At 38.6% G+C, this 72,089-nt stretch overlaps 2 protein-coding genes, 1 long non-coding RNA gene and 1 pseudogene across 3 annotated transcripts; 1 reads left to right on the top strand and 3 right to left on the bottom strand.

The window, feature by feature from the left end:
- Window positions 1-2,238: 2,238 nt before the first annotated feature.
- Window positions 2,239-2,658, bottom strand: LOC124370232. Its single transcript, XM_046828521.1, has one exon. It carries the CDS (start codon window positions 2,656-2,658, stop codon window positions 2,239-2,241), a length of 420 nt encoding a protein of 139 aa, XP_046684477.1.
- Window positions 2,659-32,376: 29,718 nt separating this feature from the next.
- Window positions 32,377-49,383, bottom strand: LOC124370231. The gene is made up of 5 exons (XM_046828520.1): window positions 49,293-49,383; window positions 48,962-49,153; window positions 47,238-47,286; window positions 46,645-46,752; window positions 32,377-32,919 (listed from the first exon to the last, which is right to left on the bottom strand). Exons 1-5 carry the CDS (start codon window positions 49,381-49,383, stop codon window positions 32,472-32,474), a joined length of 888 nt encoding a protein of 295 aa, XP_046684476.1. The 3' UTR covers window positions 32,377-32,471.
- Window positions 49,384-50,395: 1,012 nt separating this feature from the next.
- LOC124370230 lies at window positions 50,396-52,205 on the top strand (annotated as a pseudogene).
- Window positions 52,206-56,730: 4,525 nt separating this feature from the next.
- Window positions 56,731-59,249, bottom strand: LOC124370238. Its single transcript, XR_006923172.1, has 2 exons — window positions 59,152-59,249; window positions 56,731-57,122 (listed from the first exon to the last, which is right to left on the bottom strand). It is a non-coding gene; the product is annotated as an uncharacterized LOC124370238 (long non-coding RNA).
- Window positions 59,250-72,089: the final 12,840 nt, after the last annotated feature.

Raw genomic sequence — 72,089 nt, 5'->3', positions numbered from 1 at the left:
CGCTTTGTAGCACATGGGATGCATGATTGTATTTGAAATTACTGTCACAAATAAGAAGTGTTCAAATAAGAACTTGAACTTGGGAACTTGAACTCTAATTATTATAGCCGTATAGCCGTGTTATAGAGTATCTGTATATTTGTCTCACGACTGTTGCAATATATTGTTACCTAAGTTTACCTAGATTTTTATGTTGTATTGTCTAAATGCGTGGAGGTTTTCTTTCGTTCCAGATTTTTGGCTACAGGAGAGTCTTTTAGATCATTTACTTTCCAAGTTCAGATATCACCAAGTGCTATATCATGTTTCATACCCCAGGTGTTAGTTTCAATGAAAAATAAACTGGAAAAAGATCATCTTCCTCAGTCGACAACTAATGATTGGGGAAAGAAATCAGAGGAAGTTTTGGAGCGATGGGATTTTCCAAACTGTGTTGGCGCTATCGATGGGAAGCATGTGAGAATAGTATCACCTAATTCTTCCGGTAGCCTTTTTTAGAGCTTTAAAAATTTCTTTTCAACGGTTCTTTGTGCATTAGTCGATGCAAACTGTAAGTTCCTGGATGGATGTTGGTGCCTATGGAAAAGAAGGAGATGCAGGAATATTCAAAAAATCAAAAATGGGCAAACATCAATGAAGGTGCCGTATGCCCACATCCAAAAACACTGCCTTCTGCGGATATGAAGCTTCCACATGTCATAGTAGGGGATGAAGCGTTCAGGTTAGACAGACATGTTATGAAACCTTACCCTCACAAACAGTCCCTAGAAGATAGGTATAAAAGACAATATAACACGTTTTAAGCAGATGTAGAAGAGTTAAGGAGAATGCTTTTGGCATTATGTGTTCAATTTTTAGAATATTCTCACGCCTATCAACTTGAAACCAGAAACCGTAGATTTAGTAATATTTGTATGTTGTTGCCTTCACAACATGTTAAGTGATGACTTTTTGGCTATGAGCTTATATGAAATAAAATATGAGCTTACGAACCTAAAATAATGTGTCTCAATACAATGTACATAAAATTTAATGGTAGGGCACACAAAATATGAACAGAAATTTTTCTTACTCAGTGCTGAGCTCCTGGAAGAGCTTGCTGTCCTCGTTGCCTGCCACGCGGGTAGTGTTGGAGAAGGGGGAGGCACTTTTTGTGCACGCCAATGTTACACCCGGGGCACCAGAACACAGATCGTTTTTTACGCACACCACACCTCCTCGAGCTGCCAGTGTCACTCAAGCTTTCGATACACCTCAAGCTTTGTTCATACAGTGGAGGAACCCCGGAAAGGGCATGTCCCTTGTGAGCCTCAGGTTCAGTCCCTGTAGTGTGGAGTATGTCTGACAAAGGGTGGGGAAACCTCCGAAGTCAAAATTTTGCGCTCTCCTGTGTAAAAGGAACTCCTGATGTAAACGGTGTTGAATCATACAGAGGTGTGTCAGATGGTGCGTCCTCTGTCTGAGCTATTTCAATCTTCGGCGGCACGGGAGGCGGTCGCTGTCCAGCCTTCTCCTGTTGCTTTTTTTTCCGAAACTCCATTCTATATTTGTTCCTTTCTTTCCTCTTGTCGCTGGGTCCACCTGGTTCGTACATTGGTGTGTTACTCCAATCTTTGTCCCCACTTTCTTCATACCGGCGTTCCTGGTATGCGAAGGTGCGTCTTCCGTCGCGATCAAAATTCCGCGGATTACCAGCGGGTTGATACTCGGTGCCTCTTTCGCCTCTTGGCCCTCAAATGCTTCTCCAAAAGGGATGTGGGGGATTACCGCAGGAACATCAAGTACAGGGGGATTATTTGCCAGCCCGAGTATAATTTCATTTATAAACGTGAGCTTGCTTTCCGGTTCTGAATTGCACGGCTTATACAAGTGGTAAGTATCGAACAGCGCTATGTCAATGAAATTATACACGATCTGTTTCCAGTACTTGGTGCTTTGTCTGGAACAAGTCAAGTGGTATATGTTCTTGTCCTCAGCATCAACACCGCCCATGTATTGATTATATTGACAGATCATATCCGGCTTGATCTCGCGTTCACCACTCCTAATGACAACTACTGTATTCTTTGCTACATATGCAGTGCTTATCAGGTGCACAGGCTTCTTGCTTTTACGTTCTTTATATTTCCCAAGAAGAACATGTCCTCTTCTAAAATACAAAGGCTCGCCTACACGAACATCTGCAGCCAGAATGCCATGACTCAATAAACGGCTGGTTTTATTGATCGTGCCAGTCAACTAAGTTTTATTGTCCAATAGATACTGAGCAAGAGGAATTTTGGTATAGTAGTTGTCAGTAAAGAGGTGGTGTCTTTTGTTGAGCAAACCACGACACGTAAAAGGGTCCTGCCCTCCAGCAAGGAAGTCGGTGCCTGAGTATAATGCACTGTGCAAAACGTAACCTGAGGCACTGTCACACAACTCGAACTTCTTAATACCAAACCTGGAGTGGCGCTTATTGGGCATATATTGGATGAAAACGCATCGGTTTTTCATACCGACCATGCTTTTATCTATACAAACCTCCTGGCTTGGTACAAAGTTGCGTTTGAAGGCATCATTCATATTATCAATGAAGTCTCGTACCTTTACCCAAGGATCAAAATCAGGATGGTCCCTGGGCAAAGCGTCTCGAGAAGACACCTGAAATTGTGACATGATGGCTTGAAATCGATCTAAGCCCATTGTAGTTTTATAAAAATGATTTGATGGGAGATAGACAGTTTTCTCGCTCCCATGCTATTTAAATGGGGAAACGTACACATGGTTAGGTACACTTATCTCCCTAACCACTAATCCTACAAACCTGAAACTTAAGCACTGGTATAAGTGAGGTATATGGAGTATCTTATACCTATTTATAATACGTTTTACTCATAAAAATGTTTTTTTTTCTAGTAATTAATATTTTCAACTTTAAAAAAATAAAGTTTTAGTTAAACATTTTTTGTAAATAATTTGCTTAGATGCAAGCAAACAATTTTGTATACTATAGAAACAATATATTAGTTGATATGCATAAACAATTTCAGGCTTCTATTTACTTTAGTTCTTGAGAAAAGTAAGTATAAATAAACAAGGTTTCGGAAAATCGTATTTATAGATAAAAGTATGGTTTTATTGCTCACATTTCTAAAAGGCACCAGCAGAATAGTCCTTTTCCCCATCTTCTTGCTCCTCCTTATCCTTCCTCCTCCTTATCCTTCCTCCGTAGCCTTCTTTTGATTCTTGTCTTTTTATTCTGGTCCCTTGTCTCCATGTCGGCTTTAAGAATTCTGCACCGATCAATCGTTTGAAGACCTGTGACAGTTTAACGACCCGGTTTCATTCCTAGTCTTTGAAGCACATTCACTTTTGCCACTGAACCTTCATTGGAACACAGCACTGCATCTGTTGCACCTAGTTGGAGGGTTAGTAGGCTGACAAATTCAGTCTTTGGCAATCTTTTCCATATGTAGCTGTTCACACTTTCGTTGGGGTTTTGTGTCTTTCCGTGTAGGCAGCGCTTGAGGAGTTTAGGTTTTGACAGATCTTCATAAATTGGTTTTATAAGAAACATTACAGCTTCAGGCAAGGAGTTTTTATGAGTAAATGGGGTGTTAGTGAACTTGGCTTTTTGAAACTTACACCATGTGTCTTCATCGGAAGGACATCGGGTTCGTGTCAGTAGATAGCCCATGGTAGAAGGTTGCCCACACAGCGTCTTGCATTTTTTGAACATCAGTTGTATTTCTTCGGATTGCCAGCCCATAGAAGGTTTGCAAGTTGTCGATTTCAACATCGGTTAGCCTACCCTTGCCGCCCAAAACTTTGCCATCACTGAGTTGTTTTCCTTTCATTGTAGACTTTAACTTTCGAAGTCTTGTGCCAAGGCGCTTTTGGATATGGCCTACACACTCCAGTTTGACAATATCCACATATTCCCCATAAGGCTTAGCTTCTAAAACAGACTGAAAGCCTTTAGAGTCCCCATTCCCTAAATATTTAGTATACCACACTCGAAGCTTCTCTTCTGACCGACTGCAAACGATGTTGGCCCATACCACTTCCATGCCTCCACTGGACCCGGAGTGATTTGCATTGCAAATTTTCTTGTGCTCTTCCAGCTCATTTTCATCATTTTTGTATAAATCTCTGGCACAGTTTATACAAAATTTAGACATACATTCAAAGTCTAATACCTTACCGGTATCAAACGACGTAACCGTAATAATTCCATTCAAGGATTTGTAGCCGCGCTTTTGCCAAGTGCCATCAAAAGCCGCAGCTATGTCAGAACTTCCATTATTCTCTTCTACAGCCTCTGTAGCAACATTTCTGAGAGAAATATCACATACTTCTGTAACCCTAGGCAATATGGTCTTGTATAGTGCCTGCATCCTGGAGTTTGGCGGAGCTAGATTCATGACCGAAGAAAACATTTTACCAGCCTCAAGCCCTTTGCCGATTGATCTAAGGCATAAGCATACCTAATATTTAGTTCATGCTTATTGTGGATTGTCTTTGTGTTCATGAATGCACTACTAAACTTACAAATATTACATACAGTCCATCACTAATTTATGGGCTATGCCATTAGTGTAACCAGAATCAATCTGAACGCTAAGACATTTTGATGCACTACAACTAATACACTTAGTAAAACTGTTTATAGCCTGAGATAACAGTTGAAGGTTATGTTATGTCATCATCTTCATACTCATAATCCGTGGGTAGTTTTGAGCCAGACAGTTTTCTAGAACTAGAGGAAGTTACCTTAGGCTCAGTTTCTGGAGTCTGGCCTAGGCTAGGTTTTGTAAACTGATTACCCTGGTACCTCTTACGGTTAAATTTTTTTATCCTAGGCATGATATATAGAATATCAAGGTAAATCACTTATAATAATAGAATTATGCTGTAAAAACTTAGTTCTAAACAACTTAGTTTGTCACTTGTTTGTAAACACACCACTGAACAATATGTAACAATCACAAACTGTCATTTGTCAACATCAGCTGTCACAAAAAAGTTACTGACAAATATTACAGAAAACAGAATTGAACTAATAGACAGTGTGACCAATAAACAAAACTAAAAGACAACATTAGTATATGGCTTTAAATTACTATATAAAGTACCGTAGTTGAAACCAGCGCGCAGAACTTGGCACTAGACGCTACACTAAAGGGTGACACACCTATGTATTTTATTTCCCCTGAACTATATCAAACAGAATTAAATGGACAATCGAATAAAAATGTTTAAAAAAATCTCGGATCTTTTCCGTTATGTGTCAGCAATTTCTAAAAATTATTTCTATGTCTTTGTAATAAAACAAATACCACATACCTTTATTCTGGAGGCCAGTAGGCGACAATATCACTAATAATTTGTTCAAATAAGTCTTTATCACGATTTCGGCGACGCCACAAAAATTCACACAAATATGAGTCAATCATAGAGCGCCGCGTACCGCACTGAACTTTATTCCGATGTTTTGCAAGCCGCCAGTTACTTTCAACCGTTTGTGTGTGAGCACCTGTCTCCGGATCAACAAAATTGTATTTATGAGTAACAGTAAAATGTTCATAACCGTGTTTGTACAGTTGTTTATATGATTTCCATTCGTCTGAAATGATTGTCGTTCCACTTCGAATGTAGTTTTTAATTATTGGAATTAATTGTGTGGCTGATCTATTTTCGACGGCAACCAAGAAACATTCTTTAGTTTCTCTACAGATTCCACCGAAAACCCACTGTTCTGGAATAACACGACCGACGTTATTTTTCCGGCGAGCAAATAAACTTTCGTCAATTTCAACCGTCAGGCCAGGTCCGCCAATTACAATAGGGTTTTGTACCAAGTGACTCGCGGTCACTTCACGCATGTAATTGTTCCAGTCCACCGCAGTTCCATGATTTATACCAAGTTCTTTTTCGCAGAATTTTGTCGACGTCAATTCTTGTGACCAACAATATATGAAAAACAGAACTGTTCGAAAAGGTAACTTTGAGCCGGTGAAATATGTGTCTTGACGCAATTGTTTGTACTCGCGGCACGTTGTTTTATTACAAACCCAACGGAATCGATTTTGTAAATATAATTTCATTTCATGTCCGTTCGCACATTTACGTGGATTGTGTAACAATCCTTTTTTCTGGAAAAAACGACACAGCGTCTTCTTCATTTTTACAACTTTCAACCAACTGGATAAAATTCATTACACAGCATTAAACACACTAAGACGACTAAACAGGACAACAATACACGCACAGGCAAGAGCAGGAACTGACTGCACCGCTACCGTGGCTCCGTTATCGCGCCGCCTCGTTATCTTGTCCAGACGGGCAAAGTCCAACCGGTTATAACTACTGTCGGCAGTTTGTATTATCTAAAAATACCTATTCTTCCATTACAAAGTGAATTCCACTCAGTTTTGCCTCATAGACAATAAATAGAAATTGCTGACACATAACGGAAAAGATCCAAAATCTCCCCTTGAGTGATTTGGAAGAGACCAGTATAGTTTCAGTACCTTATCCCTCATGAAACCCATATTCAGCAGTATCGCCAAGAATTTTTTCATCTCCACAACAGTCACATCAACCCATGTTCGCAATCCGGATCTTAGGCCAAGATTCCCTGTTCTTTCCATGGTTTGAAGATTCTGTTGTGCATACCTGTTAGTCGCATTCACCATCATTTCCCAGATGGTGTTGTTCATAAACAGAAAAAAATCAAGGGGAGTCCTGCTATTACCGATCTCACGGGGACCAACATTCCTTACTTTGAACCTAGCCTTGATGTTCTTGGTTGGTTTATCTGGGTATGCTCGTACCCATAATGAGGCAGCAGGGAGGACGAGAGGCACAGGTCCAGCAGCAGGGGCAGGGGGAGCGAGAGGCACAGGCCCAGCAGCAGGGGCAGGGGGAGCGAGAGGCACAGGTCCAGCAGCAGGGGCAGGGGGAGCGAGAGGCACAGGTCCAGCAGCAGGGGCAGGGGGAGCGAGAGGCCCAGGTCCAGCAGCAGGGGCAGGGGGAGCGAGAGGCCCAGGTCCAGCAGCAGGGGCAGGGGGAGCGAGAGGCACAGGTTCAGCAGCAGGGGCAGGAGGGCGAGAGGCGCAGGTCTCAGGCACATAGTCATCACTTGACCCAGAACTGAAGTCCGGAGCAGACGACCAGTAGTCACGATAGCTGGGAAGTGTTTTCATTCCCATATTATAGGATGCTTCCTATATTGTTTAATGATTTATAGGAATATCTATATTTATATTAGGAAAATTGTAAATTTATAATATAAGTAAATTGTAAGAATTGTGATCCTTTCAGCAGTGCTGAATATCCTGTTGATTCGGGTTCGAGGAATGCCTAGAAGCTTCCTTTTGTCTCTAGGTATTGGCCATAAGATACAGGTCTGGGTTGGATAGGTACCCTCCAGTTCAGACGTTGTGTTTGGTCAATTTTGATTCCCCAACGTTAGGTTGATTGGATGGTGGGAGGTACTTCGAGATCCTTCCGGTTGATTCAAGTGGATTTTCAGGGGAGTCTTTGCTGTGTGCTCAGAGAGAGGTTCGTGGTAGAAGTGATTAGCCTACTCTTGCCGTGTAGATATTTTCGGTAGGAAGGTTGAGTTTTAAATTAAATTTTTTTCAAAATTTAAAGTTTGAATTTTTAATTAATTGATCAATAACATTTATTTTGGTTTGTGAAGTCTTCTGGAAATGTGTGAGGGAGGTACTGTGAAAAGTTAGAATTTAACATTTTAATAGAAAATTGCTTGATGGTATTTTCCTGTTCAAGTTGGTTAATTCAGGAATAGCCTACTGATAAAGAAAATTTATTTTATTTTCTGAGATTCTATATATTGCTGCGTGTCGCTTTTTTAGTGTTGTTGACGCCCCATGTAGTTTGTGCGCCATTTTGTTACGAGTCCCACGTTGTTGTACCATTTTGCTCCGGATGGCGTTGGTCGCCATCTTGCTCAAAATCTGCCCAAAGCTAGCTGCGTCCCCTTGGTACTGCTTGAAACTCTGCCACCTTCCAGATAAACAGTTTGCTGTCCCAATCCTCTCCCAATCACTATTCAAAATGTGCTCCCTCTCGTTGGTTATGTAAATTACTTCGTGTTGGCTAACTCATACTATTCCAAGTTAATACCAAATTACTATCAAATTTGAATGTCTGTGGTGTTGTCACCAACAACAAGTCTATATCTATCTCAGGTTTTTAAATAGGTTGAGTAGTGGTTAAAAAATTCAATATCACTCCATTAAAGTTCCTATCACACTTAAATGGGATACTCAAATAAAAGTCAAACCAAATGACCTTGACGTTAATTTATTCCATATTACACTGTCCATACATATATAATTCCACTCACCTTGCTTTGATAACTTGAGAATCTAACATAATATCCCATCCTTCATTAAAATTTCAATACACCATAATACAGTTTCCTATTAATTTCATCACTACTGTCCCAGGAGGATCCACATGAACACAACCTCCTTGCTTCAAGTCTAGAAAGAGAAGAAGGAATCTCCGTATAAAACTACACATACCGATTCAAATCAATACTCATCCCCTCTCCCGTTCAAATCAGCGTCTTCACGATTAAATATAATTTGATTCTTTTCTTATAATTGTCGACATTTATCACGTTCATTATAATTAATCAATTAAGTCTTTCTATTTTCTTTTATTATTTTTCCAAAGCTTTTTATTTAAATTTTTAGCAAAATGTGCTTTTTGACGTCATCAATATACAAGTCATTTATCCCACAATTGGCTTTTCTGCGTAATTCTATTTAGTACTTTTGTAAAACACGAATTTTGGTTATGTTTACTTCATTTTAATCAATTAAATCTTTTCCCGTATAAAGTTTAATATATTTCTACGTTATTAATTAAATAAATCTCAATTCCGACAACATGTGATTCACTGACGTCACAGTCTGCCGATTCACTGACGTCACAGTCTGCCGATTCACTGACGTCACGGTCTGCCAATCCCCGCGAACATTCAAATGTCGTAATTTGACCTGTTACACAATATATATTACAAGCTCCTAAATTTATTATTCAAAGGCAAGCAGATTATTCTGGGTAATTCGATAATCTTGTAAATTGGAAATTTACAGGAAATAAGTATTTAATAATTGATAAAACTTTGAGTTTAACTGGTTGGACATTGTCTTTGTTACTATATTAATTATTAATATTACCTTAATTTGTTTGATTTTTATTTTGAGAAGAAGTTTTATTTTATTAGTTGTTTCATTTTATATTTGAAGAAGATTATTTTATTTTGAAATTTAATGAAGATTTTTATTTTGAGTTTGTGTGGTAAATATTAGCACTGAGAACTTGAAGGACACAATTATTGAATGATTTGATTGATTGTTAATTTTAAGGCTGGACATGTCAACATTTGAAGGCTTTTATAAATAAGAAATAGTGACAATAAATTAAAGGTAAAAAAAGATAGCTTGGCGTTGGTCTATTATTGGTGTTGTTTTTTTTTAATTTCTATTAATTTATACTGAGTTTAATTATTGGATTCCATTGGAACTTGTGCATTGTTAAAATAAAGGGTTGTTGGTTTACAAGTCACTTGATCGCTCATATACTGAAACAAAAATGTTTTAATTGGTTTATGGAAATTAACCTTCCTATAGACACGTTACACATATATTATGTTTATTCCAATGAATAAGCGTATTTCCTCTGCTGTTACAGCCTGGAATGTTTTGTTTGCATCCTGTTGAGTAGCATACAAGTTTTTATGGAACACAATATGATTTATTAGATCTTTGTGAAAATACAGATCAAATAAAGCTGCCGGTGACTTATTAGGTAGGTTCTTAACATTGTCTGAAAGTCTTGAAAAAGATTCAAAATCAGGAATGATAGTCCTCTGTCTTTCATTCAAGTGCAGGTTTCTTCAGGCTAATTTGTCTCCCACAACGCAAATCATGTGGTTGTTTACGTTTTACCCCTCTTTTCTTAGTTATACGATTAGTATCATGGCTCTCCTGGGTAGTGAAAAGTGGAGCTGTTTTTGAAGTTTGCTGTCCTCTTATAAGTTGAGCAGTAGTGGATGATGGACCTGGCATGGCTGAAGTAGAAAAGAGCATGTTTTGTCTGGGGTACGTGATGTCCCTGGTAATTCTAAACAAGATGTCTTTTGTAATTCATCTGATGCTACAGATGCGATAAGAGCAGGTGGTGTTGGTATTTCATCATCTAAATACCTAAGTAGACTGTCAGTCGGTGAAATTGGACTGTCAAGTAACAATTCATCCAAAACTCTTGGTGAATTTGTTTCATTAGATTTACCCATCTTACTCTGGCGAGAGTAAGTTTTTTTAGGAATAGCACACCTAGAATTAGGGCTATTATTAATAGCATGTTTGTCAATGTTCGATTTAGTATGTAGGCCTACTAAATTTTTAACTGGAAGCTCCTCTTTTTCAGATTCATCAGAAGATGAACGTAAAACTAGTGTAATCATGTCTCGTTTGGATGTTTCTTTGGGAGAATAATTAAATCTGCATCTGTATCATCTGATTGATCACAATCTGAATCACTAGGAATCTCTTCTAAGTACTCAGAAATCGATCTATGATCCATAACTCAAGAGTTCAGAAAAATCAATAAAAGTTCAAATATTTAGAGTTAGGTTAGGCCTACCGTAGATGCGTGGTGGTCAGCAGCACTAACCACTAGTTACACCACAAACTAATATAGTAAATTGGCCGTTTGTTAATTAAACACTACATGTACTCAATTCCTTGTATCATTAACTAATAAGTTGTAGCACTTTCAAACACATTAGACGTCAAACTAAACATTCACAATAATTAATGTTAATGGCGGCACAGTCTTGCTCATAACACATGTTTACTATTTAGCAGGTTTACATACATCATAGCTCTGACAAAAGTAGCTATACCCCTGCTATCTGCCAGGACTTGGAGGAACTAAAATTGTGTCAGTTCATGGAATCTAAACTAGGGTACAAACTAAAATGCTTTAACAAGGTGATTTGCACTACTAACCACCGTGCTTGAAAGGGCAAAATTTAAGAGCGATGCCCCTGGACTTACAGGGTTTAGCCATGCCATAGAGGCTAATATTCAGAGTGACCCCGCTCTAGAGCTTTTTTCAAAGCGCAAACACCTCCGAGGTTATGATTAGGTAATATACAATGATTATCGGAAACTATCGTTTCCCTGCTTTCTACAATATTTCCATCAACTACGTTATTATGAAAATTAGATAAAAATTCTACTTTTTCTAAACCTCTAGTATATACGGTGAGGAAGGGTTTACACAGAGCTCGTAAAATCCCCTCGTCGTATTGGATACCACCGTCCTCCCACTTGATATTGTAAAAGTGGCACTCCAGCCACCGGGCGGTCCTGGTCATTTTTGAATTTAAACTCCCCTTTATTGTAAGGAGACTTGATTACCTTGTGTGCATGAAAGAGATTACTGGTTATTACAAACTCTTTTACAATAAATCGATTGTTGTTATCCGTGTACGCTTGAAACTCAACTATCGCCTCCATCTGGCCACCGCTTGTAAAGCGACAATTCAAGTAACGGCCTGTGTGCAACAGAACTTAAAAGACCCGTGCTATCCAATTCTTCCTCCCCACCACCACCACTCAAATATGAGGTGTCTTCTATTAAGAATAGATCCCTCAGAACGGTGTATACCGGAGGAAGGTTATGGTGAACTGAACCAATTTGGCCTTGTTAAGTGTTAAAGAATGTTCCTCGTCATACAGAAAAACATGCGTATGGCCAAAGACATTTTGAACCTTGACATCCTCTCCACTGTCCACCTTGATATACAATTTCTGTGAGGTCTCCAAGGCTTGAGTGATACAGTTGAAATTTGGAGCAAACTGATTAAACACATCGTGTGACCAATAAGCACAGCCCTTTTTACCCCTAAACAGTATCCCGAGAGAGTTGCCCCTGTTTTTAACAAAACCCACAATCACACACTTCGAAAGATCACAATCAATAAAGTAAACCGATTTTAGAAAAATATCCGTTAGTGAATTTATGGGCTCCTTGCGCTTAGGATTCCTCACGGGTTCCACATCCATACCTGTGGGCTCCATGAACTTATCTGATGACAATTTTCAAATTCAACCTTATATACCCCTGAATTTTATTCGATAAGAGGACAGTTTATTTCGACCAATGACACAGCGGTTTAAAACTCATGAAATCTACCGTCTTTCCCCCTCAATGACTTCCAGGGGCCCCGGGGGAGCCGGCTCCAAAGTCCGTAGGTACGGTCCGCTCTGGGGGGAAATACCTAAGGATCCGGAGACTGTGAACAATTAAGAAACCTTAGCACCTAGAAATCACTGTTATAGCGTATAAACACCAGGATCTGGTCTTTGATTCTCCACCGCCAACATCGTAGCATCGGAATCAGACCTGAAAGTAACGAACACTTTTTTTTAATAGCTCAAACAGTCACTCACACGCACACAAGCACACCTCTATATATTTTTACCTCCTCATCATCAGCATCCTCACCATCATCCTCAGGCTCTGTTTCGTCCACGGGAATAGGTGACATTGGAGAGATAAACGTAGATAAACGTTACCAGCAGTAGAAATTTTCGAAACCTAGAAGTTAATATTTAAATATATTATTATTACCAACAATCGAGAAACTTTCCGTGGAGGCGGCTCGTCGTTGTCACCAGCAACGAGGATTGCAGTGATGGCGAGGAGACCCACCAGGAGCAGCACCAAGGGAGTGTTACCAACTTTTGGGGCCCCGTCTTTCCCGTACACCTCAGGAAATACATTCCCTGGGATAGCTCCTCGATATCGGCTTCAGAGAGCTCGGAGGAAAACAGATCCGGGAGGAATGTTGAAACCTTTGCCCCGTCAGAACAGTGGAGCTCGGCTACTATCGAAGCCCCATATTTAGTTTCCACTTTTCGCATCCCTAGCACTGAGTATCCCTCAGGAGCTGTCAACTCCACCATCGGAACCCTGGGGGAGAGAGTAGCAAGCTGTGTCAATCTTTATGTAAGATCCATCTATAACAGAATACACATAAAATAAGTTTCATATACAATAATGAAATAATATTAACAACACCAAAATGGAATCATACTTACTTCTAGTGAGTGAGAGATGTGCGTGCGTGCGTGCGTGCGTGCGTGTGTGTGTGTGTGTGTGTGTGTGTGTGTGTGGAGAGAGAGAGAGTGACTGAGAACACCAGATCGGCTGTACACTCAGGACTGGGGGTTGTCTTTATATACGTTTTAGAGCGTACGGGGTTTTCCTGTCAACCCCGGTTTTCCCTTCTGACACGCCACCCTTGAGATAGGAAATCCTGGTTTTCCCTTCTGACAAGCCACCTTTGAGAAAATCCAAGGGTTTTCCCTACTGACCCATGTTTCCACACCACCCTTGAGGATGAGTCCCGGCGCGTTTGGATATTTTTTACGTGGCTCATTCCCCAGTAGGCCTATCCACGTGTGTAAGAAGACCCAGCCATTACTTCATGCGGTGGTGGCCACTCCATAACAAATTTGTTACCTCCCAAAATATTTTTGTTCTCTGCAAGTGTCTCTTACTAGGTGAGGCCTCTAACTCGGAAACACTCGCAAGGAAAATTTTACATATTTAATTTTTTTATAATTATATATATTTTTATGATGAAATTCTTCAATTAATGGTTGATAAAACAAATCAAACTTTTGTAAAACATTCAGGTAAGTCTCTGTTAACATTACAAGACTTTAAGAAATGGCTTGGGATGTCTTTTGTTATGGCTGCAGTGCAATATCCACAACTAAGAATGTACTGGATGAAAAAAATGGAAAGTTCCTCTTGTGGCTAATGCTATGCCAAGGGAGAAATATTTGATAATTAGAAGGTCTTTAAAAGTTGTATACGATGATGACATTTCAGAGGAAACTAGAAAAGCAGACCGTTTGTGAATAATACGGCCTTTGGTAGATCAAATTCAGAAAGGATGTTTAAAACAGGAACGTGCGGAACACATCTGCATTGATGAAATGATGATCCCATTCAGTGGCGTTACCCCAAATTTAAAACAGTATGTTCCTAATAAACCAAATCCCGTAGGTTTAAAAGCGTTTTGTGCTTGCTAACCCAAATGGTGTGGTTTGCGACTTTGAAAATTTTCAGACTTCAAACTCTTTTCAAGAGGAAAAGGCTGCGGGGTTTTCTAGCAAGGAGGGTGCTGTCCTAAGTTTGACACGCTCATTAGTTCCTGGACATAAAATTTACTTTGACAGGCTTTTCAGCACAGTCAAGTTGGCTGATGAACTTGTGGCTCGTGGTTTCAGACCCACAGGAACTCTAGACAAAAGATACTTGCCTAACAATCCCTTAAAGTCTGATAAAGAAATGAAAAAAGAGGGCAGAGGTACAATGGATGTTAGAGTGAGAGAAGATAACAAGTTATGTGTAGTAAAGTGACAGGATAATAAGTCAGTTATGATGCTATCTAGCAATGAAGAAAAAGAACCAGTCAATATGGTTCGTAGGTGGTCAAAGACATTACAGTGCCTCAGCCTCAAGTGATAAAGGCGTACAATACACATATGGGAGGTGTTGATATGGCAGACCGTATGCTATCATATTGTTCTTCCAGAAAACGGACAAGGAAGTGGACCACTAGAACAATAATGCACCTGTTTGATTTAGCCATATCCAATTCCTGGTTTTGCTGCCGAGAAGACAATATCAAGTCAAACATACCATTAAAAAAAGTGGCACAAGTAAGAAAGTACAAGATGGATTACGGAGAGTATTTAATTGAATCAAACTCTATTCTTAGTGACAGTGAAGATTCAGAGTACCTCACAGATGAAGAGGTTACACCTGGAAGAAATCCCAAGGAGCTTCCAAGTGTGAGATTTAGGACACATGGGAACCACTTACCTGAAATTACGCCAGGAGTACAGCAGAGATGCAAAAACTCCCAAGTGTTCAAAGAAAACATCGATAATGTGTACCAAATGTAAGGTCCATTTATGCTTAGTAGCACAAAGGAACTGTTTTTTTTAACTTTCATCAATGTTAAGCCCTTTTTAACTTCTAAACAACTAGTGTAACTATATGTTTAAAGAAAACATCAGAGTACAAATGTAAGGTCCATTATTTTTAATAGCACAAAGAAACGGGAACCATATTTTAATTTAATAAATATTAAGCCTTTTTTTTAACTAAATTGAATTTTTAACTGTTTGATTAAATTAAAATGAAATAAAGGTAAGTTTAAAAAAAACAATGTCTCTTGATTTCACTACCCTGTATTTTACCCAATGAAAACCCGGTGTACTTTTAAAAGGACTATACAAAATTGTATAAATATATCAAATATACTGTTAAATTTTGTTTTTATAGTGTCTAAGTAGGTTATTGAATAATAAATTATTTAAAAAAACTTATTCCAAAGTGAAAAATTTCCCTGGGTTTTACTTGAGTACAAAGTGTTGTCCTTCTTGCAGGACATTGGGTCTTAGTGACTTAAAGGTGTACATTGAACTTGGGTTTTACTTAAGTACAAATTAATGTCCTTTTAAAAGTACGCCAGGCCTTAGGAGGTTACTCGTGAAACGTGTTCAGCTATTTGGGAGACACTGAAAGAAGAGTATATAAACCAGCCTACTAAAGAAGAGTGGAAGAGCATAAGTGAACAATTTGAAAAAGATCAAACTTTCTACATTGTATTGGTGCCGTTGATGGAAAACACATTCGGGTTGTGAAGCCATGGGGTACATGTAGTGAATTTTACAATTACAAAAAGTTTTTTTTTTTCAATTGTATTAATGGCTGTTGTTGATACTAATTACTGTTTTAGATACATTAATGTCGGGTCATTTGGTAATGAGGGCGATTCTAATATATTTAAAGCTACTAATTTAGGAAAGAAAGTATACAACAAAACTCTGGAATTACCTTAGCTAACATGTATACACAACGATCCATCCAAAATACCTATGCCATATGTGTTTGTGGCTGATGAAGCTTTTGCAATGAGCGAAAATATAATGAGACCATACCCTGCTAAGAATGACTTGAAGAGAACGAATATTCAACTATAGGTTGTCAAGAGCTAGGCGTTATGTCGAATGTGGGTTCGGTATATTATCCAATAAATGGCGTATATTTAATCGGCCTCTTGGTGTTAGTATTGATATGGCAGACATTAGTGTACAATCATGTTGCGTGCTTCATAACTTCGTCAGGCAACATGATGGTTACAACTTTGAAGACACTCTTACATGTCCACTAGAGAGTGTCCCGTCTATTGGAACGAGAGGAAACAATGTTGGAATACAAGCTAGAGATCATTACAGGTATTACTTTTCTTCAAAAGAAGTTTCTGTGCCTTAGCAAAATCGTTACTGCTAAAATTCAGGTAAATACATGGACACAATAATTGTATATTGCTAGGATTTAACCAATTCTTCACTATTTTTAATGTAAAATAAAGTAAGATAACTCAACAATATTTTGTTCGCTTTCTGTATCCATATCTTCCCACTCCTCTCCGACTACGTTCTTTGTTATAGACATCCAGCCACTCCTCCTTAGTTCCCGATTTTTAAAATTTTCATTTTTTGGGTCATATACACAGGGGTTTTGTTCCACTTCCAAAATAATTCGTTCACTATCTAGGTGCTCCATATTGAGATAACACTCAACTAAAACAGCAACACAAAAAGATATCTCGTGGGTACAACAAAAATATTCAACAGTGAACAGTGTGTCTAGCAAGAGCTTGAACCACTGTGAACGCTGCGTTATTTCCCGCTCGTGTGGCCAGGGGATGTGTGTGAAAACAAGCAAAAGAAATAGACCAGCACCTATTCACTGGCGGGTGACCTTGAAGATGCGCCCGCTACAAACCCTAGCAGCGGGAAAACACGCTGCGTGTGGCCTACCCCGTAACATTTAATGCTGCTCATTATTTTCGCGTTTTCGCGCTAAAAACCTGCGTGAAAAAACGCACGTGTGGCCGTAGACTAACAATAAACTTATGACGCACAATGATACTGAACAGTGATAAAGTACCTATTAGGCAATTCTCTATATCAATGATGTTCTCTATACAAATGTTTGCATAGCCTATCGCAACGACAAAATATAAATTTTACTTTTAAAACTCTCCTGCTCCATATGATGTTCCTTCTCTTTCAAGTCTCCTTTCTTCTTCTCTCATCACTGCTGGCCTTCTCTTCCTTTTGTAGTCTTGGTACTTTTCACATATCCTTTTTTCTGCGATGCGCAGTCTGACAGCGTCAAAACGTTTGGCGATTTTAGCGCTGTTTGCACCTGGGCTGGTTCCAAGTCCACTAGTCTTTAGGGTGTAATTTACGATTTTCAAATACCCAGTATTGTAGGTGCAAATTCCTTCGCTGATTATAAGGAGCAGAGTACTTTTAAAAACAAACGTAGTTTTTGGGCATTTTGACTATATCACGCCATGAAGGGCCTCATTTGCGTTTTGTGTTTTGCCATCAACGCATCGAGACAGCAAAGTTGTCGAGCCAAGTCTCTGGTATATCGGCATAATTGTGGCTACTACATCTTCTCTAAGAGGAGTTTTGATTTTTTGAGCGCGTGGTGGTGGGGTTTCTTTTCTTGCAATTGCCTTTTGGTAAAAACACCAAGACGTATCGCCTTTTGGACATTGACTGTGCCGTGGTTTCTTGTCGGTTGACATGCAGTGACCTAGAGTTGCAAAAACTGCTTCTTTCATGTTTTCCACACTTCGAATGTTGTTCTGGATAGCGTTACGATTATAAGCAGTAAGCTTTGTTATCGTTGTGTCTTTTAGGCTTCCATGCGACTTCCTGCCCAATTTTCTGCCAGAGGTTTTGTAGGACTGAACAACTTTTTGCAGTGCTGTGCCTAATCTTTTGGCCACATGATTTACGCAGTCAATTTTGTCGATTTCCACATCATTACCGTACGGTTTTCACTGAGTTCAAGTGGACAATTGTTTTTTCGTCTCCGTCCGATATGAGGGTTTTGTACGTGAAGCCGTAATCAAGTGACCGAGATCATATTCTTTCGGCTGCGACAACCTCCATTGCAGGGGAAGAACCATCATAGTTTTTTTTTTTTACATTGCGGCTTGTGCTTTTTCATCCACTCTTCTAGAGCAATAGGCCTGTCCTTTAGTTTGTTACTCATTACATCACAGCTTCGACAATATTTGACAGTACTTCAAAGTCAATAATGAGACCGGTGTTCATGTCGATGCAACATCCTACTCCATATTTGCTGGTAAACCCCCTTTTGTGCCAGCTGCCATCAAAGCTGACAGTGAGTTCGATTGGTTTATCTGGGTCAGCGACATCATCCGTTAGCAAAGTATTTGCCTTGCGCACTTCACACCGAGCGAGTTCTAGATTTCGCTGCACATTACGGGTCACTGCGGATAACAAAGCTTTCTTGTGAGAGCTACAGGCCTTACTTTGCATGGGTTTCATGTTCATATGCATTGAAAATGTCTCCAAAGCCCTCAAGCCTTTACCCATGGAAGAAAAAGCATGAACTATCCTTCGGTTTTTGTCGAACGATCCGGTCCTTTGGTTTCTCAGTTTCAGCCGTCTGTTGTATTCGGGTTGAAGTGTCAAATAGATCACTAAATTCGCACTCGGAACAAGTCACTGAGTATGAAATGGCATACCCATTGATACATTTAGTTTCAATTGCCACTTGGCCAACAGATTTGCATCGAGGGCAGACTAACCTATCAAGAAACTGCTTTAGTTGTTTGGGGTCAACTAAGATGTATGTTGTCGCATTATTATGTACTTCTACTACACTTTTGTAACTACTAAATAAAGCAAAGGCAGGTTTTTTATTAAGGGGAGATGTCACCGAAACGTCACTCCATAAGAAACACATGTAAACTTAAGGAACACTTTTCTCAGCTTCAGATTGTCCTAGAAGCTTGAAATTTTTACCACACAACAATCATATTGTTTTGCATGCTCCGTAGCAAAATTATTACTCTATTATAAAAATAATCAGTTTAAAATTTTTTTTTTAAATGTTGTATTTTTTTAGACGTTTTTTTCTAAATATAAATTTATAAATGCAAAATTTATGAGGGAAAATTGTTATTTTGCTACCCAGCCTAGGCACTAAGTCAACATATAAGCACAAAAAATTTCAGAGATCTATCTATTATAGGTTCTGAGAAAAGTGTTCCTAAAGTTAAAAAATACAACTTTCGAGAAATCAAGAAAAACTAAAAATTTTTTAATCTTACTTTTAAAATGCACCAGGTTCATAAGATTGAGTGTCTGCTGATTCCTTATCTTCACATTTTCTCTTCTGGGATCTTCTTTTTTGCCTAGCTTCTTTTGTCAGTTGAAGAACAGCAATTTCAGCTTTTTTTTAGTCGATCAGTGTCCGCTTTTGCGAATCCGTCAATCGCGTTGACACCTGGAGTAATTCCAATTTCTTTAAGAACTTTTGCACGAGCCATTGCTCCATCATAAAATGTAATTACTGCATCTACGACTCCTATTCTTAATGTGTTTAGACCAACAAATGTTGACTTTGGAATCCTAGACCATATGATGTTGTTTAAACTTTCGTTTGGATTTTGCGTTTTCCCATGCTTACATTTAGATAGTAAATCTTTACGGGACAAATCTCTAAATATAGGTTTTATAGTTTTTAAAACTTCTGGTGCAAGAGCGTTTTTGTGGTCATAACTTTCATTTGCATTTGTTGCTGCCAATCTATTGTATTTGCACCAACTTTCTTTTCCCGTTGGGCAAAGGCCATGTTCTGGATTGTCGTTTGTTGAGTTCTTGTGAAAATATATCGCCCACACTTCTCTTTGCATTTTTTCAACATCTCCAGCATTTCTCCTAATTGCCAGTCCATAATAGTTTTGTAATCTATCAATTTCTGCGTCAGTTAATCTCCCCTTACCCTTCCCACCTAATACTTTACCATCTGCTAATTTTACACCTTGCATTTTAGTTTTAAGTCGCCTCAACCTTGAGCCTAGCCGCTTCTGCACGTGTCCGATACATTCTAATTTGTCAACAGTAACTAAGTTTCCATAAGGTTTTTTTTCACAAACTAAATTATAACTGTTCGAGTCACCGTCTCCCAAGTATTTTAAATATCGATCACCTCGAGTTTGTTCTGACCGTGAAAAAATTGTAAGCACACCTTTACCTTCCATGCCGCCACTTGAGCCACTATAATTTTTTATGCAGTCCTCTTCTTTACACACAGTTTTATTTAAAGTACACTTTTGGCAATATTTGGTCAAACACTCAACATCTATTACTTTTCCACTATCAAATGATGTTGTAGTCACTACACCATTTAGCGAAGTATGCCCCCTACGCTGCCAGGTGCCGTCAAAGCATGCTGCAATATCCGTTAGCCCTTCATTTTCTTTTACTGCATCTAATGCAGCTTCACGCATTGAATTCTCACTAACAAAAGTAATAGCATTGGCTATGTGCTTATTGTGGATTTTGAAGCGATTGTTTGGAGGTGGCAGATTCATAATAGCGCAAAGAGTCCTACCAGCTGCTTCACCTTTTCCGATAGCCCGTAATCCATAAACATACCTGGTATTAATTTCATAAAGTCTATGTTTGGTAAGTTTAGAAGACATAGCTGTCTTGTTTTCCATGCACTGTATGCATTTCAGAACAAGGTTAGTGGCTAAACATTTTCTAAGTATTTTATTTTCTTCCAGAACAACAGAATTCTCCGCACCACAATATTTACATTTTACAAATCCCCTTATAAGCTCAGAAACAATGTCTAGGTTTATAATTATATTTTGGCCTACCTGAAGGTTCTCAGTTTGAGATTTGTCAATAAATTCTGGGATATAAGCCAATTTCTTTTTAGAACTTGAAATAGGTTTTGTAGTAGTTGGCTAATCAGTAGTCAGCCTAGGTGAAGCTTCATTAGAATCAGTATTTTGTTCACAGGTTATATCACTACACTGTCTGCCACTAAAATTAGTATCTGTAACATATTGATTGCCTCTAAATTTCCTTTTCCAAGATGATTTAGCTCGTGGCATTGTAATGTATCACTTAGAAACACTCAACAATCAAAACTAAACACTTGAATTGAAATTAATCATCAAAACACAAGCAGAATGTAAACAAAACAGCAGGGAAAGTACAATCCAGTCAATTAGAAGAATACAGTACAGTCACGACAACTACAGCTGACTGCTTTATTAGTAAATCAGTACTATATAACATACATAAGAGGCATGCAAGCAGTTCTCTGTCATGGAGCGCGCAAACTTGGTGTGCATACAATCTTTATAATTTATTTTTCAATAATAAATAATATTTTACTATGCATGTATTATATATATTTTTACTCAGGAAAACTCAGAGAAAAATAAAAAAAAAATAAAAAAATTACATTTTCAGTACATCTCCCCTTAACTGGTCCATCTTCATCACTAGTACCTTCATTTGTTTCTGTATTGGGAACAGGTTTACTCACACTACACCCTAGGTCTAGGTCTAAGGTATCACCAGAAATGTTCTTTGCATTTCTTTGACTGAGAGAAAGCCTTTTCTTACCTTTTCTACCCATTTCACTAAGTAAAAGAAAATAAAAACTATTATTTTTACTTATAGAAGCACCGTTGAACAACAAAATGAAATAATTACGAAGCAGACAGCAGACTAATGTTTATATTTTTGACAGATGAAGAAAACAAAGAACATTGTTGCTATTGGTCTGTCATAAACCTTTAAAACTAAAGACAGAATGTTTTTAGAATTAATGTAGCACTATATACTACAACTCTTTGTTTCTCTCACCTCTCGGTAGACCTTCGGGGGTAGGCCGTACGCTCCGTTGTAGATGATGTCGCTATAACACTTTGAACCCAGTACGTGTCTGTATATCTTAACAGGCTTTCTAATGGGTATAGTTCGCTCCGTAAGAATAATACATCGTGACGTGTGTGCAATTTTCAACCATACTCTAGCATCCTTATGCATGTTTACGCAAAATGTATACCGCCGTGCTCATTTCTCAACGGTACAAGTTTACCAAATTGGTCAGGAAACGGCCTGGATCTGGACTAGAGATTTTGTGAGTTCCTCAACGTACATTTTAACATGTCTTCGTGGTACACCACGAGTTCAAATGGTATACCTTTGCTCCTGGCTCTTTTGTAAAAACCTATCCATGTGTCGCGGTTGTAGAATCGCTCGCTTGCTGAAATCATTAACAGGACTACAGGTGGAATGGCTGCACTGTACTGCCCTTATCGCTTGTGTCTCCAACACCTCCTATTGAAGAGAAATCCATGTGGTGGTCGTCTGCTACAGTAATTTCAACAAAACCTTTTCCTATCGGAGTAGTACCAGGTACAGATGTTGAATAACAGGCAGAATTCCAAAGAAACATCTAGAAGAAGAGGTTAACCATCTGGAAAACAGATGACTCGACCAGCTGTAGAGAAACTGCTGCCGGCCCGTCCATCAGCCAATAAAAATAAAGTGTCAGCTTAATGTCAGCTTACATGCTAGTCCATTTCGACTACCGATATTATCTATGAGTATTAAATCAGAACCACATTGTTTACAAGCTGAAAATTGAGATATTACAGAAGACAATACGTCTTATGACAATATTATATTGCTGAAAAAAGAACTGGAATGATCACTCTCTTCTAAAGTAGTCGAAAATTTCTTTTTAGAAGCACTAGGGATAGTCACTTTTTCACTGGATAGGCCTAACCTAGAATTTGCCTCTGTTGAATTAGGCTGAGATAAACTATTTGGTGTCTACACTGAGTTTTCTAGTATGTATGTTACCAGTAAACTTACGTTTAGAACACCAACTTTTTTGTCTCGGCATAGTTTATTACAACATGAATCAACAAATCACAACCAACACAAATCAGAAAAACTGAACTTTGCACAATATAACGTTTGTCAACAAAACATAACATGACAAATTGTGTAATGTTTGTCATTTTCAACGTTGCCAACACAAACAACAGAAATACCTAATATTGTATTTATTCACTTCTAGACTATAAAAAATGTAAAAATAAAAGGTTATTGTCACTTACTGCAGTTCTTGAATCCGTTGTTATGTGATCAAAACGTAAAAATGTCCGTGCAAGCATGTCTTTGATATCAAAATGGTCAGCATAATCTATATTTTAATAATAAAAAATATTTTTAAACAATATTTTCACGTTGGACTTCCCTTAATAGTTAGTAAAGTGCGTTTGTTTCTCTGATTATTAAGTTTTTAGTCTGATTCTCTCGCTGAATTTACCCCAAAATGAATTTGAATTTAGCAAGGGAGCGAAGGCCTCCATTCTTTTGAATTTTGGCCGGGTCCAGTTTAATGCCTTCGTGCTCAGTGATTTTGAATATAGGTGGTCTTGTCGGCGTCAGTCAGACACCAGGAGGGGTATACCGATGCCTCTTGCTTAATTTTTAGACATTTGTTGATTAAGTTGGTAAACAGTCCACCGGTCTCGTACCGTGCCACCTCGTACTCCCATAGCTAAAACATATCCAGGATTACATAGCCCTTACTCACAGCCTTCCGGATTTCGTTCATAATCCACGTCCCGGTCAGTGCTCTTTCCTCACTAGAGTGATCGCAGTCACTCGAGCACATGTCCTCAACACAAGTTCTACACAAAACAAACGTTATTGTTCATATGTGTGGGGAGAACAGGATGGAACAAATTTAGTGGGGGTAGGACCTAGCACTTGAGGAGACCCTCTACTTGGAGACCTCTCTGTCTACATTCTCGGTCGCCCACGTAGATAGTAGGGTGGCCCTAAGGGTACATTCCTCTCTTACAAACGAACGGGTAGAGTGAGCACACGTCAACATACTGGATTTTTCCCCCATTCACATTTGTGGTAGGACTTTGTATTGCCTGTCCTCCCCCCGAAGAAGGCGTCTCTGGGATTAAGTGGGAGTGTGTTGAGAATGGGTAAGGAATTTAGATAAGTTATTTTTGTTCTTTCTTTAATTTTGAAAATTCACACTCCCACATCTCAATTACTTCATAGCCTGCAGTTTCAAGTCGAGATATTTTTTATTTAGTTCTCTCGTACCGCAGGTGTAAATTGAGCCGTTGAGAGGAAAAGTGGTGCAAGTTAGTGTTAATTAGTTTTGTGATAATTAGAGGTTTGTTAGAACTTTAAGGTTACTTAAACGCCCATAAGACCCCATGTTAACTTTTGTCCCATTTACTATGAACTTATTATAGCTAAATTTCCCAAATTTTTACTCTACATTTTTAAGTTCAACTCTGTGAACCAATAAAAATATTAAAAACCCCCAACTAAAAATCTTTTCATTAAAAAAATATTGATTTTTTTGTTTTTAAAGTTATGTTATTTAGGTTAATTCTATTAATTATAGCCGGTTCGACATCTCCACTGATATGTAGTTACCCTGTCGTAAAAATTTGATTGCGATATCTGTATTAGTTCCTGAGATAATGGGAAGAATATATATGTATGTATACAGGGTGTTCTGAAAAAAGGTGCCCATAAGTCAGGGCGTGATTCCTCACATCAAAATAAGAAAAAAAGGTCTAATTAACATAGGTCCGAAAATGCTTAGTTACCAAGTTATACAGGGTGAAAGATTTCGTCTGAATTTCAGTTCCCCTGCTGCAACGAAGCCCTACGGGTATTTGTTGGCTGTTAATTAAGATGTACAATTTAGCGTACTTTATGTAAAATGAACTGAAAAATTGAATAAAACCGTTTCCAGACCTGTAGCTACAGTAATTTTTAAGATATGTGACGAAATACGCGAAACTTGGTCCCGAAAAACAAGTTACATTTAGGTTTGAAGCAGATTTACTATGTTAAATGTACAATAAACACAAAATATTTTTTTCACGGTACTTGTAGAAAATTTAATTTCGAAGAGAAAGATGTAAAATAAGTCTATAATAGACAAACGCAAACTTTAAAAAATAATCCTTAATTACATACAAAACGCATGAAAAATAGACAAAATCTGTTAAGCTCTCTACAAATGTAATATTGAAATTAAAACAGCTTATGGGCACCTTTTTTTCAGAACACCCTGTATATACGTGGGGTTTCCGGGAAAACCCACTAGAACAATGAAGTGTTCAGGGAAAGAACATGTCCAGTCACATTTTCAACATTTTACAGGAGGGCATTTTAAAAGTTTATGGACTAACAAGAAATGTTTCTACAGCAATAAAGTTGTTTAGAAAAAAATGTAATATTTATATCATTATTACAATACTTATTTAAGTGAAAATTATAATAATTTTTATCACGAAATGTACAAAATTGGAAATAAAAAAACATAACTGGACTAAGCATGTTTTTTGCCTGAAGGGAGGGAAAAAGCAATAAATTAGAGACAATTGTAACTTTATTTACTACTATAGTTACACTGTCTCCGCTGGAATGTTCATTGTTCATCATACATAAGCTGTTCAAAGTATTTTGCCGCTTTTGGGTTTGTGGAAAAATGTTTCAGGCTTTGCAGGTTTTGATATTTTGCCTTGGTTATGGCCAATTGTCTAACAAACTCTAACAACTAAAGAAAACACTTGGTCCTGTAGACAGTACATGGATATTGAATATAAATATAGAAAGTTGACGGTTGTAGTAGACGTCATTAGTCGTAATGTTTGGTACGTGATAGTTTTTGGTGTAGTCAAAAACTATTGCTTCTTTAGTCTTATATTTCCTAGAGTTCCTCTTAGCCTTTCGTTTTAATCTGTACCATTCATCAGATCGCAACAAGTAAATAGTGATGGGCTTACCTGTTACTTTTCTATAACAGGTTACCTGTTACTTCCACTTGAGAGACCTGTTCTTTCTGAGCCTGACCCTGAACTGAACTGTTCCTTACCTGTTATTTCAGTTCTGTACATATTACATAAATTTAGTATCCCAAGAGAGTGATACAAATACAATACTGTTCAATCCTATAAATTAACAAACTAATCACTCTTGGACTTTTAGCCAATTGGTTAATATTTATGAATTTCAGCTATGTTAATAAATAAAACATATGATTCAATAAATTCTTTTATTTGACCATGTCACACACAAATGAAATGATTAACTGAGATTGTTATTTTTAATGTAGTTACAAAAGTATTTATTACTTTTTACAAAAAACTGTACCTAATTTCTCAATACTTACACTAATAAATGACAAAAATGTATTTTATATTTACAAAATATTTAAACAATAAAACATAAATAAATAATAATTAATAATAATAACTAATTGCTACTCATATACTAACAAACAAAACAATACTGTAAAGGCACAATAGAATGAAATGGTGAAGAATAAATAATAAATAAATCAATAAAAATGAATAATAGTAACTAATTGGTATTGGTACATATACTAACAAACAGATATTTTAAAGGTATAAAAAATGAAATGGTGGACAATAAATAAATAATAATAAATCAATAAAAATGAAAAACTAATTACTAATTGGAACATATACTAACAAAAAAATATTTTAAAGGTATAAAAAATGAAATGGTGGACAATAAATAAATAATAATAAATCAATAAAAATGAATAATAATAACTAATTGGTACATACAGGGTGATTCATGAAGTTCTCCCCCCACTTCTACAGCACATTGTACTAGTAAAAATAATGAAAAAATGTTATATAAACATAGGTCCGAAAACGCTTCGTTAGCGAGTTACAGCTAGCGAAAGATTTCACCGAATTCCTGGGTAAAGAATAAAATAAAGCCATACTGAACTTTTGGAAAGGTTAATTAAGTAAGAAATATCGTGGATTCTTATGTATTTTTACCTGATAAAGCTAATAAAATACCTGTACCTGTAGTAGTTTTTCAGGGATTCAGGGTTAAATGCAAAAAATTGGAGCACGAAACAATGTTTTTTTAAGTTTGATGTACAATAACTTTGTTAAATTGGTAATAAATACATAAAATCAATAAACATTAATTGTAGAGAATTTAATTCCCCAGTTAAGAAAAGATGAAAAAGATTCTACTTTAAGGTAAGGCTTTATACTTTAAGGTTAAGTTCACATAACTTTCTGTTACATATAGATACATTGTTTTGTTAAATCTCATACCTTTAAATTTTGAAAAACCCATAAATTCTCTGCACAGTATTTTTAATTTTTATTTTATATATCATGTGGTTTTGTAATAGTTACTTTTTTGTTATTATTGTTACTTGACCTGAAGGTACTAGCATCGTTGGTGTAAGATCTTGTCAAATAAAATCACAATTCCAAGAGAAGCACAAAAATAAATACTGCTTTGTTACTTGAAAGTTTTAAATTAAATATTATTATATTTGGTTTTTAAAAACAGGAGTTAAAAAAAGAAAGGAGAAAACAGTTTTTAACTTCTTTTAGTTTTATTTAATTAGGAACACAAATGTAATTCTTCATTCAGAAAAAAACACAGACATTGAACAGTCCTAATTTATTCAAGTTTTAAATTTTGTAGTAGAAGTACAGCATGTTGCCTACAAATTTGCAAACCTGTTTTACAACCTTGATCTTTGGTCTTCTAATACTGTGTCAGTAGGGCAGTTGGGTCCCGAGTCAACCCAAGATCCCGTAGAAGAGCTACCTGGTCTGGAGAGGTTTTCTTCCTGGATCTGCTCTAATTCAGCCTGATTTATTATTTGTGCTATTTTGAACTTGACGTCTGCTTGCCTTGCCCGAATGAAAGTCTTCATAGTTTCCGAATATCCAAGCATCAGGTGATCTGTTGCATCTAGAACAGGTTTATGTTCCCCCTCTAAGCACTGAATCACCTTATCTTCGTTGCTCCCAGGTGACTTAGGTTTTTTTTGGTAGCTGGTTTAGATGGACTAGCCGTGTAGGATAGTTTGTAACAAGATTCATATTGGTCGGTTCTTCATGGATGGACATTTCTCTGCGTGCTGGCATTTCTTGATTGTCACCTCCATCGTCAACCAGTTCATCGGGTTCGTCAACAAACTCATCATGGTTTGTGTTGTCGCCTTTAATTTCAGGTGCTGTCACGTTAGACATAGTTTTGGCCATTCCAATAAATGGCTTAAACCTTTCCAACTGAGTGGCCCAAGTCACTTTTTATAGTTTCTCTTTGCCTGACCAGTCTTTGTTTTGCAATCCCTAAGATATTTCATGTAGAAATCACGCATATTTGTCCATTTCTTTTTCATTTCGTCACCTGCAAATAAAATAACTGTTGAAATAAAATTGAAAAAAAATATTGCAACATTGTTGAATAGAGGAAAGATGATAGCTGTAATAATTTATTGTATTGCAAAAAAATATTTATTTTATTTAAGGGCAGTCCGACCTCCATAAGAACATAATGTTAACTTGGGAACCTATATCTCTGTAATGGTTATAGATAGAGTCCTGATTTTTATTTTACTTATTAAATAGCTTATAATCTAGGTCTTATCATGAGGTTTTTAAATTTGAAAAAAAAATTAAAAAGTTATAATTTTTTTATAATTTATTGTTTTTAACTAACTTTTTTATAAGTAAAAATGTTTACTGTGCCTCATTGACAAGAGATATTTATAAATTCCCATGAGGGGAAACTAGGCAATAGTAAGTAGAATACTGTATAAAAATTTGACTGGGGTAGGCCTAGTAGTTTTTGAGTTATAGGGCCCCAAAGTTAAAAAATAACAAGTTTCGGCAAATCAAGAAAAAGCAAGAAGGTAGCATATTTTGGACTCATACCTTGGTTTAATGATGGCCTGCACTGTAGGAAGGGTTGTCTGGATCCTCTGCTTCTTGATACAGATCCTCCAGCTTCCTTTTGGCTAAAGTCCTTGATTGCCTGATTTTTTTTTCAATGTCGGTAGCCGCTTTATCTGCTTTGCGAATCCGCTGGGTGTCGAGACGTTTTAAAGCTAACCGCATATTCAGTCCTGGTTCTAGCCCAATGTGCTCTAAAACTTTCACTTTGGAGCTGTACCCATCATTGAATGATAGGACTGCCTCATAGACACCTAGCCTAAGAGCACCTAGTGTAACAAAGGTGCGTTTAGGGAGCCGAGCCCAAATGACATTATTCATAGACTCATTAGGATTTTGAGATTTTCCTTTGAGACATTTTCTGAGTAGTTCTAGGCTGCACAAAGATTTAAAAATAGGTTTGATTGCTTTCATTAGAACAGGTGAGAGGTGAAAATGCTGGCTGTGGTCATATTTAGTTTTTTCTTTGGCGGCTTTGTTATACTTACACCATGTGTCTTCGGTGTCTGGGCATAAAATATGTAAAGGCGTATCGTTAGTAGACTGAACATGACAGTACAACGCCCAAACTGCTCGCCTCATGGCTTCCACGCTGTGTGTATTCCTACGGATGGCTAGTCCATAGTATATTTGGATTTGTTGGATCGCCTTCCCTGTTAGCCTACCTTTCCCAGAAAGAGATTTTCCGTCAGAAAGCTTCAAGCCTTTATTTTTCATGATAAAGTCCCTTATTCTTGTCCCCATCCTCTTCTGGACGTGTCCTACACATTCCAACTTCTGAATGGACACATCTGGGCCATATGGTGCTTCTGCCACAACTGCTGCATAGCCATTGGAGTCACCATCTCCAAGGTACTCCACATAGCGAACACCGTATTTAGTCTCGGATCTTTTGAACATTGCAGTCGCACCTTCAGCTTCCATACCTCCACTGCTACCTACATAATTTGCCTTGCATATTTCTAAGTGTTGGTTGCTTGTTCTCTGAGGGCAGTTACAGTATTTTGACATTGAATAAATATCTATTACTTTACCCGTATCTGCTGAAGTAATTGTGACAACGCCATTTAGCGAGGTGTGGCCTCGCTTTTGCCAGCTTCCGTCAACCGCAACACATAAGTCATTAGAATTTCCATTTTCAATAACTGCTTCTGTCACTGCTCTCTTCATAGAGTTTTCACACACACTTTCTACATGGCTGGACAAAAACTGTTCATGTTGATTGAACTTGCTGGGCGGAGCGGGTAAATTCATCATGCCGCAAAGAGTTTGGGCAGCAGTATAGCCCTTTCCTATTACACGCAAGCCGTATACTAACCTTAGGTTCAAGTCATAGTAGCATTGTGAACTTTTGCTTGGTGCCTCAATAGGCCTAGGCCTAATATCTGTTGCTTTGGGACAGTTGTCAAAAGCTTTTGTCATGCCACAGCTACAGGAGACGGAAATTTGTACTGCGAGCCCTGCTAATGGTTTTCGACTAAATGATAGGTTGCCATGACAAACCCTACACACTGCAACATCTTTCAAAACTGATTCTAGCTGTACAATGTTTACTATGTCATACTGTAAGGTATCAGTTGAATTATCATAGCAGGCTAGGTTAGGGCTCAATTTCTCATTGGATGTGGAAACAACTTTGGGTGTTCTAGGCCTATCCTCTTCATTACCTGAAGTTACTACTGTTTTCTTGCTACGAACAACAGTCTTCTTCTTGTAACATAGTTTCTTAGTTCCTACTCTCTTCTTATTACCCATTTTAATCTACATTCAATTACAATAAACTCCTTTACAAATAAAAACAACAGGGAAACTTGCAAATCACAAAACACAGTATTTCAAAACTTCACAATAACCTCCAACATAAAATAATAACAACAGATGACATCTGTCATATTGCTGACAGTGTGTGATATCAGCTAAAACCAGACTAAAAGCAAAACAGTACCAACATAACAAAACCAATTAATATCTATTTTATAGATTGTTGTTTACTATAAGGAGTGGTGCTCAACGCCAAACAACAGTTGCAAGCCTTTATATATATTTTTTATATAAGGTTAATATTATAGTAATAAGGTATATTATATACCATTTTAAAGAGAAAATTCTAAAGAATATTAATAAATAAAAAACCAAAATTCCCCAAAAAAAATTTTTTTTCATGTCAGACTGCCCTTAATAAATTAAAAAATGTATTTAATTAATTTATGTTATTAGAGTTTTTTTGCGTTAAGGTTTTTAACTTTCAAATACTATAAAAAATCATAACTTTGTTTCAGGTTCTTGGCCACGGGAGACTCATTCAAAACCATTGGTCACAGCTTCAGAGTTGGGTTTTCAACGGTGAGTCTTAGGCCTACCACACACGGGTCGACCGGTTTGCGACTATAGTTTCAAATCGGTTGCAGACGCAACTGTTTGTTGACCTTGGACGTGTGCTGGAGTGGGGATCAACACACGGGCTGACTAAACTGCAACCAGTTTGAAATCAGTTGCCGACTGGTCGCGTGCGACCGTATTTTCTTGTCACCAAACAGTTGCGTTGCATAGTTTTCACGTGTTTGTGAGTGCAAGATGGGTGATCAAGAGTTGAATTTAAAACTTGTAGCAGAGGTCGAAAAGTACGAAGTGTTGTATAATTACAAATTACCAGGATATTCTAGAAAGGATATAACTGACAAGGCTTGGCACGAGATTGGAGTAGCAATGAACATGACAGGTAATTGATAGCAGATATGTGCAGGGTGTCCCGTTGTGAAGTAGTGCCAGCCAAACGATATGGTTTTTCAGTCAAAATAAGCAAAAATGTTTAGTGTTGATATCTCAAGACCTATCGTTATCATCGATAATTTGACAGTTTAAACCGTTTAAAATTAGAATTTTTTCATGACCACCATACTTTATCTGTACTATACTATATGTGAGAAACTTAAATTCATGCGGTTGATAATACAGTCTTGAGAAAATAAAACATTTTTTACCGTTTCATAATGGCGGTAATGTATAATATTTTACCCATTTAAAATATCATGGATTTTGGCCCTTTATTTATGGGACATTCTGTATTATAATTTTAAATGAAAAGAAATTAATAATAAGTCAGTTACAAAATATAGTTATAATTTAATGTACAAAGTTTTATTGAAGTATGTTTTGACAGTTTACTTGAGTCCTTATAGGCTTGCAAAACCGACATCTTGCAATCAATGATGTTTCACTTGGAAGAATGATTTATTCTATAGCTTTTTTCCCACTGCCAGGGCAGAGATGCTTGAGAAGAAATGAAGTAACTTGCCAAATATTGTCTCACAGTAACTGCCGAAGAGCGTTCAGTGATTGGATGCTGTCTTGGGCATGGTCCTTCAGCTATTTCCACTGTAGCCGGCGTATAGTCGATACCTTCTCTTTTACGTACGTAATTGTGTAGGATACAAGCGGCTTTTACGATGTCGATTACTGTTTCTGCATTGCGACATCTTATGGGACCATTTAACACTGCAAACTTTTCAGTAGCCATACCAAACGTGCATTCAATAGATTTTCTTCCTCGGTTTAATCTGTAGCTAAATATTCCTTTTACATCATTGAGTGATTTTCCATTGTATGGTCTCATTACATTGCGTGCTAGTGGAAACGCTTCATCTGCCAAGAAGTAGTAAGGGAATGGTCTTTGTATGTCGTCTTATCGCAATGGGGTGGGTGGCGGAGTTTGAAAAGCACCATGGTTGAGCCAGTATCGCATGGCACTGACCTTGTAAACACCTCCATCGCTATTTCGTCCAGCATATCCTGGTTCTATCATAGTGAAAGCACCACCAGCATCACAGCATCCGAGTAAGATTATTGAATTGAAACTTTTATAGTTAAAATTTTCTGAACCAGTATCTGGATATTTCTCAATGCGGATATGCTTTCCGTCTAACGCCCCAAGGCAATTTGGTAAGTTCCACAATGTCTCAAAACGTTCGGCAATTATTTTCCATTGGTCATCTATTGGTACCGGCATGTAAGTTGCTTGCAATGCATTCCAAATGATTTTCTTGGTTTCTTTAATAATGACTCCAACTGTACTCTCGCCTCTTGCAAAATATAAAGAGAGAGCGACAAATGAACATCCTGTAGCCAAATACCTGTAACAAACGCTTGAATGTAACAAGCATAATTACTGATGGGTTTTCATAAATTATATATAAATACTTAGTGTACTTATCACACGTACAATATTGTGCATTTCTACTTTATACTACAACTTACATCGGCCAACCGATTCAAGTTTTGCTATCCCTTTTTTTCTTTTCAGCTGCGGAATGCAAAGACAAGTGGCGTAATCTTCGGACAGTATTCATGCGAAAAATCAAACCTTCACCTTCGGGATCTGGCGCTAAGAAGAAGGCCTACTACCTGGAAGAGGCCATGCAGTTTTGTTTGCCGTTTGTCCGTCCTGGGTATGACGTTAAACTGCCTCTTCCCACCTAACCATTTCCTAATTCCTACCAAATCCCCCTCCAGGGTCTTTTAAGTACCCGTCCTCTGACCGTTCCAGTGCATGGCTCGCTGGGAGTGCTTAAGCCGGCACTAGATGCCCTATCTGGTGTCGGTGAGAGCTGATGTGAGCTTGTCTCTGCCGAGGCGTAAGTCATGTACTGGTTCAGAAGCCAGCCACTTCGGTCCTTGGTCAGGAAGTGTTCAGTAGGCAGGGGTGTCGGAGCCCCTGTTGCCACGTGCGAGTCCAAGTTGTGCGCGGATTCCCGACTTGGTAATCGATGGAAACCGGGCCTCGGGGAACTGAGGTAGGGTTGTCCCCCAAGCTACGGTCTGTGGGACACCCGAGGGCATGCCCGCTCCCGGTGAATCGGCCCGCACTACTAAACACGATGCGCTGGTGAACTTATCTATGGATATTACAACCACACCACCCTTAGGGCAGGAATTCGGAGAAAGAGATCCTAATGATCCAGAGAAAAACAAATAATGATCATATATCAAACAAAGGAAAGTGGAAGAAAAAGTAAGAGCTGAAAATATGAACGTTCCAACTCCACTATATCTAATCGTTAGTCACAAGGATGAGGGCAAAACTCTAACGAAGGTTAGTCCTTTCCTTATTAACAAAGCTTTTGTTTCCTCAGGCGGTCAACCTAAAGCTGTGAGCAAATTAAGGAATGGAACTATCTTGGTGGAGGCTGCGAACCACATCCAAGCCAAAAAATTCCTTCAGATGACGAGTTTTTTCGATCAGGTGGAAGTCGTCGTTCAACCGCACTCCTCACTGAACACCTCCAAGGGGATCGTCTTCTGCCGTGACCTTATGGAGTGGAGTGAGGAAGAAATCAAGGACGAGCTACAATGCGAAATGGTAACCGATGTGGTCAGGATGCTTCGGACGGAGAATGGGAGAAAGGTCCCTACTCCTGGTCTAATCCTGACCTTTGCATTTCCCCAACCGCCAAAAACTATTAAGGCTGGATATTTATCCCTGACTGTACGGCCTTACTTCAAAAATCCACAACGGTGTTTCCGTTGCCAGAGATTCGGGCACTCTACTAAGACGTGCTCGGGCCCTGAGACATGTTCCCGTTGCGGCGATGAAGGCCACCAAGAAGACGGATGCAAGAACGACGTCAGATGCGTGAACTGCAAGGGTAAACACGCGGCGACCTCTAAGGAATGCAGAGTTTACTTAGAGGAAAAGAAAGTTTTGAAGATTGTTACTCTAGACAAACTTTCCTACAATGAAGCCCGCAAAGAGTATAGGAGAAGAATCGCTCCAACCCCTAAAAAGGGAGTCTCGTACTCCGAAGCTGCTTCAGCCCCAGTCCAATCCACACAGTGCCCGTCATGTACCGCCTTGGAGGTTATGGTACTCAACTTAACAGAGCAGGTTGCTGCTTTGGTTAAGCAGCTTGCAGCCGGTACCGGACAACATCCGTTGGCATCCAGTAATCCTTCCCAAGCAGTCCACACGCCCCATATTAAGTCCAACACACAGACTCAAGCTCGACCAACAGCTACTTCTACTTTCAGAGACAAGGTTCAACAAAATACGAAACCCGCCTTATCTTTGGAAGAGAGGAAAAAACTCGCCGACAAATTAAAAAATAACATACAAATAAAATCAGAAACTAGATCCAAATTCCTAGTAAAAAAGACTAATCCATCCTCGTCCAGATCCTCACAATTATCGCTTGATGATGACATGGTTGAGGACCCTTTGGAGATGCAGACAGAGTTCCAAACTGTTCATGGTAACTTCCGTCCTGTGTCTAAGCAAAGAAAAAAAATTACGATGAATTAACACAAAATAAAATATATAATATTAATATATGCTGTTACAATGGAATATTAATGGTTTGAGAAGCCACTTTGAAGACTTAAAATTACTTATAAATACAAGAAAACCTAAATTTATTTGCCTACAAGAGACAAAATTGTTTCCTCATACTCGTTTCAAACAAAATGGTTATGACATCTTTCGCTTAGATCATCACCAACAAATTGCCTGTGGAGGTGTGGCTATTCTAGCAGATTCTTCTGTTAATGTTAGAGCCTTGAACATAGTCACAAACCTCCAGGCAGTAGCAGTTTCAATCGACGTTCCTTTTAAATTAACCATCTGCTCCATATATATTCCACCTTCCCCTTTTGATTTATCTCTTGATGATCTACGTGACCTGTACAGCCAACTCCCTTCTCCTTTCTTGATGGTTGGTGATTTCAATGCACACCATCGCTCTTGGGGTTCCAGCCATTCTGATCGGAGGGGTAACATGGTTGCGGGATTGTGGGATGAAGTGACAGCGGTCGTTCTCAATGACGATTCGGCCACTTACATGTGCCCTAGGACTGGCATATGGTCGGCAATCGACCTGTCAATCTGCAGTCCGGTCGTGGCAACTCGAGTGCATTGGTCCGTACTTCCCGACCTGTCAGGGAGTGACCATGCGCCCATTGCCGTGGCTTTTCAATCCTTTCCATCTTTGACAGGCAGGTGTCCCAGGTGGAAAATTAAGAGGGCTGACTGGAACGAGTACAAAAAGAACATAGTTTCTCAAACTACTAATATCGAATTAAACGACATAAATACAGCCACTGAATTATTTACATCTAATATTATAACATCCGCAGAGCGAAGCATTCCAAAATCCTCAGGTTCACCAAACAAACGCCAGGTTTCTTGGTGGTCTGAAGAATGTTCGGCGGCTCTAAAGGAACGTCGAAAATGTTTAAGACAGTTCAACAGATCACCGAATGAAGAAAATTTAAGTAGGTACAGAAGAGCACGGGCAAAAGCAAGACAGGTTTTTAGACAGAGACGGCGGCAGTCCTGGTTGGACTACACAGATCTAATAAAACGAACAACTCCTGCATCTGATGTTTGGAGGAAGCTTCGATCTGTTTGCTGCAAGACCTCCCCACCTTCTCTTATTGCTCTGAAAAATGGTACCGATGTGGTAACTGATCCCTTGACAGTTTCCAATTTACTCGGCTCACATTTTGCGGAAATTTCAAAAACGTCATCTTACAATAGGGAGTTTCAAAATTTCAAAACAAATACAGAAAGACATACTCTAAATTTAAATATTAATAACAACTCTCCTTTAAACCTTCCCTTTACCATTGATGAACTTGATTCATCACTAAAGGCGACATCAAATTCTGCTCCAGGTCCCGATAACATACATTATGCCATGTTGCGGAACCTGACGGAGGATGGAAAACAAGATCTTCTGAAATTATATAATAGAATATATTTAGAAAACACATTCCCTAATTCTTGGCGTCGCTCACACATTATCGCTCTCCAAAAACCCGGCCAAGATGGAACTTCTCCAGGAGCCTATAGACCAATTTCGCTTACTAGCAGTCTCTGCAAAGTATTCGAAAGGATGGTCAACAGACGTCTTGTTTGGTTTCTGGAGAAAAATAATCTTCTTTCACCCTCCCAGTGCGGATTCCGACAAGGCCGGTCTACAAGTGACCATCTACTTGCCTTGGAATCGGCAATCCTGAATTCCTTTATTGAAAGAAAACAGTTGATCGCGGTATTCTTCGACATTTCCAAGGCTTATGACAAAGCTTGGAGAAGGGGGATATTAAATGCTTTAATATCTTGGGGTGTAGGGGGCCACATGGTTTCTTTCATACAGGGCTTCTTGTCGGAAAGAACCATACAGGTTAAACTTGGGAACACCATTTCCGATTCATTCACGCTGGAAAATGGTATTCCACAAGGTAGCGTTCTAAGTTGTACTCTGTTTGCCATTGCAATCAATAACATATCGTCCTGCGTTACCCCTCCTGTGCGCTGTTCTTTGTTTGTAGATGATTTCTCTATTTACATCTCTACAAAGAAGCTAGCGGTGGGGGAGAGAGCTTTACAGCTTACCATCAACAGGCTTGAGCAGTGGTGCGGAGTTACAGGTTTTTCTTTTTCGCCACCTAAAACAAAAGCCATCGTTTTCTCCAGAATGCGTACCGTTGAGCAGCCAACGCTCTCTTTGCTGGGTCAGAGAATTACTACTTGTGACAATATCAAATTCCTGGGTCTCACATTTGATACCCGGCTAACTTGGGTGCCTCACCTGAAAGACCTAAAAGATCGATGCGTGAAGCGCTTGAACATACTGAGAGCTTTAAGCGGAACAAAATGGGGGGCTGACAGGACATGCATGCTCAGGTTCTACAAAGCCACCATCCGTTTCCTGTCTAGATTATGGATGTCAAGCATATGGGTCCGCAAGACCCAGTGCTCTCAAAATGCTTGACCCAGTCCATAATTCTGCTTTAAGACTGGCCACTGGAGCTTTTCGATCTTCTCCTATTAACAGTCTTCTCGCAGAAACGGGAGAACCCCCTCTTTCGCATAGACGACAACAACTGTCCCTAAACTATGTTCACGCTCTTTCAGGGAAGCCAGAAAACCCTGCGTTTGAACCGGTCCTGCGAAATCCACTCTATAATTCTTTCCTAGTGAGACCAAATCTTCCTTCACCCTTAGGCGTTAGGGCCAAATCCTACGCTTATGAAATAGGCCTAAATGATTACCAGTTTAAAGTCGTTCATCAATGTGATATCCCACCCTGGAGCGTCTCAATGCCAAAAATTATTTTAAATCTCTCTTAAGTTTAAAAAAGTCTCCACTCCAGAAACAGTCTACCAACAAGAATTCCGTCAAATACTAGGCAGCCTCGCACCTTGCGATGTTGTCTATACTGACGGGTCAAAGGAACGTTGTAGAACTGGATGTGCTTTCGTCACTGGGGTTAGACGATACGGGTTTCGTCTCCCCAACGACTCTTCCATTTTCACGGCCGAATTAACAGCCATCCAAAAGGCCCTAAATATAACGTTTCCTATGACTAAAAAATTGGTTATCTGCAGCGACTCCCTTAGTGGTATACAAGCCATCAGCGATATGTATTCTAAACACATCATCATCCGCGAAATATGGCACTCTTTGTCGTCCCTTCAGTCCAAAGGTGTTGCTGTCTTTCTTGTCTGGGTACCTGGCCACATTCCGTCCTGGGTATGACGTTAAACTGCCCATCCCTACCAAACCATTTCCCAATTCCTACCCAATCCCTTAAACTGCCTACCCTGTGTCCCCTCTCTTCGCACCAGGGTCTATTCTATGGTCTGCATTTCTTCTTTCCTTTTGCAGCCCTCTTTTTTCTTACTTCTTTCCTATCCACGTTCTATCTTCTTTTTCCATTTTTCTCCGTAGGGGAGCGGCCTGCCCGGACGCTTTAAGGTTGGCGACCTTTCGTACCCCTGAGCTGGTGCCAGACTATTGTCCGAACCTGGCACCTCACCCTATCTAACCGAAAACTCCTAATCCTGGGTCGTGTTGTTGTTTGCTGGGAGTGCCGGAACTGCTACACAGATCCTCGAGCATGCCCGTGTTCGGGGCTGTGTGGTAGCAGAAGGCTGATGTGAGCTAGCTCTGCCGAGGCATAGCAATATACATGAACCCTGGTGCCAGCCACTTCGGTCCCTGGTCAGGAAGTGAGTAATGGACAGATATGTCGGAGATTTCTGTTGCCACGTGCGAGCCCGAGCCGTGCGTGAATTCCCGGCTCGGTTTAAAACGAGATAACACCGGGCCCCGGGGAACTGGGGTAGGGCTGCCTGCCAAGCTACGGCTGACAGGTACCCTAGGGTATACCCGTTCCCGGTGTCTCGGCCTGCACCTTTACTCACGATGCGCTGGTATACTACTAATTATGGATGTGGGCAATGAACCTCAACCCTATGGGCAAAACACACAACGAGTTGTAGTAAGAGAATCGATTAATGATTTAGACAAAAAACGTCCCCACTCTTCAGAATCCGAAGATGGGGAAGAAATAAGTAAGCAGATAAAACTCGTAAATAACACAAACAAACAGTATCTTCCTACGCCACTATTCCTTGTGTTTAAACACAAAAACGAGAACGAAAATCTGTCCAAAGTAAGTCCTTTTGTGATCAACAAGGCATTAGTCGGAGCAGGTGGTTCGCCGTCATCGGTCAGGAAACTTCGTAACGGAACTATCCTGGTTGAGGCGGTGAACGCTCTACAAGCTCAGAAGTTCCTCTCCATGAAGACCTTTTATGATCAGGTAGAAGTCATTGTACAGCCTCATGAATCCCTAAATTCTAGTAAAGGAATAGTTTTCAGTCGCGAGATGCTGTGTTGCTCAGAAGCGGAACTGAAGGAAGAGTTAAAGGATTCTCTCGTCACTGATGTGGTGAGAATAACGAGGGTCGAGAATGGTGTACCAACACCCACACCAGGTCACATTTTGACCTTCGCCCTCCCTCACCCACCAGACACGATTAGAGCAGGATACCTTTCTCTTCAAGTCAAACCTTACTTCAGAAATCCGCAAAGATGTTTCAGATGCCAGCGTTTCGGACATTCGAGTAAAATATGCACCAGCTTAGAGACATGTAGCCGATGTGGTCAAAGCGGCCACAACGACAAAGATTGCACAAGCGGAGAAGAGAACTGTGTGAACTGTAAGGGCAAGCACTCTTCAAGCTCTCGCAGTTGCAAGATTTATTTGGAGGAAAAAGAAATATTAAAGTTAGTAACATTAGAAAAACTGTCTTTTGGCGATGCCCGTAGGGAGTATAGGAGACGACTTGGACAAACTCCAAGAAAAGACATCTCCTACTCTCAGGCCGCTTCTGCTCCTCCAGCCCAGTCTGCACAGTGCTCCTCTTGCTCCGCTCTGGAGGGCATGGTGCGAGAACTCACCAAACAGGTCGCTGCCTTGGTGCAGCAGTTAAATGCCAAGGCCTTGCCGCAAACACAAGCGAGCAGTCATACGACTTCTGCCCCCGTAGCAAAGGGACCCCCGAAACAAACAGGAACCATTCCCAGGCCAGTTTCTGTGTCTGTGGCACCCGCTAAAGGAAAAGAGCGACCATCTAACCATTCAAAAACGGCGGAGGAAAGGAAGTCTCTCCAAGAGAGACTTAAAACCCAAATCCGATCGAAAGCTCAGGCGAGATCAAAGGGAAGCACTGGTTCACCCCCCACTACTCCCTGCTCCTCTCAACTTTCCATAGTTGATGAGGATGAAATGGGGGATGACCTTCTGCTTCGATCGGAATTTCAAACAACCCAAGGTATATTTAAACTTAATAAAAATAAAAACAGACAGAAAATTACATATAATTAAATAAAACATGAACGAATTTAAAATTATCCAATGGAATATTAACGGTTATCGCGGACATTTGGAAGATGTAAAACATCTTTTACAAACAAAAAAACCTCATATAATTAGCATCCAAGAGACTAAACTCCACCCGGGATGCCAAACCCTCTTGAGGGGATTTGACATCTTTCGTGAAGATTTCCCTCACGACGGGCATGCCTGTGGTGGTGTTGTTCTATTCGTGGATGAATCCCTAGGTGCTTCTGAGGTGTCCCTCCACTCCAATCTCCAATGTGTTTGTGTGTCAATCCAAATCCCGATTAAACTGTATATATGTACCGTCTACTTTCCACCAATCCCAGTCACCCTCTGTCAAGCTGATCTCGAGGCACTGATCGGCCAGTTACCGAAGCCTTTTCTTCTCCTAGGTGACTTCAATGCCCACCACAACATTTGGGGGTCAGACCATTGCACACCAAGGGGAAACTTGGTCGCAAGAGTCCTCGGAGATCAGAATATCTTTGTCCTTAATGATGGATCCCTAACTTACCTGTGCCCTAGGACGGGAGGTCGGTCTGCTATAGATTTATCTATATGCAGTCCAGAACTTGCTCATAGATTCGATTGGGACGTCCTCTCCGATACATTCGGGAGTGATCACTTCCCAATTCAGATCAAATTACCTGATTCTTCGTTGAATATCACTAGAAGACCAAAATGGATCCTTGACAAGGGTGACTGGGATAAATTCCAAAAACAATTTACATTACTAGATATAAATACTCCATTGGACATAAATACTGTAGTAGAACTTTTTACAAACTCTATAATAACTGCAGCTCAGGACAGCATTCCAAAGACATCACCCGAACCAAGACGAAAAAATGTTCCTTGGTGGACAGAGGAGTGTTCGAGAGCATTGCGAGAGCGAAGACGCGCCCTGCGAAGATTCAACAAACGGCCAACCCAAGAAAATCTTGAAACATACCGGTTCCATAGGGCAAAAACGCGACGAGTCTTCAGAAATTCCCGAAGAACCACATGGCAAAATTTCGTGACCACAATATCTCGAACAACTCCAAAGGCCGAAGTATGGGAGAAGGTTAAGGTCGGTGTGTGGCAAATCCCAACCTTTGCCAATTTTGGGACTCAAGTCGGGCGGAGACGTTGTGACTGATCCCCGGGATGTTGCTGACCTGTTGGCCTCCTCCATATCGGAGGTTTCAAAAAGTTCGTCTTACTGTCCTGAGTTTTTTGATATATAAGCAATATTCTGAACAAACAGACATACTACTCAACAATCCAAATCCATGTCCCTTAAATATAAGTTTTTCGATGCAGGAGTTGGACTCCGCACTGGCATGTACTTCCAACTCTGCTCCTGGTCCGGATGACGTGCACTATGCCATGCTTAGACATTTACCCTTAGAGGGTAAGGTGGCCCTCTTAGCGCTCTACAATAGAGTGACAGGACAAACTATCTCCGTCTAGCTACCGGCCCATCTCGCTTACCAGCTGCCTTTCTAAGGTGTTGGAGCGGATGGTAAACCGTAGGTTAATCTGGTTCCTCGAAAAGAACAAACTCCTTTCGAGAGAGCAATGCGGCTTTCGCCAAGGACGATCGACGTTGGACCTCATGGTTTCCCTTGAGACAACCATACGTGACGCATTCCTTGAGCGAAAGCAAGTAGTCGCTGTCTTTTTTGACCTAGAAAAGGCATATGACACAGCGTGGCGGAGAGGCATCATTAACACTTTCCAAGCATGGGGAGTGAGGGGTAATATGCTGGCTTTTATTCAGGGGTTCATGTCTGACCGTACATTTCAGGTTAGACTAGGGACAAACCTATCAAGCACAACCAATCTGGAGAACGGGGTACCACAGGGAAGCGTTTTGAGCTGTACGTTATTCGCCGTCGCCATAAACGGCATAACGGCTTGTGTTCGCCGTCCTGTGCGCTGTTCTTTGTTTGTGGACGACTTCGCCGTTTACGTCTCTGCAAGAAGACTTGCTACGGCGGAGCGTTCCCTGCAGCTAACCATAAGGCGACTGGAGGGATGGAGTAGGCGGACCGGATTTTCGTTCTCTACTTCCAAAACCCAATGCATAACATTCTCCAGACTAAGAAACTATTTAGAACCGTCACTAACCTTGAACAGATCCCGAATATCAACAAGTCGGAATGTGAGATTCTTGGGGCTTACATTTGATTCCAGACTTACATGGATCCCTTACTTAAAATCCCTCAAGGCAAAATGTTTACAAAGGCTAAATATGCTTCGAGTTCTTACTGGGACCAGGTGGGGCGCGGACAGGACATGTATGCTGCGTTTCTACAAAGCTTTTGTCCGTTCGTGCCTTGACTATGGTTCTCAGGTTTATTCTTCTGCCCGGCCAAACGCGTTAGGAATGCTTGACTCGATTCACCACTCTGCGATCAGGTTGGCTACTGGAGCTTTTCGTTCAAGCCCTACACCTAGCTTATTAGCGGAGGCTAGTGAACCAATGCTGGATATGAGACGCAAACTACTTGCTATAAATTATTTTCACTCCCTTAAAGCCAAGCCCGAAAATCCGGCTTATGAACATGTATTTGAAAGTGACTTGCTCGAAGTCTATGCTAATCGCCTTAACATCTCAGCTCCCTTTGGAGTAAGGGCTAAAGCGCTCCTCTCGGACCTTGGTATCGAGGAGTGCCAAGTAAGTCAATGCTACCAGAGTGATATTCCTCCCTGGTTAGTATTAAGTCCCGAAGTTGTCCTGTCACTTCACAAGTACAAGAAAGAAACCATTTCTAATTTTAGTGTTCACGCAGGCTTTCCGGGAACTCTTGAGTGCTCGGGCACCTTGCGACATAATATACACTGATGGATCTAGGTCTGAGGATGGCACCGGATGTGCGTTCATAACGGCGAGTCGTGAGTATAGATTCTGTCTACCCTCTGTAGCGTCAGTCTACACGGCAGAACTGACCGCTATTTTTAAAGCATTGAATATCGTCTGCCCCAGGACCAGAAGGCTGGTCATCTGCTCCGACTCGCTTAGTAGTCTGCAAGCAATCAAGGACATGTATCCAAAGCATGCCCTTGTGCGCGACATCCGATGTGCCATTCACAGACTTCAAGTCCAAAATATACAGGTTGTTCTGCTGTGGGTGCCCGGTCACGCGGGAATTCCCGGAAATGAGCTTGCCGACAGGGCTGCTGGGAGTGCTCATGAGCTTCCTCCTTTTACTGCTATGGTGACAGGGTCAGACCTAAAGCCAATGGTGAAGGAGAAGTTAAGACGAGTTTTGGGGTGACTCTTGGTCTCGGACGGTGTGCAACAAGCTAAGAGCCATAAAACACACAGTAGCTCCCTGGGGAACAGCCATCCGCGAGAACCGCAGAGAGGAAGTAGTGTTGTGTCGGTTGCGAATCGGTCACACGCTTGCTGACTCACGGGTACCTCATGAGCCGCGGGGATCCCCCGGAGTGTGCGTGTTGTGGAGTGGCTCTGAGTGTCGAGCATATTTTGGTCGAATGCCGTGATTATGCAATGCTAAGACGATCTTGTCAGCTCCGGCAAGTCTATTCGATCTGTTGGGGGATGATGAGTCAGTCACTGTAAAACTTTTTGAATTCTTAAGAAGAACGGGTCTTATCTCAAAGGTTTGATCTGAGCGAGTACCTGTTAAGTTATATAAACTTTGTCCTTCTATTTATTGTTATTTGATATTGTTATTTGTTATTGTTATTTGTTATTAGTGAGTGTGGGTCCCTTTACAACCTTGCCTTCACTAACTTACCTGGTTTTAGCATTAGATTGTTGTTATATTTATTATCGTTATTATTTATCTGACATATTTTAACTATTGGGCCCCTTTACAGCCTCTCGGCTATTTTTGTTATTTAGTTTTAGTCCTCTGTTCACTGCTGTTGTTTTTCTTATTGTCTTAATGTGATAATCTTCTTTGACACAGCGATCCGCTTTCTATTCTCTATCCTGATAACGTGACACCATATTTTAAAGTGTAGGTTTCCTTTAACCCTACGGGCATTGATAACCTCCGTGTTTTATGCCCTTATAAAAAAAAAAAAAAAAAAAAACCTGGCCACATTGGAATATATGGAAACGAGCTGGCAGATAGAGGAGCCAAAGAAGCATTGGAACTGCAGCCTTACACCGCACGGATAATTTCCTCCGACATTATTCCGGTAGTGAAGGGCAAACTGAAAGCCAAATGGAATACCGAGTGGCAGGCAGTCGTTAACAACAAGTTACGTCGTATTAAAGACTGCGTTGGACTCTGGGAGACAGCAAACCGCCCGAGTCGTCGTGAGGAGGTTGTGTTGTGTCGCCTGCGGCTAGGCCATACGCTTCTCACACATGGCTTCCTCATGAGTAGAGATGATCCTCCGGTCTGCGACACATGTGACACTGTTATTACAGTTGAACATATGCTTGTTGACTGCCCTCGCTATTCGGTACATAGGCGCAACTCGAATCTGCCAGCTTCGTTGAACGATATTCTCTGCGACGACGAGACGGCAACTCAAACACTTTTATGTTTTCTGAAAGCAACGTCGCTGATGAACAAAATATAGTATTGTGTTAAGTTTATCTATTCCGATTATCGATTGTTGTTAATATTTATTAATTTATTATTTAATTTTTATTTATTATTATTATGACAGCTGCCAAATTAGCCCCTTTACAGCTACCTTGGTGGCAGTAAAATTTGTTAAGTTTTTACAGTTTATTTAATTAATGTTATGTACCTTGTCCTTATTTTGTTCTATTTATATTTTTAGCCCCTATATGGGTTAAGACCTCTTTACAGTCTTTCCCTTGTTACATGTATTGTTATCTAGTTCTAAGGTTATTTAAAATTATTTACTCAACTACTTGCATTCATTCCTATTTATATTTTTTCTTATAGAATGTAATCTATGTTTGCCTAATTGACACCACCAAATACGAGTAGGTGCCAATTTTCTCTTGAGGGCGATGATACCCGCTGCGTTTTTCGCCCCTTATATATATAAAAAAAAAAAAAAAAAAAAAAAAAAAAAAAAAAAAAAAAAAATACATGTATTGTTATCTAGTTCTAAGGTTATTTAAAATTATTTACTCAACTACTTGCATTCATTCCTATTTATATTTTTTCTTATAGAATGTAATCTATGTTTGCCTAATTGACACCACCAAATACGAGTAGGTGCCAATTTTCTCTTGAGGGCGATGATACCCGCTGCGTTTTTCGCCCCTTATATATATATAAAAAAAAAAAAAAAAAAAAAAAAAAAAAAAAAAAAAAAATACATGTATTGTTATCTAGTTCTAAGGTTATTTTAAATTATTTACTCAACTACTTGCATTCATTCCTATTTATATTTTTTCTTATAGAATGTAATCTATGTTTGCCTAATTGACACCACCAAATACGAGTAGGTGCCAATTTTCTCTTGAGGGCGATGATAACCGCTGCGTTTTAAAAAAAAAAAAAAAAAAAAAAAAAAAAAAAAAAAAAAAAAGTTTGCCGTTTGTAAGAACATCAGCTCCTCCTTCTACAGGAAATTTACCAGAGGTTCCTAACTGTAGCGACGTAAATACCGACGAAACTTTATTGGAATCACAAATATTGGATGATATTCCAGATGATCCTTCAATTGAATCACCGCAATCGCCGTAAATAGTACAGGATAATACTTCCCGGTCATCCCCAATCATACCAATACAACCTCATACCAGCTCACAGCCATCGTCCATTCCGAATGAAGGTAAAAAAACGCCTAACGCAGAAGAAAAAAGCCGCTGTCGAAGCAGATCAATGTTTTGCTGCATATTTTAAGGCAAAAACAGCACGACTTGAAAATAGTACTACCGCAAACGATAGTAACAAGAAAGAAGCTTTGAAAATGTTCCTTCTTAGCTTGATACCAGAGTTGGAAGAACTCAGTGATTCACAAATCAAACAATTTAAACGCAAAGTTTTTACTCTTATTGAGGAAATATCAGGCACATCAGATGTCACACCAGCGTCGCCACATTCCAGCATTTCACTAATCTCTCACCAGTCAGGCAGCAATATTAGTGCGCCACCAACATCCGCTGGTAATTACTACACGCAATTTACACAGGACATTGACGCCAACCAGTTCTATGTGCAAAATATGGAATAATTACTTGATATCTAATTTTGTATTTTGACAATAAATACATACCTTAGAGTTATGAGTATTCTTTCTTCAGCAGTCACACATTCCCTCATATTTGTGTCAACCTTATGTATAAATAGAGCAACCAGCGTCACCAATTCCACATATGGGCGGCTGAAATGCAAAGTGGTCTAAGTCATACAAACCTGTTTCTGAGATAATTGATGTTTTAGATTTTTTGCAATAATTTTGTAATGACTGACTTTAGTTAAACAATTATTTTTTTTTTTAGTTACTTTTGTACAATAATCTTTTATTTTTTAAAGCATATAACGTTTTTTAGCGTGTTTTTCCTTAACGCTATAGCCAAAAAACTGACTTAGACCACTTTACCTTAAGTAAGTTTTAATACCAATTTTAATTAATTAGATGGGTAAAAGTGGTCTAAGTCAGGACTTAGACCACTTTACCGTAAAACGTGACTTAGATCACTTTGGCTTACGTTAGTTGATACTTTTAGCCATCTGGGAAAATGAAAAATAAAAAAAAACTGGTAATAATAAAAAGTAGCTTACTTTATTACAGTTCAACTTGTATAAAAAGACATGATAGGCCTACATCAGATAAATGTTTTTTTTTAATCAATGTTTTCGTCTTGCCCTGGTTCAGCCACCTCTTCCAGAAGTCCAATGTCCTCAACATCATCACCTGTGATCAAGTTATGGTAGAAACTCATGATGAACGGGTGGAATATAGTCCAAAAGGTCTAACATATCCATTTTCTTCTCTTTAGTCACAGGACGGGGAGCATTGTACAAGTGACTTTGTTCAATCAACCCAACAGGTATTTGGTCATTGTTTCGATTTTTCTTTGTCTTTTGTTTCGACCAAGCGAGAGACACTGATTCAAACTGTACATCTTTCTGTAGAGTTTCCTTGTAGAAAAGGACAAAAGGTTCTTCTCTGATAAATCTGATCCACTGGGTTTTCAGCCAGTTGAATTTTCCTTTATCAACGTTCACTGACCGTTTAGTTACAGCATCAACTAACTCCGTGGTGGAATAGAAGTCCTCTCTGGCCATTTTTATTAAGTGAAAACGGATTCTTACTTCGGCATTTCAGGATGGCCTCATTCCACTCATTTGGGGAATAAATTACCTGTAGCTTTTTCTGCGCATAGGACTCAATTGAAGCAAAGTCCGTGTGTCATTTGGTAAAAATGAATGGCCACTTTCCATGTATTTCAAATCAATTACATCGATAGACGTTTCCATCTGTGTCAACTTTTGCTTAGCAAGAGCAAAGTTCCAATTTCTGTTTTGTCCAGTACATGTATCGCTGTACATAACAATATGTTTGCAATCTTTAGCCCTTGATAGCAAGTGCTTGGTTACGCAGGAACTAATCTCTTGGGAACCACGGGAAAGCTTGGGTTTCGTCCCATTGTACATAAACCCTAACCCATTTTTTAGTTCGTGACGCCCTAAATTGTACAAATACATGTTTCGCTTATAATAAGCTATACCAGTAGTAAGTCTAGGAAATGGTAAAGCTTTTTCTAGGTCAAATGTGAACGCATAATAGTTTGGATCATCTTTTGATTGCTTTGCGTCTTCGTCCTTTGCTGACCTAGCAGCTTCTGCTTTTCTTAAATGCAGTTCATGCATTGCTTTCAAATGTTGTTTTTTTCTGCTCATTTTGTAATACGTTCAATTTATTTTTAAACACATCGCATTTTCTGCAAGTATCTTTTAGAGGGGAATGAAAATGTAAGTTGAACTCAGTGTTAAATGTGCGACGATACACTGCCTCACTGACAGGATCGCCTTTCCCATTACAGTATTCTAAATACGACTTGTACATAGCAGTGATGGTCAAGTGTGATGGTAAATACTTTCTGTTAGGGTTTTGAGTCCTAGTATAATGCGATTGGTACGCAGGAAAAGAGAATATATGTTCCCTAACAACATTCATACGATCAACAGCAATTTTGTTGGCTGGAAACATGACAGCCACGCTCGTCCAATCCAGGTGCTTTTCCATCTTTTAGCTTCTTCAAGGATCGCGTCAATCGACCGTGGCTGATCTGAAAGGTGTCAACAAAATACTGTCTACAAACATTGATGTTGTTGCCATCCACATTATGAATGTAAAAATGGTTGGACTAGCTCTTGTTTGGGCGGGAACCATCCCTTGGCCGACGACATTTTGGGATTTCTTGCTTAACCAAGCCACACAAATAGGCATTTTGCAATTTGAAAGATCCCAACTTCCAAAAAACTGAAAAAGCATGTTTCCTTGTTTCTTCATCAATGTTATTGTCACATTTCTTTTTGCACAAGCACGGAGTATTTCTAAATAATTTTTGCTACAACTGTTTTACCTTTCTCTGTTTTATAGGACGAACCAGAATTCCTTTGCTTCTTTCTAATTTGTCGCTTGCTTTCTCTTTTTTGACGTTTTCGTGTCCTTTTGGGTGGCTCTTCTTGAACAGCAACTGGAATCATTTCATCATGTCCTTCGCCATCACCATCACCAGCAGAATTTTCAGGGTTTCCAGAGTGCCGAGAGTCATCTGTAACAAAAAACACATATTCGTTTATACAGATTGAACTATAGCTGTACGCTCTAAAAAAAGTACCTAGTAATGTGTAGATCTAGGCCCAGCCCGGTACAAGTTTTGAGGTTAGGTTCATAATTATTTATTTTCTTACCTGAACTAAATTCATCAGAAGGTTGGAAGTCATCTGATCCTGAGTACTGAAGAACGCTAGGCTCACTAGGTGTATCATCGTCTTCCATCATCGTGAACTTTATAAACACAACAATAATTGGCAAAAGAAAGCAAATGTTTCAAGCCTCAGCTGGTATGACAAGTGAATGAACAAATCGATTTCAGGCAAACTGGTCTAAGTCTGACTTAGACCACTCTGCCGGCCGAATATACAGCTGACATCAGTCAGGCACAGTAAGCTTCTGCGCTCTAGCGGATTTTTAGGCGAACTACGACTTGGGTCTCTTTGCCATAAAATGAAATCAGCTGCTGGCAATCCAAATATGACCATAACTCAAAATGACAAAAAAAAGTGACTTAGACCACTTTGCCTTTCAGCCGCCCATATGACTCTTTGGACATTCTGTAGAAAGCTATAAACTTTCTGTCTGTCTCTTTTAATTGTTCAGCTGCTACGAATAGTCTGCACCTTACATTTTTCTCTATGTATGGGTGACACCAATATTTTCTGCGCATTCTTCGTTGTCTACGACGTAGAAAACATGCAATTATGTCTTCCTCATCCTCACTAGTACTTGACATGATCGATAAAGTTACACTCCGACAAATAACTATTCAATTATTGATAATTTATCAAGTAAAAAATGTGAATGTAAACATTACTATACCACTATACGCATGTTCGCACAGAGATCGCCAACTGATCCACACCCAGTCGCGTCGTGTGTGGAGTCAGGTTTTATTTTGGTTGCAAACTCGTTTGCGTTTGAAACTAGTTCTAAACTCTGGTTGCAAACGGGTTGACCCGTGTGTGGTAGGCCTTAGGCCCAGCGCACACAGAGCAACTGCTTTGCAACTACAGTTTGCAAACCAGTTTGGCGCGCAACTTTTTGGTGACCTCGGCAATGTATTGGAGTGGGGAGACGCACACGGCGCGACCGGTTTTTGACGATCTCATTCCAGTCTGAAACCAGTCGCTTGCAACCGTGGGCCCGCGGTTGCAGTTGCGTTGCAGACTTCAGTCACACGTGATCACGGGGTGTTTTGTTGGTGTTTTGACGGCCGCATATTGTTTATTTCACTATGGGTGACCAAGAACTAAACATTAAGCTAGTTGGAGCAGTGGAGAAGCATGAAGCACTTTACAATTACAAACTCCCAGACTATACACGGAAAGATGTATCGGAGAAAGCATGGAAAGAAGTGGCCGCTGAAGTAAATATGACAGGTAAGAAAATGTTTTATTTTATATTTTTTCAGCGAAATTGTTACTTATTAGATTCAATTTGAGTACAAATCGGTGTTAGGCACAATAATTTTTTGAACGGATGAATATTTTACGTTCAATTTTACAGGCACAATAATTTTTGAACGGATGAATGTTTTACGTTCAATCTTACAGTAATCTTCATAAATTTAATTAGTAACCTAATAACATTACTAAAGTGATAATCATACCATCAGTTTATAAATAACCACATTTTTCGTTAATTTGTTTGTATCCATCACAAATCTATTGTATAGTTTTTGTAATTTTAGCTTAAGTCAGGGTAGTTACACTGCTGCTTTCCACTTCCACGGTAAAGTTGCAGAAAGGAAATGATTGGCCAGATAATTCCTCAGAGCAATTGCTGATGATCCATCGTTTACCACCCAGTCTCTTGTTTCAATACCGGTCGGACGTTGAGGTAGATTTTCAGGTTGAGATATGCCTTGAGGCTTGTACTCAGCTCCTTCCTGCTTTCGAAGGACAGTTTAACATTGTCCAGTGTTTTACCTGAAAAAGGCCTCATAAGGTTCCGAGTCAGTGGGAAAGCCTCGTCTCCTACGAAGTAGTATGGGAACGGTATGTTTTTTTCATCATACCGCAATGGTGATGGAAAGGGGATATTATCATCATGCGTCATCCAGAATTTCATTGAGCTTGCTTTGAAAATGCCTCCATCACTGTTACGCCCAGCATAACCTGGCTCAATAATTGTAAAGAGCCCATCGGCATCACAACATGCCAAAAGTACAGTAGAGTGGAAGTTCTTGTAATTGAAGTTTTCAGATCCAGTATGTGGAAACTTTTCAATTCTTATGTGCTTACCGTCCAGTGCTCCAATGCAATTTGGAAGGTTCCATAGCAGCTCAAAACGATCAGCAATGTGTTTCAACATATCTTGAGTAGGAACAGGCATGTAAATATCCCTCAGTATGTTCCAGATAGCTTCTGAGGTTTCCTTGATAATTTTTCTAACTGTACTCTCACCTCTTGCAAAATATAGGGACACTGACACAAATGTTTCACCAGTTCCCAAATACCTGCAACAGAAAAAACCATAGGTTAGGTGAAACCTATTTAAATTATGAAATTTTAATAGGTTTTACCTAAAGAAAAGATTTTATTTTTTGATAAGATTTTCTCTGTTTTTGTTTCAGTGCAAGATTGCAAAGAGAAGTGGAGAAATCTACGAACCGTCTTTATGAGAAGAATGAAACCTTCCCCTAGTGGTTCTGGGGGAAGAAAAAGGCATACTACTTGGAAAATGCCATGCAGTTTTGTCTGCCATTCATAAAAACAGTTACTCCCCCCTCTCCGGGAAATTTGCCTCCACCACCCAGCAATACCCAGTCTACGGTTCCTGAAAATGAAGGTTCTGAAACCCAAATTGATGACCCCATTCAGTTGGAAATCGATCCTACAGACGTAGACCACTTTCCCCCAGAAATGTCTCCCTCAATTTTAGATCATCCCCAACAGGCCGTGGAAATACAATCCACAAGTTCAACATCAAGTAATAGGCCTACTTCTCAAATCCCTAAGGGAAAATCCAAAAGTGCTGCGACCATAGCAGACCAAACGGTAGCGGAGTACTTTAAAAAAGGCAAAACTACTATCAAAACTTGAGGCCGATACCAATCAGAATATTGATCGACAGCAGGGGATCAAGATGTTCCTGTTCAGCTTGATTCCTGAATTAGAAGAATTAAGTGATTCGCAAATAAAACTGTTCAAGCGACAGGTGTTGAGAGTGATTGATGATATAAGTCTCTCGGGACACCATCAGCAGCAGCCACGGTCCTCATCAGGCCTCACCATCCTCACCTCACCGACGATGTCCGACTCAAGAGAGTCACAAATAGACTTGACTCACATGTCTGATGTAAATATTCAAACTGCAGATTTTTATAACGCTTTTTCTCAAGGTCTTAATAGCTCAAACATGTAAATATAAGTACTCAATTGTAATTTCTTATGTATTTTTTCTTATGTGGATATTTTTATTCTCATGTAATTTTAAAATAACAATAAAGTTGACTTATTAAACTTACCTCAGAGTGATCATTAATCTTTCCTGTGCTGGAATACATTCCCTCATGTGTGTGTCCATCTTCTCCAAGGAAGGGCCAACCAGTCTTGTTAGTTCCAAAAACGAATCTTTTGTCATTCGGTAAAAAAATTTAAACTTCCTATCCGACTGAGACAACTCTCTAGCTGCTACAAATAGCCTAGAGTTCACATTATTTCTTAAATAAGGGTGGACCCAATGCTCTCTTTGTGTCCTTCGCCGCCTTCGATAAAGGTAGTAGTTAACGACATCCTCTTCGTCTGAGTCTGATGACATGGTAAGCACAAATGGTCAAGGAAATGCCAAAAAACACAGCGTAATATGCCTACAAAATACTCCACTAATTGCACATTAGACGCAACTGATTCACAACTGACCCGTTGACGTGTGCGGACAAAAGTTTTGTTTCAGTTGCAAACTAGTTGCAGACGCAACTGGTTGCCGACTCTAGTTGCAGAACAGTCGCTGTGTGTGCGCTGGGCCTTATTGTAGAGGAAGTTTGCAATGCTATTATACAACGACTACAAACTCTGTATTTGTCTGAACCCTCTAAAGACGTATGGAGAAAATCTGCTGATGGATTCTACGAGAGATGGCAATTTCCGAATGGCGTGGGAAGCATTGACGGAAAGCATGTCACTATCAAGTGTCCATCCAATTCTGGTTCGACGTACTTTTGTTACAAGTACAGGTTTTCAATTGTTTTGTTGAGGATTGTTCATCCAGATTATAAGTTCATTTGCGTTAATGTTGGGGGATATGGAAAAAAGTTCAACACAGATCAACTCAATTTACCTGAAGACACACCTCTTCCTGGACAAGAACAGGAGACCCCGTACTGTTTAGTAGGTGATGAGGCATTTGCATTGAAACGAAACGTTTTGAAACCCTTTCCACAAAGATAAGCTGGACGAGATCGAAGAAAGAGAAGGTACAACTACCATGTTTGCAGAGCACGTGGTGTGGTTGAAAATACGTTTGGCATACTTTCACAAAAGTGGAGAATTTACAATAGACCGTTGGAAGTTTACTAGTAAAGTGGAATTGGCTAAAGTTATTGTGCTAGCCACGTGCGTTTTGCTTCATACGTTCGAAGAACTCTGATAAGGATTTCTTCGACTGCCTTGAAGAAGATGCTGCCGAGCCACGAGGGGGTGCTTTTTCTCGATTCAATCCAGAATTCAAGAGAAGTCCTCGTTATGCAGTGATTGTGCACGAAAGGGTTTTCGATTTTTTTTGACAAGACAAACAAGCTGACCTAAGTGAGATGGTTGCAGACTTTTTAAATGACAAAAACTAATGTGTGAAAAAGGGGGATAAAATGTGTGAGTTACGTAACGTTGAGCCTTACCCAATTAACACCACCAAATACGAGCAGGTGCCAATTTTTTATCGAGGGCGATGATAACCGCAGCGTTTTTCGCCCCTTAAAAAAGCAACCCCACCCCTCTCAGCCTCATATTTATATAATATAATAATTGAATAATGGGTTTTACAACTCAGCTTTATAAGTTAGCTACAGTATGTCAAACGACTTTTCCTAGCCATAAAAACCAATGTAAAATATGTAAAAAGTAAGCGTAATTGGTAGGACTTCTAGGGTTACTGGCTACGAGTCCTGCGAGTTGACTCGGGAATTTAACAAGGGCAGACGTTCCCACGGTAGACGGCGTCACTACTTCCTGTAGCTCAAGCTGCTTCCTCATCACTGTACCAAACATCCTTACCATCACTTACCACGTGGTGGTACTAAACAATAAAATGGCTAAAATTATATGCATACAAAACATAATTACGTAGGTTTGGTTTCATTAAATATTTTGCAGTACCTCTATCCTGGAAGAGAGGTTAAAGTGCTTCTTGGTCCTAGCAATTTTGATACTTACCAGAGGTATTCAGTGTCTTTCCGATATCCTCCCAGATCTTGTCCTTCTTCCGTATGTTCTTATAATCCTTGTGATTTAAATCATAGAGCACCGGGTATGTATACACAACTTCAAGTAAGTGTTCAGTGATACACGACATGTTGTTTACACGTGCACCGGACAGACAAAACTGAGTAGTTCAGGTTTGGCCGCATTGTATCGCTGCGATAAAGCGCTGCAAACAGCGCTTGCAGCGTTACTGCGATAATATCGCTACAGTATCGCAATCGTCTCGGTATTAGAGGTGGGCCAAACGGCTACTTGGCTGTAACCGCTACATAGCTAGTTTGAAGTAGCGGTTACAAGTAGCCGCTTCGGCTACTTTCGGCTACTCTAGATTTCGGAGCTGAAATCCTTGTTTATTGTAGCGATTACTTGTAGCCATGTAGCAGTAGCAGTAACTGTAACTATGTTCAGTTTGGTTTTTGTTAATGGAATAACTACATTAACAAATATTGCTTGAAATTTAATTTTTTGTAACGTTCAAGTTGAGTTTATGGTTATTATAGCTCGCCAAACTTAAAATCTTGGCGTTGAGCTATTGTACTGTTAATTAAATAATAAATTTAACTTTTACACTCAAACAGTACACTATTTTTAAGTTATGTGTTAGGTTTTTCAGAAGCTTAAATATTACATACTAACCTACCTCAGTATTAACTAAAGTTAGGAATCGGCCGTAAGGATAGCGTCAATATAATATTTCAATTGACCGTATGGTCCTTTTCTACTTCAGTTTGCACAACACTTTGAAGCGCTTGTCGTCCCTCAATTAAACGTTCTTTTTTCAAACGTGAGGTGTACTGTCTACAGAACCACTACTCATTAGCTACTGAAAGGCCTAACACATAACTTAAAAATAGTGTACTCTTTGATTGTAAAACTTAAATTCATTATTTAATTTTGCCAAACTTAGTTTTGGTGAAAAAAATTCAATTAAATGTATTTTATTGTTACAAAAATTACTCGTGAATGGCAAATTGTTCACTTTACTTTACTCGAACACACAGTGTCAAAAAAAACTATTATACACTTGAATTCGCGTTCAAAAACATGAGTTCTTTTACTTTTCTAGTTTGAAGGCGGGTTCTTCTCTCACTAATAATTTGGCCTGCTTTGGAGAAACATGCGTTCACATGGTACACTTGTAGCTATCATGCCTAAGTGGGTTTGAGCTAGTTTGGCCAGGTTGGGATACATTTTTTCTGTGGTCTCTCCACCAGGAAAGAGGATCTTCTTTCCGATGTATCGGCTTTGTCATCAAAGAAGCGTTGAACTTTCTGGACAGCTTGAGAGTAGTCTGTTCCTACTGGCCTAGCTTTGCTAATAGTTTTCGTCAACATCATCCCAGATTGAAAACTTTTTTTTGTTGAACTTCTGGTGTGATCGGTTCAACTGACATAGGCTCAGTTAAAGGAGTGTTTTTACTAATCAAACTAGCAACCAGTTGAATGGCGTGTTTTTTTGTAGCTTCCACTGTACTAGCCTCCTCAAACATGAGATGTTTGTATCGGGGATCTAGAAAAGAGCAAAGAGAGAAACTTTTGCTTTTTTCCAGATTTGGAAATCTTTTGTCAATACCGTTTAAGAGGCTGTCAACTAGAGTGTGTACTCTTGCGTTGGTTACATCTGCAGCCACCCTTTTTTACAGTTGATTTTAAGCCTCGGGTCACAGGAATTACCTTACTACCAGAAACATAGTTTTTCGGGCACTCATAATCTTGGTGACTTCTGAAAAGGGCTCAAGAACTGCACACGACTGTTTGCAAATTTCCCCATTCTTCAGGTGTCAGTGTTGGTAAGTCTGTGTCGGTCAAAGCCAAAGTGTGCTTTACGGCATCTTGTAATAAAACAAAACGCTCAATCATAAAAAAAGTGGAATTCCACCTCGTCGTGGCAACATCTTGGAGCAACTTTTTTTGGCTGCTTAACCCTTTAAAGCACGTAAATCATTTTACTTGAAATTTTGACTCAACATTTGGTTTTTATGTTATTTAGAATATAAATAAACATTATTATATATAAATTTATTTTTTAATTTTTGTTATATATATATATTTTATATAGGTGGTTCCACTATGGGACCACTATGCACACTAGCACACTAGACCATGTTCTTATATAAGCAGGAATTTTTTTCATAAAAAAATGCACTGAATAGAATAAAAACATCAATTTATTGAAAAATATGTACATTTGGATGCATTGTTGCATGATTCAAACTTTTTTCTTGTACTAGGCAGAATGGTATTTCAGAAAGCAGTTTCTTTCTTGAGTCAAACACAACGCAACATCACACGCTTTACAACCCCAAAAAGAACGATGAGGATTCTCCTTTGTGCTGCAGTTGGCGCATCTTCTCTTACTCATATGTATAGGTAGGTGCACATTTCCACTGCTTCTGATTTCTGTGGAAATATTTTTCTTGAAACTGGACATGGTATTTTTCTTCTTTCTCCCGCTTCCATTTCTAGTCTTGTCACTGGACATCAAGCTTTGTGATAAGTTGATCCTGAACTGTTTCAGAGATAAAGTGGCTCCTTCACTTTGCTGCGAAAACATTATGTATGAATTTACAATACACACATCCAAGAAGTGAAAGAAAATCCTATGCCACCACTTTCTACTTCTTCTGTCTATTTGGTAGCATTTTTTGAGTTGATCGGCCTTGTCAACATAACCCCATATGCTTGTTGTAATCACTTACTAATGTAGTGGACGGTACATCTACTTTTGTGCCATTTTTTAATTTTCTTTTGACTGAAGACTTTTCATTCGGATCGTGGTAGTTCGATGCGAAGATAACTGGCTTTTTATCCATCCACTTGACACATACTAGGCCAGCCAGAGTACACCTTACATCACTGTCTCCTCTTCTCATGTTTTGGTCTTTATTGAAAAATTTTTGGCAAATTGACGCGATCTTTTCTCACTGTACAACAGGCTTGGATTTTTTGGCTTTGTAAAACCTTCAGCAGATCCATCGAAGAAAAGAAATTATCGAAGTAAACCTTATGATTTTCTCCCACTATTTTTTCGGTAAGATCTCGTACGACTCTTTCTCCTAGGAGTTTCTCCGCTGCTTCCATCCCGTAATCTTCCGGTGTAAATTTGGAATTCACATATAAAGCCAGATTCGTCTGCTCTTACCCACACTTTATAACCTCTTTTTACTGGTTTTAGAGGCATATACTGCTTGAGAGTTGAACGCCCCTTGAATCTGATCATTGACTCATCAACAGACTGGAATTCCTTTGGTTGGTAGCTCTCCAAAAATGTTCTGGAGAGAGTGTCTAAAAAAGGGCGGATTTTGAATAACTTGTCATAGGCTGGGTCTTGTCTGTTTGGCATATTGGTATTATCGTTCAGGTGTAAATTAGTCAAAAACCATCCAAACCTATTGACGGTCATAGCAGAAGAGATGAATGGGTCTCGTATTGCTGGATCTGCACTCCAGTAGTCCCTATAACTTGGTAAACGTTTTATGCCCATCAAAATGTTTATCCCTAGAAAAACTTTAACTTCATTATTTGTAGTTGGAAACAAAGTTACTACCTCCCTGTAGCTTTTGGGTGCAGTACAGGTTTGTCTGAAACACAATGCGATTTATTAAATCTTCCGGAAATATATCCATAAAGTAGTCGATGGGTGAGCTTAGATTCTCATGGCTGGGACCAGACGTTTTTCGAAATGTAAAGTCACTATTATTTTTAGTATATTTTTTCCCCCCAAATATAGCCAATTTCCTCATGATATCTTAGACATAGCGGTGTATCATTATCATCAAACTGTATGACGTCATCGTCTTGAGGTTCTGTACTAGAGCCAGGATCATCTTGAGGAGGACCAATTGCAACAGGATCAGTAGGAGGTAGCTCATGCTGGCCCATCTCATCTTCTATGAAAAGAGGTAGATTTGTGATATCAATCAAATTCATTATCAGTCTGAGCCTCCAAATATGCAGGGAGTTGTGTGCCATCCTGCTGTAGATAGCGTTCTTCTTCTTCCCATCTATCATCGTCAAGGGCCATCGATGGATTCGCCATCTGAAGGTATTTCTTCAAATATTTCGTATATCTGATCGTCATTTAGAGTAAATGATGGATCTGCCATCTGAAACAATAATAGCGGGTTTCATACTTTGTAAAAATAACTGTAAAATGGTTTTCAGGTATAAAACTAGTTCAAAATAAGAAAGCTATCGAGTAGACATTGGCCTACAATATATTTTCAAAAATGGCCTATATAATTATGGTCTTCTTGATATGAAAATGCTTATAATAGTCTACGTCTGTCAAAATTTTCAATTATTCAGTAAATTCATAAGTTCTAAGAACATATTAGTTAGTGAAACTTAAAAAATTAAAATAGAAATAGTGAAAAGTGCAATTTGTAGTTTTAAACCTTTACAAAAATACGTTCTATCAAATTAGCTTTACCATGCATAGTGGTCCCAAGGCGGGACCACACATTTATTTTAGTGCAAGATCAAGATTTTTAGCACTATGACTAAAGCTAATGACTTAGAAGCTATATGAAATAGTAATAAAACAATAAAAACCATGTAAGAGAACTTACCTTGTTTAGATGAAATGTTAAATGTAGTTTTACAACACCAAAACATAGGTTAGCGTCTATCTGTCAGTATGGAGTGAACAACCACGATTGAATGGCTGCTAGCAACAGCTGGCATGAGTTTGAGGACGTAGTTCACATTTTTTCCGATAGATAGAAGCACAAAGCAGACAGTAAAAGTGGTCCCACGGCGGAACCACAGTGCTGCTAGAAACAGAAAATAAACAAAAAGGTGATCCCGTGGTGGGACCACTATGCTTTAAAGGGTTAATACCAGTTTGCTCCTGGTATTTGATAAGTTTTTGAACTGCAGCATTACTTCTTTTGAAGAAGGTTACGATTGTTTTAACCTTTCTTGTCAAACTTTCGAGCAACAAGAGGCTGTCTTGCACGATCAGGTTGATTTTGTGGGCATAACACCCGAAATGCTTCCATTTTAGCACATTTGTGATCGCAGACGTAATGTTAGAGGCGTTGTCAGTAATCACTATCAATACCTTGTCAGACAACTCCCAATCTTCCACAACTCTTAGAATCTCTGAGACCAAATACTGAGATGTGTGCGATTCATTGGCTTCTGCACATTCTAATAAAAACGCTTTCATTTCGAAATTTTCATTTATGTAATGAACCGTAACCGCTGTGAAATTGTCATTCACAGGGGAGGTCCATGAGTCTGTGGTTAAGGTCACAGATAGTGCTTCTTCTTTCAGCTTGATCTTAAGATTAGACTTTTTCTGTTCGTAAAGTGACGGCAATAAAATGTTGGAAAAAATCTTTCGGGATGGAATTTTATACGTTGGAGCACAAACTCTCATTAAGTTTTGAAATCCTTTATCTTCAACGATTGTAAAAGGTTGAAAATCCCAAGCGATTACTTTCATTATGGCATCGTAAATTTTATTTTTTTCACCTAGGGTCATTTTTTTGGGCACAAAGGATGTCATTGAGGCCTGTCTTTTTGTTCCAGTTTTGAAGCAAGAGCTGCTTAGGCTATTTGCGATGGGGACATTTTGTTCAGAGTTGGTAGTTTCCATAGTGCTTACAGAACTCGCAGATGACGGGCCTGCTTGCACGACTATCACAGGGGTTTCTTCAGTGACTTGAGTTTCGGGGTTTGATTGGAGACTTATGCCTACAACTTCAACGTTCTGTACACTTGAATAGCCTAGGTCTACAGTAGGATGTTTTCCTTTGAATGTGTTTTTTTTTAGATTTGTTATGGATCCTTTCGTAGAAAACTTGTTTTTACACATTTTGCAAATTGCAGTGTCCTTAGAAATTATATAAAAAAACTCCAAAGTTCACTGGTTTTTCTTTCTTTTACTTTCCATGATTACTAAACTAACCCACGAACCAGCTTGAAAAAAAAAATTAAAAACCAATACAGTACACACTACAAAGCAATGAAAATTAGAAGCAACATAACCTACAAAACAATGCCATTAAAACTACCGCTAAAAATTATCTAGATGAAAACTAAATCTTAAAATCCAAAACTACTAAATGAATTACCGAAAACCGATAGCTACTTAGCGACTTACGCAATTGAAATAACTTTAGTCAGTCCACAAACACAGATCAACAACAAAACTTCAATATGAAGCCGATTTGGTTTGTTTACTACTGAGTTTGTAGCGTTTGCCACTATGCGCGCCAGTGTCGTACTGCTTTGTCACATGTCACCACTGCAGCAGTAGCAGGGAGCGCGCTAGTAGCTGTAACCCCTTCATGGCCCGATCCGAAGCGGCTACTTTCGCACCAGTCGAGTAGCGGTTACAAAGTAGCGGTTCCAGCTACTTGAAGCCATCTCTACTCGGTATCGCGTATCGCAGTTCGTTCTGGTGTGTGCGGCTCCCTAATCCACCATGGTATCGCGCGGACCACTGGTATCGCAAGAGAATTTCCAAGAAAAAGTATCGCGCCCGCTCTGGTATCGCACGGAGTATCGCTCTGGTGTGTGCAGGACTATAAGATGAGGTATTTCTCATTTCCACCAAGTGTCATCTGGTTTATTTTGGATAACTTAGTTGCGAGGTAAATTTTGATTCAAAAATATTAACCTGTGGGCGTTGTTACCTGACAGTCGGTTTCTTCTTTCTGTTAATAAAGTGCCTGCTTTTGAAAATAACTTTCTCACAAGGCACAGAGGTAGCGAGACAACAGCCATATATTTTGAAGATGTGGATACTGTTGTCCTTCTTTTTTCCACCAAACCAAGGGATCATCTTTCTTATCCAAATTGTCATCTTCCAAATACCTGTCTACTTCTATAATGGCTCTTGACATATTGGTCCCTTTTTTCTTTTTTTTAGACAGCTGGTCGTTCAAGTTTTTAAAACACAGAAAGTTCAGCTGCATCTTTGACCTCTGTTGTTATTTCCTGATTATTGGGTAATCTCTGATTATTGTTTTCATTCAATGTTATTTGTGAGGCAACCATGTTGATAATTCTTTTTTTAACTTGATCCCTAATTTAAGGACGGGAGAGTCATAAGTTAAACCTCGGATCTAGGAAAGTTACTAAAGTAAGAGTTTGGCTGTTTTCCAGATTACCAAACTTCTCTTTAAATTCATTCAGCAGTTTTTTATTTACCTCATATACATCTGGAGAGAAATCCTTGGCTGCTAATTTCGCACAAATTAAGGATAATGAGTTTGTGAGCGAAATCATAAGGGATACTGTGGCATATCTTTCACCACTTACACATTGAGTCACTGCCAAAAATGGTTTCAAGCATATCATTAACTCACATGCCATTTTCCACTCATTTTGTGACAAAGTGGGCAGATCTTTGTCGATGAGCCCTAGGGTTGCTTTTAAAGGCTCGTGGAGGAGCACGAACCTCTTCAGCATCAAGAACGTGGAGTTCTAACTTGTTGGGACACCTTGGATTAATTTTTTGGGTGTGTGTCATTTTTTTCATTGTTTTGTTTTTGATATGTCAAGAGCCTTTCTGTTCCTTTTGCACTTCTTTTAAAATACGATACTATTTTTCTTATATTTTCTAATAATATGGTAATACTGTCACTCTCCTTAAGACCACTTTTGACAACTAAATTTAGGCTATGTGCAAAACAACCCAAGTTTTTCCAGCCAAGGATGTCTTTTACAGCCTTTGTAACATTACTGGCATTCTCAGACACAAACGAGTATGATTTTTTCACTGATGTTCCAAACATTTGAAACGTCCCTCAGTGCATTCTGTCAAATTTACAGATGTGTGACTCAGTGGAAATTGCTCGCACTGTAGCACCACTGAGTCCAACTCAAAATTGTCATCAATACAATGGGCAGTGACTCCCATAAAAACTCTTGTGTTCCTTCATGTCCAACAGTCAGTTGTTAAACAAACACTGTCAGCTTTTTTTTTCTCTTGTGTGATTAACAAACATTCCTCAAACTTAGCAGGTATAATTGTATTTGCTATAGTTTTCCGACTTGGTAACACATATGAGGGATTCATGGCATTACTATACCCTCATCTTCAACTATTGAAAATGGTTAAAAATCTGCCGTAAATAATTTTAAGAAAGCTTGATCAATTTTGACTTACTGGCTCATTGTCATCTCTTTCGGAATAATAGCAGACAAAGACTGCTGTCGAAGCGACTCACCTCTCCTCCTGGCTAAATGGTTGGTTGGACCTGCAGCGTCCGATGTTCCCAATGCAGTGGACGTGGATGGTGGATCTTCATGGGAATGAGAAGACCTCATTTGAATGGCTAGAGGCCTGCAGCTTGAGTTGCGTACAGGGACCGGAAGACGCAGCAGTAATTATCCTCATCTTCGCCGGTGAAGTCCTGCCCTGTTGACCATCAGCATCATCGGATTCGATCTGAAAAAATTATAGACCATGTAGGATACTAACGGAACCAGTATAAAATATAAACACTACCTAACCTATCAAAATGATTATTCTTTATAGTTTGTAGCAAAATTGTACTGTAAACCAGGGAGCTATACGTGGGGTAACGAAGTTTGCACTTGCAGGGGGTCGAGGTATATGTATTCGAGCCAATTCCTCCAACTAGCCATTTAAAGTTATGTTGTTAAGCTTTCCCCACCGCTCTACCATAGAGTCTGCCTACTCCATGTCACCTTGTTGTCCACACTGTGTTCATGTGCCTTATTATGATTAAATGTTATTTTAGGCGTAGTTAACTCTATAATAAAACTAGTGCTTTATTTTATCACCAATCGTAATTTAGGAGTTATGTAAATGTATCAATAATTATTATAATTATAAATTGACAAATTTAACATATGTTGTAGTGCGTATTTAAATATATACTTACTATTTAAAATGTACCAAATAAAATAAAACAAAATTTCCTTATTTATGGATACTATTAAAATAGGCCTACTCTTTTTTCAATACTTGTCCAATGCATTTAGTTTAAACGCATGAAATAAATTGAAAACTACAAAAATAGCAGTACCTTTATTAATACTAAATATTATGATTTAAAATATATTCGCCAAACTAGAAAAAAATTAAAAAAACGAGAGTTAAGGAACGTAGAGCGTGTTTAAATTAGTTATCAACAAGAAGGAAATGGCCATGGTAAAATATACACTTTAAACTGGACATTGTTTTTCAAAAGTAAAATTATTAAAATCAAAAATCTCGAAGCATATAAAACAATCTTGTTAAGGAAAAACCAATATGTAAGTAATGAACCCGTGCCTTTCCAAAATTCACCGTTACTGTAGCCTATTATTTGATCAAGTGTAATATTAACTTTATTTTTTTACATTTACACGTACATACTCTACAGGTTTTGAAAATTGTATCTCCTTCTATTTTCGTAACATGAGGTTTGTTTTCATTTAAGTACACAATTGTTTATTATTATGGTGACCACTTTGATGATAGTACGATTTGATTTCAGTCAAAATCAGATGTGCCTGTGGTTCTGGTCTTGATGTTTTCATCGAAAACAAAAGACCCTACACAAATAAAATTTTTATTAGGCTATTATTGATTGTTCGTTTTCCACATTAATTTAAGAATTCAAATAAGAACAAAGCTTCCACAATGTAATACTACACAATGATATGAAAATAGTTTACAGGACAAAAATAAATCAAGAACATACCGAAACAATATGATTAATATTTAATAATACTATGGGAACATAAAATGGTTTCAATTAAAGAAAAAATATAGTCACACTTATTATAACTTATCGTAATTACAAATGCATAGTCCAACATGTGAAATGTTTTTATAAATTCATGAAAAGTGATTGACAGAGAGCCCTGACGGCGGAGTAGAAGGCATTCATTCATTCCTAACCTAACCGAATGCTAGTCCATAGTCTACACGGTACGAAAATGAAAACATAATCTACTTATTTGGTCATATAATTAAGAGGAAAAAGTACTTACCTCTTCATTATTCAAGAAAGTTTTGAGGCAGAATTCCATCAATCCATATGTTTCTTCAGGTTGCTTGTAGTACTTTTAAACGACAACTTTTGTTTACAAATATTGCAACAAGCAATATCATCGTTATTATTCACATCTACTGTGAAAAAGTTCCAAATAGGACTTCTCAAACTTCTTTTTCGTTTTTACGACATCTTAAACAATACTCTAGTTAGAAGTTCTGTAGTTGTAGTACACTAAATTTAAATTTGTAATAAATAAATAATCCACTTGCTCTTGTTATTGGCAAAGCAAGAAAAGAATTAAGATACAAATTTGAAATTTACACTTGCACTTGCACTTAAACACGTGTTGTGAGAGCGAGAGAGAGAAGATATTACACCTTGGCAGGTGTAATATTCAAAGCATCAAAAGGCATATCATCATTAAGAGTTTTCTTTGTACAGGATTTTTAAAGGGTTCATCCTGTACATACCGTAACCATTGAATTTTGAGCCAAGATATGGGTTTACCCACAGCATTTTTCTTTCTTCGTGTGATGGATTTCTCAAGAGTTTGAGTTGAAAGCATGTCTTTCTGTTGCATTTCCTTCATAAAGTAAGGTTTCTTGTGTTTGGATTTTGCAATAACACTCTACCAATCTTGAGGGGTATACATCACCTTTCCCTTGGAGGCTTTCTCTATAACCCAAAAATCACCATATTATTGTTGGATAAGTAAGAATAGCCACTCATCATAACTTATGATCGATAATCTTAATGTTATTATCTACTTGCTGTACAAAGTGCATCATAGCTAGAGCAACTTTAACATTTCGGTTCTGCCCACCGCAACAGTCACTAAGCATGACAACATGGTTACAGTTTTCAGGGACTCTGTGACGTAAATGCCTCAACTATGCAGGAACTTATCTCCTGAGAACCCCGTGAGGCTGTTACCTCGTTCCAAAACATACATGTATCCATTTCCTGTGGATAGCTCGTGACACCCTAGGTTATACACATACATATTGCGTTTATAATACGCTACAGAACAGGTGAGTCTAGGGAAAGGTAAATGCTTTTTGGAGATCAAAAGTAAATGCATAGTTATTAACATCTGGATTTGATTTGGATTCCAAACAAAGTCTAATTCAATTTTTAATTTTAAATATTGTTTTATAACATTTATTTCTTGTAAAAAAATGTTTGTAGTGTAGTGGAGAGGGAAGCATTTTGTGTGTAGGCCTTTCTTACATTTCCTGCAAGTGTAAATTGACTTTTTCCTTTTACCACCCCTACTGGTACTGGCTGCACTGCACACACAGCAATTGTTTTGTTTTTTTATTATCAGGAGTTTTTTTCAAAATACATGGATGATTGATCAGCGTCCCCTCCACCTTGCTATTCTTGAACAATTTATTGAAGTCTGCAGTAATTGTCTTTGTTCTTTGACATCAAACCATTCTTCTGACAACCTATGTACTAAGGTGGCTGTAAATTTAAGTCTAGACATAGGATTGATGACGTTTTCCTTGTACAAAATATAGGAGTTAAGAATAATCAACACATTGAGAGTAATTTTTTTTCCAAAATTTTGCTGACCTACGATCACCCATGTATTGATGCAGCATCTAGTCATGGCTGTCAACTCCACCTAAGTACTTGTTGTAATCTCAGATTTCTTTGGGTTTACTAGTTATGTAGATTTTGTTTCCCCTTTTTCTATTGTTGTTGTTCTCCAGCCTTTGCATCAGTTGACAGAAACAGGACAGGTTTTTTTCTGAGTTTTTCTCTGGCCAATTGTATAATTTTCTTTCATTTCTAGATGAATCCCTTTCCCTTTCATTCGGATTGTATCTGTAATATGTGTAAACTTTTCATACAAAGATTTACATAGTCTAATGAAGGTAAAAAAAAATTGTCCACAAGTAAATGGAAATCTTTCCACAAACACCCTCCAACATCGAGAAGTTTAGTGACAACATTGTAACCAAGACCCGTTCCTTTGACTTGTTGTCTTTCTGTATTTTTGGCTTCCTTGTAGACAAAAGAATGGACATACTCGTAATAGTGTGTTACTGCATCACACAGCAACCACAACTTGACACCAAATCTTGTGGTGTTTTTTGGGCATATAATGCATCAGGCGATTGTGACATTTGGTATTACTATAATTTTACGCTTATTTGGCATTTCTTATATTTTTTTCCGCATTTTAGGTTTTAAAAGAGTCGATCATGATCAAATATAATGTTGCTTTGGTTTTTTTTTTTCACTATTAATAATTTTACTACGCCATTCAATAGGTCTTTTAGAGGTTAAAAACGTTTATTTTGTACAGACATATGAAATTAAAATATTTTTAGACTGAAACTTTGAAACACATAATAAACATATGCTCTATGAAATGTAATTATTTAATTGCTTACCATTGCTAATGAGTTTATACAGTAAAAGCTTATATTTTTTTATTTAAACATATAATGAGATGTTTACAAGTAAAGAATAAAACTAGATTATCATAATGCATATTCTAATATGTATACTGATTAAACTGTAATGTATACCGGTATTAATCAACCGTTCGTCAACATCTTCTAACGTTACTCTTCCATTACATTCACCACAAAGACACGCTGTCACATGTTCCAAACAGACGTACTGGTTACACCCTCCACATTTGAACCTTGCTTGAAAACATCTTCCTCTTGCTGGACCTGGGTTCTCTTGCACCGTTTTTCAGGACGAGTTAGTGACAGTCCAAGAATTTCACATAGCGAAGTTTGAATGATGTTGGAATACGTTGTTGCTGTGTCCTCACCCGCAAATGACCATCTAGAAGCTCTCTAGTCAGTGTTTTAGGAAGTTCTTTTCTCTCTAGTATTGCCAGTGTTGCTTTTGTAAATAACAAATGAATTTATGCCTGCAATGTTGAGAAAACAAAACCAAATAATGTCACATCTTCCAGTTATTCTAGATACATTGTAACTACACTTCATTTCATCCACGATGTCTACCCCTGACTTAGTGCTGTTGTAATCCAAGATTATCTCAGGTTTGTTCATATCACTACCCTCGATGGAAACCACTTTGTCATTCTCAGGATGCAGTGTCGATAGAGCCAAAACTATTCTATGGTTCGTATGACACTAAGGTCAAATTATCTTTGAAGGCAAAAATACTTAAGTCAATGGGTCTATCTTTTGCTGACTTCATGAAAGGTGGAATACCTTTACGAATTTTGTTGAAAGTCCCTGTTGGAGTGTTAATCTGTGGTTGTGTAGAAGGTCTTGTGCAAGTGGTATGGACACAAACCAATTATTGCAGGTAACATTCCTTCCATTATTTGAAATTGGAGTAACAAGCCGTTTCACAATACTGTGGGAGTCATTTACCACTTTATAAGGTCCCTCTTTTTGTTTCACACAGTACACTTCAACATTATTTGTATAATACATTTTAGAATCTGTTAATGCAAAAATCTTTAGGCCATATTTTGCCGGCTTGTTGGGGATATACTGACGAAATGAACACCTTCCTTTGAATGCATCTAGCATCTCATCAATAGTACAGACCGTAGCACCGTGCTTGGCGCGTAGGGAGGGAAGCGAGCGAGAGACTCAGACTTCTCCCCCTGGATTTCCCCTCCCGTGCCATTGCGGTAAGACGTATGTGCAGTCCACTCTCTTCTTTGCCCGTTCCAAACTCCTTATAGTCAAGCTTACGCATGAATTCTGACAACAGCGATAATTTAATATAATTTGACGTATACTGTTGTTTATTCCACATACTATTAGATACGGGTTTTACAGCCATCATTCTAGAAATAGTTTCAATTAAATAAAAGGGTTTTTTTAGCCTACCGGTTTTCATTAGCAAACCCTTGTAATGATTTAAAGTTTTAACCATGTATTTTACAGCACATTCTTACTAATTAAATGCGTTATTTAAAAACAATAAAACATAAAACAAAAACTTATAAAAGCGTAAATTAAGCGTTTTACTTAATCGCTTACATTTACAGTTATTTATGTGATACAATAATAAAATCATACCATGTAATTTAATCGCCCAGCTCTTCGATTCCAGAGAGATTTCCGTCTGTGGCATTGCTGTCCTCAGATTCCAGGAAGTCGTCTTCTTCACTTGAATTCTCACCAAGATTGATAAAGAAACATTCGATAACATTTTCAATTGGTCCTTGATTCCCTATAAATTCTAATTCCTTTTGCTTTACATGTTCATATATTTTTCCATGTATCAACCGTTATAGACTCAAACTTATCATTTACCAATTTTATGACTTCATTCATTTTAAAACGTACATTGTGAGCCCAACCCGATTTTTTACTTCAGCCCAGATAAGTTCGATGGCATTTAGTTCTGGATGATAAGGAGGTAGTCTAAGGACTACATGTCCTTTTTCACCTAAAAGCTCATCAATAACATATCTTTTGTAGCCTGGTTTGTTAGCTTTTATAATCTCATAATGTTCTACCTTTAACATAGTGTGTGAATATGGAATATTTTTTTCAAGTAGGAAGTTTTTTTCGTTATGATGGGAAGCATTGTCAATTTTTATAATTTTCATGATTAATATTATCATGGTAGTCTCCTTTTTTGTGATTTGCCTGCCACATAACTAAGCAGTCTTTTATAAAACCCATCTCACCCCCGGCATGTAAAAATATCAGGCGGTTTCCTTTGCTTAACGGGACAGTTAAATCTACATTTAACATAGTGTGTGAATATGGAATATTTTTTTCAAGTAACCATGCTTGCATATCACATTTCTTTGAATTTGAAGTAGGACTTTTATCAATTTCCACGTTGTGATAGGAAGCGTTGTCAATTATTAGAACGCTCCTAGGCGGTAAGTTTGGAATTAATTTTTCTGTCAACCATTTTTTATAATTTTCATGATTCGTACTATCATGGTAGTCTCCTTTTTTGTGATTTGCCTGCTACATAACTAAGCAGTCTTTTATAAAACCCATTTCACCCCCGGCATGTAAAAATATCAGGCGGTTTTCCTTTGCTTAACGGGACAGTTAAACCCGCTGTAGAATCATCCGACCAGCCTTTTCTGGAGCCGTGTATTGAATCAATATATGGAGGGCTCAAAGCAGCAATGAACCAAGTCCACTGAACAAAGTTTTGAGATAATTCACTTTAAAGTTAGTTTACCATAACTTTTTTATTTATTCTTTTAGAAATTTAGTTTAAAAACAACATTATAATATATATTTGATTCCCTTGATTCACTTTTGCACTGTCAAATATCTTAATATTTTCTAAGCAAGAATAAACCAAGTCCAATAATAATAGCATGACTTCAAAAGGAGGAATAAAAACCAATAATTTTGTATGGAAAATCATTTATTTGATCAAACATGCGTATTAACACACCACAAAGATTTCCTTAAGCCACCCCATCAGTGATCAAAAAAAGTTTCGTCATCTTCTAGTGTTTCGATGCTTTCTTGTGCAGCTGTGATTGAAGATCTAGTAGGGACTTCTGTTGGCAACTTTTTGAAGTAACTATGGTGTTCTGGAGGGATATATGGCAAGAGATCTAGCATGTCTTTTTTTTAGAGGCCGTGTTCGACCGTCTGTTTGGATACAACTGAGGCTGGTTGGTTTAATATTTGCAAGAGAACCTAAATGCAACCCTGGCTGCGGTTTAACATTTTTTCTTTGCTTTTTGTTCTTTTCTCTTTGTTTAAGATCAACTTCTTTAAACTGAACTGGAGTGTGATCGGTTTGTTTCTCTCAAACCTCAGCCACCGTATCTGCAACCACTTTACTGCTGAACCATCAGTTGCCGTTTTTCTGTTGTCTATTACCACTTTCAGTGAAGATGTGCTGAAAAACTCGCGTGTTTTCATAGGAACAACTTCAAATACAGGATGTTTTATTTTGGCCGTTTTAATACATAATATTAAACCAATCATCAGGAGTGAAAATGTTTTTGCATGACGGCTGGCCTTCTCAACTACTGTACTGTAATCTCTCAAATTTAATGTTCATTCACCATTTGACCATAGTTGTCCATTTTACATATTATTTCTTGCCTCTTGCCACATAAAGACCATTAATTTGCTATATCAATTAATTAGCCATCCCATTTGAAATGTTCAAGTTGTCCATACCCATTTGGTTTAAAGAGTGGGGCGGGTGTTATTTTGAAATTGATCAAAATCATCGCCAGGACTTGTTTAATAAATAAAAGGAGATTTTAACATTATCATCATTCAAAATGGGACGGACCACAAAATTGCATTTTACATTTTTTTACTTGTTTAAAAAGTGTCCATATTCAGGAGTGTTAGTCTTACAGGTTGATTAAACAATACCACACTTTTACAGTAAGGTTTTCCATTTTAATCCAAAACCTCAGTCTCTTCATTGTCACAAGTCGGCCATTCAAAGATTTCTGAGTAAAACTCCTCAAAAACTTCTTCAGGTATGTAGTTCCTCAGTTTCTGTATATCATTAATTTTCTTCTTGTTAATTGGCACTTTCTCCATTACACCTAAAGTTGTAAGCAATGTGGGTGGAGCTGAGAATTTCTTCAAGTGAAAGGTGTGTTGGTTAAGTCCTCCAATAAGATTTTTTACAACAACTTGGCCCTGGTGTTCTTTTGAATATATAAATTCCATGAAAGTGGACATGTTAAATTTTATTTTATCATCTCTTGGTATGTTTCTGATCATGGTCTCTGTTGAAACTACATTTCTTTTGTACAGTGGAGGCCACCAGGATTTGAAGTAATTTACATCCGAACTACTTACCAGCTTGACCAAAAATTTTGTCTTGTTTCTGAGAAGAATGTAAAATCATTTCTACATAATCTTTTACGGTATAAATTCTGTCTACCTTTTTAATTTTTCTCTTCACAACACCAAAATCCCTGTCGCAGGGCAAAAACGAATGTCCACGTATTGGAAAATAATGGTGTATTGTCTCCAATCGGCCAAGCTCAACGAGAGCTAAAAGTAATCTAACAATAGTATTCTTTTATTTTGACCGCCGGTCCCATCAGAAAATAGGTGAAGATGATTAACATCGTACTCAGAACATTGTTGACATAATCTAGAAGAAATGAAATCACCTCGTTTGGCCCTTTTTTGGCTATACCCTCATGATAAAGGTAAAACATAGCTTTTTCATCAGAAATATTGTGTATATTAAACACATTAAGTGTTAACTGTCGCAAATAAAATTATTCTTGCACAGGTATTTTTGGGAGACACAGATATTGCATGCAGTCCATGCATATGCCTGCTACTGTGCTGTGATTTAGGAATTTTTCTTTGAGATTTTTCAATGTTTCATGAAACTTCATTTTTCTTTGAGTCTTTTCAGTTTCATGAAACTTACGTGCTCGTCTTTTATGTAGAAGCAGTTCTGCAACGTACACTCGCTTTGCTGCCTCACCCAAAGATGGACTTTTGATTTTTATTTTTAATAATCATAATGTGACACTTTTCGTCATAACGTTTTCATTAAAACCAGTCACAACAGCAAATATGATACTTTTCTATAAACGTAAACAGGTCTGT

Source organism: Homalodisca vitripennis, unplaced genomic scaffold, assembly GCF_021130785.1.
Source record: "Homalodisca vitripennis isolate AUS2020 unplaced genomic scaffold, UT_GWSS_2.1 ScUCBcl_52;HRSCAF=833, whole genome shotgun sequence".
Lineage (NCBI taxonomy): Eukaryota > Metazoa > Arthropoda > Insecta > Hemiptera > Cicadellidae > Homalodisca > Homalodisca vitripennis.
This window is presented reverse-complemented; position numbering and strand designations above follow the sequence as displayed.

Excerpts from the sequence above, each read along its gene's own strand:
- LOC124370232 (XM_046828521.1), bottom strand. The coding sequence starts at position 2,658 with ATGTCACAATTTCAGGTGTCTTCTCGAGACGCTTTGCCCAGGGACCAT.
- LOC124370231 (XM_046828520.1), bottom strand. The coding sequence starts at position 49,383 with ATGATGGAAGACGATGATACACCTAGTGAGCCTAGCGTTCTTCAGTAC. Across the intron at positions 49,154-49,292 it reads TTCTGATGAATTTAGTTCAG|ATGACTCTCGGCACTCTGGA; the intron begins GTAAGAAAATAA and ends TTTTTGTTACAG. Across the intron at positions 46,753-47,237 it reads GAAGAGGTGGCTGAACCAGG|CCGCCCATATGTGGAATTGG; the intron begins GCAAGACGAAAA and ends TTTGCATTTCAG.